This window comes from Staurois parvus, unplaced genomic scaffold (assembly GCF_062004578.1).
Source record: "Staurois parvus isolate SC_StPar_1 unplaced genomic scaffold, SC_StPar_1.0 ptg000122l, whole genome shotgun sequence".
NCBI classification, from domain to species: domain Eukaryota; kingdom Metazoa; phylum Chordata; class Amphibia; order Anura; family Ranidae; genus Staurois; species Staurois parvus.
The window spans coordinates 12,425,525-12,497,613 of NW_028317918.1; positions in this window are offsets into that span (position 1 = coordinate 12,425,525).

The window sequence follows — 72,089 nt, forward strand, 5'->3', positions numbered from 1 at the left end:
ATTCTACATCCAGTGTGAAGGGTAGGCAGCAACAAATATTAAGCATTTACTCCTATGGTCATAAGATGACACTCTTCCCAAAATATTCTTTTGGGTGCACGTATCAGAGAGGAGGTGTGTAGAGGTTCTGGGGGCTGGGTTTTTTCTTCACCCTGCCAGTGACAGGGAGCAGGAGTTAGTGAAGTGACTTTTTTTGCGCACATATTTAAAAAAGGCCTTACGATTATATAAAACCCCCACACATTGAGGGGGATTTACTAAATCTTGGTTTCTCTGCAGATCTGCACAAGATTTTACATGCTCCAGTTTTCCCCCATTATTTATTTTCTGAAACAGAAAACCTAGAGAATAAAATAGTGGTAGTTCCAATTTTTTATGTCACACAATGATAGTGCAACATTTTACAAACACTAAAGTTAATTTTAGGCCTCCTAAACAGAATATATTACCCAATTTGTTGTAAAATATAAAAGATGAGGTTGCACCAAGTAATACATACCCAACATTTCAAGCCTTAAAACTGCATGTGCCCATGAAATGGCAACAAACTTCAGTACCCTATATTTTCCTTAAACAATGTTTTAAAAGCTCCTACAGGTCATCAGTTTAGAGATAATCATAAATAATGGATCCATAATTATTGCTGTCAATCTGGTGCATTGTGATATGTAACATGTGTAGTGCAATTGATGTTTGTGTGTGTAGGTGCATTTATGTTTGTACATGTATGTATGTGGGGGTGGGGGCTCAACATTTTTTTTAAAAGACCCCTGATGTCTCATCTGTCCTCCAATGAAACTGATGCAGTGCAGATCCCACTGCATTAGTTTCTTCCCCAGCTATACTGACTGGGGAAAGTGACACTAGGACTACCCACTGTATCACTTCCAGCTGACAGCTGACACTTAGCTTGCCTAATTTACACATACTCCTGGTAGCTGTAGTCACCAGGATTGTGCTCAAAACTCCCCAAAGCCACTGACATATGGAGAGAGTTACTCACACAGTTCAGGGGTCAGTTAAGTTAAGTAGCACACAGAGTTCAAGAGTCATGATTAAGTAATAGAACATGAGTGTCAGAGCCTGGAATCGAACCTGGGCCTTCTGCGGTGAGAGACAGTGTTTCTTCTCACTGAGCCACCTGGAATGCTGGATAGCTCCCTTGACAATTCTTTGGATGATCCTGCCTTTGCCCTGTTTTGTCTTGAACCTTGAACTCCTTGCTCCTCCCATGAACTTCCTATAAAAGCCATGTCTCTGCACTTCTTGGTTGCCAGATTATTGTGCCTTACCAGCCAATATCCCGCTTACTGTTCCTGCTGCTGTCTTCATCTACGTTACCGACCTTTGGCTTGCTACTGACTACGATTCTGCCTCATCCTATCTACTACCATTGGTGACCGACCCTTGGCTTGTGACTGACTCCGCTTCTGTTTGATCCCTGAACCGTTTGATCTGCTTTTGGTTTCCAGCCTACTCATTCCCTGGTGGGGTGATCCTGAGATCTGCGACCTGGCATTCACACGCAGCCAAATCCATCTCCACCATTAGGAGCTCTGGGGAAGACCGGTGGATGCTTAGACCCCGCACCTCAGGTGAGCCTGCGTCATTCCCAGGGTGGGCTGCTGGTGTACAAATCCTGCTGGTTTCAGGTAAGCCTTACAACTGCTGTAGCAACTGGTCTCTGAACCTGACCTTATCTTGTGACAATGAGAGGGATGGGGGGGAGGCGCCTTTTAAGTGCAGTAAAAAGTTAGTATTTTAATAAAAATCAGTTAAAAACACAGTGACTAAGGATAGAAACAGCCCACCAGATTTAAATAAGGTGTGTTGCTGATGTCATAAAGCTGACGTCGCCTGTGCCTGAAATGCAGTCACTGTTGTTGGATAGGAAGCCTCAAACCGTTGCAGCCCGAACTGGAAACTATAGGGACCAGTGTGGAACACACCCAGCAAGTGGACGTGACATCATAGGAAGAGGGCAGAACACCATAGAAAGACAAGGCTACTCACTCAGAGCCCACAGCTCCTTCTAAAGGCCTGGATGGTGAATTACAAGCACCCTATTTATATTGTAGTAGCAATCGGAGGACTACCTGGTGCAGCAGGTCCAATGAATGGGATAACAAAGAGTACATCATGGACTGGTTGTAATGCATCTAATATATATGCATGCATCTATACATAAAATTATCATGCCAATAAAATTTCTAGTACATTTAAACATATAAAGGTGTATATGTATGCAAAAAATATGTATAAAAAGATATGTATATATTACATAAAACTGTTATGATATTAATAAAGGTATCATGAAAGTACCTATAAAAAAGCATGTATACTGCGTTATTAACGTGTGTCATAAAGCTGTACTTACTGTAGTAAATTTTCACAGATTCCCTCACAGTTCACTGTGGTCCTTAGGACCAAAAGAAAGTCTCCTGAAATATAACTAGTAACAGTGGGTTAAGGAATAATGCTGAAGGGTAATTAAAACAAGGTATGTATTTCTATTTGTTCGTTAAAGCCTCTTGGTACAAGGGTACCTCAAGTGTAAATCCAGCATGCCTCCTGATGGCACAAATGCTTATAGTGTTCAGCCGGAGGGAGAGAGCTGGATATGGATTTGATCACCCATACGAACAATCCAGATGTAGATTTGCAATGCTGTTCCAGAAAGTGTCTGAAGACTCTGTGCTCATCATCACCATTCTCAATGAGGTGTCTGTCATTTTCTTAGGGTTCTTGTAGTCTGTTGATTAAGTAGCCAGCAGCGTTCAGGGACAGGATTAAGTCATTCAGAGAGTTCAGAGGTCAGAATTGTGCAACCAGTGAGAGTTTAGTGCTCAGGATTAGGTAATACAGAGAACTCAAAGGTGAGGGTCAAGCAACGCACAGAATTTAGAGGTCAGAGTTCAGGAGTCAAGAAATAAATTTCACACAGAGTTCAGGGGTCAGGATTAAGTAATATACAGAGTTTAGCGGTCAGGATTAAGTAACAAACCGAATTCATGAGTTAAAATTAAGTATCACACAGAGTTCAGGGGTCAGCATTAGTAAGCACAGAGAGTTCTGGGTTCAGAATTAAGTAATACACAGAGTTCAGTGGTTATAATTAGATAATGCAGAAAGTTCAGAGATCAAGATTCAGTATCACACAGAGTTTAGGGGTGAGGATTATGTATCACAGAGCTCAAGGGTCAGGATTAAATAACACACCGAGGTCAGGGGACCTTGTAACCACTTATAGTGCCACTCAAGGTGCTCTGCTGGTAAAGAATCTGGTATTTCACAGCAATGTAAGGATGCAGGCTGTCTTGTGCTTAATCCAGAAAGCAGTGAAATGTGAGGGGATGAGAGACCAAGCCTTCCCAGAAGAGTTGAAGCTGTTATAGCTGCAAAGGGTGGTAAAACTCAATATCGAACCCTACAGACAAAGACTGGGATGCCATCAAAGTTCATGTGCATGTAAAGGCAGGAGTCCCAATACTTTTGGCAATATAGTGTAATATTAAGACTAAGAGAATCAGCCACATTTTGGACACCAACTGGAAAATTCTGTTGCAAGATATTCTTTTTAGATCATGCTTACCTGATAAGCCCTAAAGATTTTTAGGTGACCTTGTTCCAATAGGAATATTATAGCAGCAAATAATATAGGAGCTAAGCAGCCCACATGTACTTCATACTTTTTTGGACCTGAATGTTTTTTATAGGTATGCAAAATTGATATGCGGTGCATGTTCAATCATGATTCATAGGGAAATAAAATTAATGCTGAATAAGATGCATCAATTTGTTATTAAGTATTCCATTACCTATTCCTCATCTTTTGTGATCTACTTTCTTATGTGTAGTTGTGGTCCCACTGCTAGAACACTAAGAACAAAAACTCTGCCCATTTATCAGTTTTTGGTGTTGAAGCAATTCCATTTTACCTTTTCATAGAGGAGGAAGTCAGAATGATCTGTGAGAGGGAGACCTTCTGGAGCTTACACGTTATACCTTATCCCCTTATGGGTTAAATGTGGACACTGAAACACATACTTTATGCTAACAGTTGTTTCTATATTTTTATTTCTATTTTTTCTTATTTTTATTAACCCGTTATTCTTTATTTATTATGTATTTTCTAGCAGTTGGTTCATGAATTTGATAATTGTGGATGTATAATTTCTTCGAAAGTCTTTAATTACTGTATAGCATTTTCATTCATCCTTAACTCTCATCATCTTTTTTTTAGTATTGGTGGATGGTTACTTGTTTATCCATCTCCTCCAGCTGTTCGTTGATTATATATACATCCATTAGCCATACATTTATGACCACTGACAGGTTAAGTGAAGTACATTGATTATCTCCTTAAACTTACATCTGAAAATGGGTGGGATATATTAGGCAGCAAATAAACATGTTGTTCCTAAATGTAATTGGGTGAAAGCAGAAAAAATGAGCATCAAAATTTGTTGTATGTGGTTCTGCGTAACCGCAGGGTCAGGGTGCCCATGCTGACACGTGTCCACAGCCATCAAAACTGGACCATGGAGCAATGAAAGAATGTGATCTGGTCTGATGAATCACATTTTCTTTTACATCATTTGGATGGCCAGGTGCTTGTGCATCGCTTACCTGGGGATGAGATGGCACCAGGATGCAGTATGGAAAGAAACAAGCCAGCTGAGGCAGCATGTTGCTGTGGCTAATGTTCTGCTGGGAAACCTTGGGTCCTGCCATTCATGCGAATGTTACTTGACACGTTCCACCTACCTAAACAATGTTGTTGACCAAGTACACCCCTCCATGGAAAAGGTAATCCCTGACAGCAGTGACCTTTTTCAGCAGGATAATCCATCCTGCCACACAGCAAATATGGTTCAAGAATGGTTTGAGGAACACAACAATACGTTTTAGGTGTGGACTTGGCCTCCAATTTCTCCAGATCTCAATTCAATCATGCATTTGTGGAATGTACTAAAAACAAATCTGATCCATGAAGGCCCTACCTCACAACTTACAGTACTTAAAGAATCTGCTACTAACGCCTTGATGCCAGATACCACAATGTACCTTCAGAGGTGACATCCATATATTGATGGGTCAGGGCTGTTTGGAAGTAAAAGGGGCTGTTTTGGTGGCAAAAAAGAGACCTGCTTAATATTAGGAGAGTGGTCATAAAGGTATGACTGATTGCTGTGTATACATACAGTATATGCACCATATATGAATTAGGACTTTTTTGGTCCATACTTATTTTATTTGATTTTATATTTTCATAATGTATATATCACTTGTTGTAGAAAGAATTATGAATTAAACAGAAGTAAGATTTTTTTTTTTATTCTAATTAATTAATACAGCTGTGTGCCTGCGGTCACTTGTGCCTGTGTTCTTTTCATCTGTGTGATATTCCACCATCTCTTTGGGGACAAGAGAACTGTCACTGGTGAAAGCTCTGATTGCTTTTGGTGCTGTATTGTGCACACAGAATTATAAGTCATTTGGCAGCTTGTCTTATATAAGGCAGATGTCATTTTTGGGCAGATCTGCTGCTGGGACATACAGGTGGAACTCCAAAAATTAGAATATCGTGAAAAAGTTCATTTATTTCAGTAATGCAACTTAAAAGGTGAAACTAATATAAGAGATAGACTCATTACATGCAAAGCAAGATAGTTCAAGCCATGATTTGTCATAATTGTGATCATTATGGCTTACAGCTCATGAAAACCCCAAATCCACAATCTCAGAAAATTAGAATATTACATGCAATCAATAAAACAAGGATTGTACATAGAACAATATTGGACCTCTGAAAAGTATAAGCATGCATATGTACTCAGTACTTGGTTTGGGCTCCTTTTGCAGCAATTACTGCCTCAATGAGCCGTGGCATGGAAGCTATCAGCCTGCGGCACTGCTAAGGTGTTATGGAAGACCAGGATGCTTCAATAGCGGCCTTCAGCTCTTCTGCATTGTTCAGTCTCATGTCTCTCATCTTTCTCTTGGCAATGCCCCATAGATTTTCTATGGGGTTCAGGTCAGGTGAGTTTGCTGGCCAATCAAGCACAGTAATCCCATGGTCATTAAACCAGGTTTTGGTGCTTTTGGCAGTGTGGGCAGGTGCCAAGTCCTGCTGGAAAATGAAGTCAGCATCCCCATAAAACTCGTCTGCGGAAGGAAGCATGAAGCGCTCCATAATCTCCTGGTAGATGGCTGCGTTGACCCTGGACTTAATGAAGCACAGTGGACCAACACCAACAGATGACATGGCTCCCCAAATCAACACAGACTGTGGAAACTTCACACTGGACTTCAAGCATCTTGCAGTGTTTGCCTCTCCATTCTTCCTCCATACTCTGGGTCCTTGGTTTCTAAATGAGATGCAAAAGTTGCTCTCATCAGAAAAGAGGACTTTGGACCACTGAGCAACAGACCAGGTCTGTTTTTTTTTAGCCCAGGTAAGACCCTTCTGACGTTGTTTGTTGTTCAGGAGCGGCTTGACAAGAGGAATACGAAATTTGAAGCCCATGTCCAGGATCCGTCTATGTGTGGTGGCTCTTGATGCACTGACTCCAGCCTCAGTCCACTCCTTGCTAAAGTCACCAACACTTTTGAATGGCCATTCAGGTGGAGGAATAAAGTCCTAAGCAAAAAACTGAATTTTAGCTAAGTCAAACCCATGGTACAAACCCATATGTCGACTGATAGGTGTTTCCATTTTTTTTTTTTAAATTAGTGCTACATGATCGAGAACTCTCTGAAAAAATGGTCTTTTGGTTTTTCCTACATAGAAAGCACCACACTCACATCTCATAAGGTATATTATGCCACATGTTTGACAATTAGCAAAGAATCTTGGAGTATAAGTGCAACCATTGGGTAGAGTAATTTGACCTACTTGAGGAATAAATCTACAAAAATTGCACCTCCCACAAGAGACTGTGCCAGGTCTATCCCTTTGTTTATTTGAATAATGGCTCTGAACCAACTGATCTTTAAGAGATGAAAACCTCCTATAGGTTATTTCAGGATAATTCTTCACATATTTGGAAACTGTGCTATCTGCTTTTAGTAAATACCAGTACTTAACGAATATCTCTGTGCTGCATCAAATATCTTGTAATTAACCTGACATTTTGAGTACCAGAGTTGATATTTTTCTTCTTATGAATTAGTGATTGTCTATCCTGACTATTAGCCTTTTGATAGGATTTTTTGAGGCATGACTCACTGTATCCCCTTTCTCTTAACCAATTTTGGAGGGCTTTAGCCTCCACTTTAAAATCATCTTGTTTAGTAAAATGTCTCTTCAACCTAAGATATCGGCTATAGGGTATGCTTGACACCAAAGGCGCCAGATGGGAACTGGTGGCATGTAAGATGGTATTGCCTGAGGATGGTTTTCTAAAGAGGGTGGAGTCTATACTACCATCTCCTTCAATAAAGATCTGAACATCCAAAAACTGATTGTCTCCTGATGACAATACATTGTAAATTTGAGGTTATAGATGTTTGCCTCAAAATGGACATGAATGACTGTAAATCAACTAGTGACCCAGTCCATATCATAAAGACATCATCAATAAATCTGCGCCAGATTAGTACCTTATTAGGATATTCCTGAATATCCTCTTGAAAAAAGAGCTCCTTCTCCCACCCCCCAGGTACAAGTTAGCATACGTTGGGGCACAACTTGTCCTCATCGCAGCCCCCTGCACCTGGAGGTAGTGGGAGTGTCCAAACATAAAGATATTATTGGTCAAAACAAACTGTAGAATATCAAGGATGAATTGATTGTACTGACATGAAGATACACCTCTTTCCAAGATGAAGCCCTCAACAACCCCCACCCCTCCTTCATGGGGGATGGAATTGTAGAGGGCCTCAACATCTACTGCTAACAACCAAGCCCCTTCAGGAACATGAATTCCATCCAGGGTCCTTAGTAAGTCCATAGTAACCCAAACATAGGAAGTCAAAGCTTGAACATGTGGACATAAGTAATCATCAACTAATTAACTAGCAGGTTCTGTAAGGCAACCTCTGCCTGACACAATATGTATTCCAGGGGGATGGGTCAAATTTTAATGAATTTTAGGTAAAACATACAGGGTAGGCATTCTAGGAGTCTTAACATTCAAAAATTGCCATGTTTTCTTATCAATAACACCTGCATTGTAAGCTCAACTGATTAGGCTTCTATACTTAGTGGTTATTTGATCAACATGAGAAGCAGAGATTTTCTTATACCATTCTCGGTTATTTAAAATATCTATAACCATTTCCTCATACTGTTTGGACTCCATTACCACCCTTATTGGATGGTTTGATAACAATCTGATGGTTATGTCTCAAACTTGCCACTGCTGTCTTTTAACCTGATGTTAAATTGTATGTTGATCTTCCTTTCCATTTCACTTTTTCAATTTCTTTGGTAACCTGCTGGGTAAATGCCCAAATATTAGGATTCCCTTGGAAAGTGGGAAATATTTTGATGTTGCTTTATAAAGTTGGGGGGAGGGAAAATCAATGGAGTAGAAACAGTTGCCCCTGAAAGAGGCCCAACTTCATCTCCAATTGCCACAAGGGCACCAGATGATTCATCTGAATAGTTTCCCTCATCCCACAGCTCCATTAAGTCATTTAATGCCTTCATATCATTTATTGTCATACTACTTAATAGATGATTATCCAAAGATTTGAATTCAGATGCTGAATTCTTTGTGTTATAGAGGACTTTAAACATCAATCTCTGGGCAAACAAGTGCACATCTTAAATCAACTCAAAGCAATCAATCTTTTGCTCAGGGCAAATGGTAATTCCTACACTTAATACTTGAATTTGTTCTGTAGTTAGTGGGTATGAGGACAAATGAATCACTTCAAATTTGTTTGATTGTCAGAAATTTGGGGTTTGGCACTTCCACATTGAAGACCTTTCTGGGATCTGGTGTTGCCTGAGCTAAAAAAATGGGTGCTGTGCGTACATCACCCCCATGTGTATTGGACTGGCCAGCCCTATTTGTTAAGCTTGTGTGTGAAGGATAGTAGAGACTGAAGAAGATGAGCTAAGGCCCATATCCCCTTAAGCAGAGGCACCCGAATGAGATTGTGCTGCTAAACTAACATCAGAATTTCTTGATTGGGAGGATCGTGAAAAATTACGTGTATGACCTGAATAAGAAGTACGCTTCGGTGCAGACATGGGAGGTCCCTCTCCCTCATTTTTCCATTTATAGGGCCCCTGGATTTGAACACCAGATTGAAGATAATTAACCTGTGAAGAAAATACAGAAGAGTAAGAGGATGCAGCATCAGAATAATTAAGGTCATTGGCAGGAGCTGTTTGACATTCCATAGCTTTATGCCTATGTTTTTTTCCATTATCATGTGCCCATTTATATGCCTGATTGGAGTCATAGGAGATTTTATCACATACATATTTCTTCTCTTTTGTTTTCAAAATTTCAGCAACAAAGGACTCCAAATGTATTTTTAGAGCCCCTTCTTGCTGAGAGAAGGTAACATCAGATACTACATTGTTGTTATCACTATAAAGTTTTTTAATCTCCTTGTCAATCATCTCCAATTCACTTGTATATTGTTGACATAATAATTCCATAATTCTACAGGAACATAAATGGAGATTGTTCCCCCAATCCATCCTGAGTTCTATCCCTACTTTCCTGACATTGGAAAAATTTTGGATTCATAACCCCCATGGGGAAATTCCCTCTTCCATATATTTCTGAAAATATCCTTCGTTCCAGAATAATCATGATTTTCTTTCCAACAATCTCTGAAGGGAGGTAAAAAAACAATCGATTGTAATTCCCCCTATTGTTACACTTTGAGTCTGATGAATCTGATCCATTAGTCCCTAAAACACTGTCCCACAGTAATTAGTCATGATTGAACTTATAAGAGTCACAATTAACAGCTCAGGGCAATATAACAAAGACAATAGAAATTAAATGTTTTTAAATGATACGCTGATTCCTAGACCACCAAAGAGGTTGGAGATTAAAACACCCGGTAGAGAATAATTCTTTGTTTATTTCAGGTGGGCTGGAGAGCAGCTACCATCACATCCCATATTGTGAATATCCAGCATTATATGAGAAGAAAAGGGATTTTTTTAGGTGCTTTTTATCCATATTAACATAGAAAAACACTACATCACATTAGTAGTTTTGAAAAATATAAAACCAACATGATACTTCATATGGCTTGAAGTTCACAATGCAACAATTCCAATTCGACATGTTTCACCAAAGTTCTTGCTTCTTCAGGAGATTTACAGGTACTTGCATGTAATTTCCACTAGAAAACTAAAATACAACAATAAACAATTTTAACTTTACAGAATTACAAAAAATAGTAATAGAATCATCACTACAATACATGCAAAATCAATATCTACTTAATGTGGGTTTTTGTGGGGTTAACCCACCAAGGCCATTCTTGCCAGGTGTGTTTTGATATATGAAAACCCAGCAAACAAGCATCCACTTCTATATCCTCAAAAGAGCCCAAGATGAGCCAAAAGAGGGAAAAAGCTGCAACCCACCAATGTGGACCTCCCTGCTAACAAACATATTGACATCTCAGTACAGAAAAAAAATAAAATAAAATATATATATATATATTGGATACACACACAGTCAAAGAGACCTTCAAATTTAAGACAGAAAAAAGGAACACAAAAAAGTTATCAACTAAACATGACAAAACAAAATTAACCATCCTAAAACTTTTTTACATAACATGTGCTTGCGAGGTCACATAAAGGCTGGGTGCAACAGCCATACAGCCAGCAAAAGCTGGCTTATATACCCCCCCCCCACCCTGCCAATAATTACCTGTCAGATGCGGACACCCAAATTGGGCCCACACATGCTTTTAAGCCCACCGGAAGTGACATGTGCAGGATCATCTTAGAACATCCATTGTTGCCCAAACAACACATGAGTCCAAGAAGGGTTTGCCTAGAATCTGCATGAGGAAAGAGAGAGCTGACGGAGGGAACTCCGCTGCCCTGCAGTTTACTGGGAGCAGCCTGCATAGCTTGGAGAGGAAACAGCCAAGCTAGAGGGCCTGAAAACAGTTCTATCCACAACTGCAGAACAAGGACAGAGTGAGTACCTCTACACCCCCAGGGCCCATAAGGGGAAAGTCTATTGAATGCAAGTTCTTGGCAAGTCTTCAGGGGCCAGTTTATAGCTTACCCAATCGCATGTCGTGGGTTCAGATACCAGAGCCAGGTGGGCTGGTATTTTGTTCACTTAGGGGTCTAAGCACTCCTACAAGCTGTCACTTTGCTGAAAATCTACTCAAGACTACTCAGAGCTCTGGCAAGCTTTCACTTTGCTAAAGACTGTCATAGCTGGTACACAGACAAATTTCTGCCATTTTTGTAGTAGACTAAAGAAGAAAATTGTCCTCAAATATTATTCTGCAATCAAGTTGGGCACCCCATAACCCCTTTACCCTATCCAAGTTAAACTCCCTAATAAATGTTAAAAACCAAGCCCATGGACTGTTTCTTGTGTCTGGAAACAAGTGGAAAATGAGGGTTGCTTGGCTGTGCAGGAAGTAAAGAGGGACCAGCGGCTCTCAAGAGGGTAGTGCTACATATGTAAACAACTAGTTAAGTTCTGTAGATAACTCTCAGTGTTATAATAAAGAAAGAAAGGAGAGTCCACATGCTAAAAGAACAACAAGTAGCTGTGGGTCTGCTGTACTGTTGATCTGTGTTGCAAAATATGTCTTAATAAAAGGATGAGAGGCTAACAGTCTTTAGAAATGACAGAAGTCTAAACTTTTGATAGATCTGGGAACCAAATACAGATTGAGACCCAGCCATTCTGAAACTCTCTACCACTATTTATGTATGTTTTAAATTTGTTACACTGCAGATTAGCATTTTGTAATCTTTTTCATTAATTGCCTTTTAATTATGTGTTTTATTCACTTTCTGATACAATTACTGGCCAAGAAAAAAACGTAGACTATAGCAAGTAGTTTCCCTCTTAAATCAGATCAAGAGATTGGAAGTCCTCCACAAATCATATCTTTATTTAAGTAGGATGGCAAATGTATTTAAATACAGACATGATCCCTGAGCGCTTCTAATACTAGAGCATGAGAAATAATTTAAACGTAAAAAATAAACTCAGTTATTATTCCCAGAATAATAGAGCAGGAAAACTATTAGCCTTCCAAATTAGAAATCATCAGCTTGAATCAAAAATTATTTTTTTTTGATCCATCATAGGATGAATTCTAAGCTACATAAACCTTAAAATATACAGTACCTAACATTTTAAATTACACGGTAGTTACATAGCAGAAGTGGCTGGAAAGAGACACAGGTTGATTCACTCCAACCTATATGTATGTATATGCGTGTGTGTGTGTCTCAATTTCGGTCTTGTACAAATATACATACCCCTTTATATTGTGCTCATCAATGAAGACATCAAAAAGCTTATTCTACATTTTTACAGCTCTGACTATAATGAAGCCTCTTCGTAAGTTTTACCTTCTTTCTTCCAACCTCAAATTGTGGCCTCATGTATAGGTTAGGATTAAGAAGTACTATAATGCCCTATATAATCTGTGACAAATGCTGCAACCGCTCAGCCCACACAAAATACTGTGGTTTTTTTTCAAGACTTTTATCTTACTTTCCATAGATGAGGCCCATTAGCCAATTAGACAGTCTGCTCAAAACTACAGATTTTAGGAATGTAATAGGATCATACTCTAACAACAAATCACAAGGAATTGATGATTTCCAAATCAAAGATTACAAAAATGTTGTAGATATTCTTATGCTCCACTTAATGTCTATTCTTAATGAGGATGCATCTTCTAGTCATTTCCCAAGATAATTATGTTGCAGGTGGTATTTGTGAAACTTTCCAAGCTGGGTAAAGGAGCCTACCCATCCACAAAGTTTCAGACCAATTACTCTCTTTAATTTTGAACCAAGAATGTATGCAGCCACCAGGATTGTGTATAATACTGATAGACAGGTGGAAGTGTTCCGGCGGCTGCTCTGTTGTCCGATTGCTTCCACGGCCACTGGTACCTGTATCGGTGCCTCCCCCGGCACGTGCTCTTGCTATATATCAGGGCCCTGCTTGCCCATCTGCGGACTCAGGGATCACCATGGAGGGTGCCGGAGGGTGGAGGGGAAAGAGAAGAGCAGGCAAACTTTTCCCTTTCTTTCTGTGACCCGAAAGGAAACATATGATGTCACTTCCGGGTCACAGCTGTCACTGTCACAATTTGCATTGAAATACATCTAGTGGAGACCATAAGAGACATAAAGGATCTTTTAGACCCTGCATATCTTAATAAAGAGAACCTGTCACCTAAAAATCATCACATAGGGGACTCTGTGTCTCCTATTTGATGAAAAAGAAAGTTAGGTAAAAAAATGTTTTTTATTTTAAAAAAAATAAAGTTTCACCCAAGAACATAACATCCCCCCACAATTGTCTTGAGGCACCTCACCCCCACATATACACACGTACAAGCGTAAACACACACTTGGAGGTGCCTACGCATGAAAGTGTTGATTGTGATACAGATGTTACATAACACAGCATACACCAGAGTGAGAGTAATAATTCTAGCACAAGATAGCCTCTGTAACACTAAACTAATGTCCTATAGGGACTTTTGAAACATTGCCTATAGAAAATACAGGGTACTGAAGTTTGTCGCCACTACTTAGGCACATACAAATTTAATGTTTGGTATATTGGGTATCTATTTACTTTGCGCAACTTAATCTTTTTATATTTAACCAAACATTTGGGTCATTTATTGTGTTTATTTGCCCTAAAATTCACTTTAGTGTGTTTTTGACTGAAATTTCCTAGACCTTTGAGGTAATATCCGGTGACATAAAAAATTGGAACTACCACTATTTTATTCTCTAGGGTGTCTTCTTTCAGAAAATATATAACATTTAGGGTGTGTGTAATCTACAGGCCTGAAATAATTTTTAAATGTGTGCAAAAAATGCAAAAACCGCTCTGACAGTGAAAGGGTTAAACCCACTTGGTTCCTGGATTACCTTTCTGTGAGCTCTCTGCTTGAAGATGAACCCCACAGTGTATACTGTATGTCATACACTACCTGAATCTGTTAAACCTAGGTAGAAAACACTACTGACTCTTTTCCAATATTTAAAAAAAAAATAGCAAAAATGGATTCTGAAGTCAACAAGTACAGATAGATTTTTTATCATTCTTTGCAGCATAGCATTATGATGGTGATTCACACAATAATTTGCACTTGACACATTCTGACATTGTGCTAATTTAGTGATATATGGTATATGTAGTTATATATTGTTATTAATACATTTTAAATATCTTTATAGTTTGTCAATCCCCTCTCTTTTCTCCTGGTGAAGCAGAAAAACAAAATCCAAGAATTACACTGAGATTTGTAACATTCTAATATACCTGTGATAAAGGGGTGAATGCTTATAATGTCATCATCCCATATTTAAAGTTGTAGTGCTCTGAACAGGTGATAGTGTTGTTATAGGGACTGTATTTTTCAAGTCTGTTGAAATTGAGAGTTTTTTTATATATCTGTAAAATAAAATTTGAATTTTATATACACTCTCCAGCCACTTAGGTACACCTTGCCACTTTTGCTTTCAGAACTACCTTAATTCATCGTGGCATAGATTGAACAAGGTGTTGGAAACATTCCGCAGAGAGCCCTATCATGGTATCATGTCTATATGGGTCCATATTGATATGATAGCATCACTCAGTTGCTGCAGATTTGTCGGCTGCAGATCCATGATGCGAATCTCCTGTTCCACCACATCCCAAAGGTACTCTATTGGATTGAGATCTGGGGACTGTGGAGGCCATTGGAGTACAGTGAACTCATTGTCATGTTTAAGAAACCAGTCTGAGATGATTTGAGCTTTGTGACATGGTGCAGAAGATGTGTACACTGTAGTCATAAAGAGATGGATATGGTCAGTGTCAGGGATTGCGGCGGCTCCTCTGCCAGCGCACGTGCACTAGCGACGGCTCATGCCGGGACACAAGCACCAGGTCCCGGCGAGCTGACAGGACGCCGCGCATGCGCAGTAGGAGCCGCGGGAGCGCCTCGGGCGGCCAATGACAGCCCGGGGGCGCGTCATGGGCGGCCAATGACAGTGCAGGGTGCAATATTTAAAGATGCCCTGCACTGTCACAAATTGCCGCAAGGTCTATTCTGTGATCTTGAGTTCCTGTACCTGCATTTTGACCCTGATTGACCCTGACCACGCTGCCTTCTCCTGTGCTTTGACTCGGATTGTCCTGACTATGCTGCCTTCTCCTGTGTTTGACCCGGATTGCCCTAACTACTCTGCCTTCTCCTCTCCTGATCCCCGGCTTGTTCGACCTATCTGCGGACTGACTTATCCTGCTGACCCTGCGTGTGACCCGACTACTCTTTGCCTGCCGATTCTGTACATCGATTACCCCATGGGACCGCTGCTCGTGACCCATCCTGCTAGGTCCCGCCGTCCTTCTCACATCTGGCTCTCCCGGTACCTATACATCCCCAGAGATTGCCTCTGCCACTGGTAGGCCTGCTCGGAGGTCGTGACCTGGCCCTGGTCTGTTAGAAGTCCATCCCCACCATCAGGGGCTCTGGTGAAAGCACAGACCGGGACTTAGATTCCACGCTTTGGGTAGGTCTGTCCAGGGGGCTGCCAGAGGCACCACCTGGCGGATCATAACAGTCAGCAACAATACTCAGGTAGGTCATGGCATTTAAATGATGCTCAGTTGGTACTAAGGGTCTCAAAGTGTGCCAAGAAAATATCCCCACGGCATTACACTACAACCAAAAAAATTATACTACACAAAAAATGGAACACTGTCTCTTTAAAGGCTTTACGTTTTCCTGCAGGTTCTTTGCTTCACATGATAAAGTTGTTTCATGCATAGAGTACATACAGTTCATAATAACAGATGAAGCTCTACTATATTTATATACACTATATTGCCAAAAGTGTTAGGACACCTGCCTTTAAATGCACATGAACTTTAATAGCACCCCAGTCTTAGTCTGTAGGGTTCAACATTGAGTAGGTCCACCCTTTGCAGCTATAACAACTTCAACTCTTCTGTGAAGATGTCCACAAGGTTTAGGAGTGTGTCTATGGGAATGTTTGACATTCTTCCAGAAGCACATTTGGAAGGTCGGGCACTATTGGCAGACAACAAGGCCTGGCTCGCAGTCTCCTCTCTAATTCATCCTGAAGGTGTTCTATCGGGTTGAGGACAGGACCTGCGCAGGCCAGTCAAGTTCCTACACCCCAAAATCACTCATCCATGTCTTTTTGGACCTTGCTTTGTGCGCTGGTGCGCAGTCATGTTGGAACAATAAAGAGCCATCCCCAAATTGTTCCCACAAAGTTGGGAGTATGAAATTATCCAAAATGTCTTGGTATGCTGAAGTCTTGGCACTCTTCACTGGAACTAGGGTGCCAAACCCAACCCCTAAAAACAACCCCCCCTCCACCAAGCTTTACACTTGTCAGGCAAGTACAGTTCTCCTGGCAAACTCCAAACCCAAACATGTCCATTGGATTGATAGACAGAAAAAAGTAATTCTTCACTCCAGAGAACATGCCTTCACTGCTCTAGAGTCCAGTGGCTGTGTGCTTTATACCACTGCATCTGACGCTTTGCATTGCAGTTGGTGATGTAAGGCTTGGATGCAGCTGCTCAGCCATGGAAACCCATTCCATGAAGCTCAACAACGCACTGTTGTTATGCTAATATGAAGGCCACATGAAGTTTGGATGTCTTTAGCTATTGACTCTGCAGACATTTGGTGACTTCTGCGTACTGTGCTCTTCAGCGTGCGCTGACCCTGCTCTGTCATTTTACGTGGCTTACCACTTCGTGGCTGAGTTGCTGTTGTTCCCAGTTGCTTCCACTTTGTTATAATACCACTAACAGTTGACCGTGGAATATTTAGTAGCAAGGAAATTTCATGGATTACTTTTTGCACAGGTGGCAACCTATGACGGTACCACACTTGAATTCACGGAGCTCCTGAGAGCGACCCATTCTTTCACAAATGTTTGTAGAAGCAGTCTGCATTTCTAGGTGCTTGATTTTATACACCTGTGGCCATGGAGTTGATTGGAACACCTGAATGCAATGATTGGAAGTATGTCCCAATACTTTTGGCAATATAGTGTATACTACAGGTACTTATATAGGGTCATCAATGTATGCAGCACTACATATATATTGTACATTCACATCAGTCCCTGCTCTTGAGGAGTTTACAATCTAAGATCCCTAAGTCACATTCACACATACTAGGGCAAATTTAGACAGGATCCAATCAATCTATCAGCATGTCATGCACATGGATAACATGTAAACTCCAGGCAAGTAGTGCCATGACTTGAATTTGAACCAACAATCTGAGCATTGCCAGATGAAACTGCTAAACACTTAACCACTGTGCTATATGTGGGAAATTAGCTAAAGTTTATCACTTCCAAGGGAGCAGCCCACTCATACATTTTATATTAAGAGATTTTCTTGCCAATTTTATTAAAATGAAGTTCTGGAACACATGGGTTATCCTTAAAGAGGTAGCTTTCCACTTTCAATTCCACAAAAAACAAACATGAGCCTCTAGCTTTCATTCACAGTGTCAAAGATTTGATCTCAATCCCAGACTCTCTGCTGCACTGGACCACACCATGACTTCTAGAGAGAGACCTCCTATCTCCCCCAGGTGAACCCCTGTAGTCAGCTCCCATACCATGAAACCTGTGCACTCCTCTATAACCAGAGGATGCTGGTTATCAGCAGAATATTGACCCAATATTGCAGATTTAATTCACAAGTCTCAACAAAGCCTCCATCATCCAAAGCAGGATTAACTAACTCCAGAGGAAAATGAAAGTACAGTTTCCTCCCTATGAGGCAAGCATCCTGAAACCTTGTCTGAATGAAAACACTAGGTGGCATTTGATCCTACCCACTCCATGAAAGAGCTTTGTAGAGCCAAGAGGAGTACAGAGAGTTTGTGCTTCTGCGGGCTGTGTGGCCCTGTGTTTGTGTGGGTACGGCATCCAATTAATTTAAATAGGGTGCTGTGCCTGTGTTTTCCTCAAAAAAAGGTGCATGCACTTTTTTAAAAATATGACTACAGGGAAATCACATGATCTTTTTGACCATGCAGTTTCCCTGTGCTTCCTGCACCCGCACACATGCTGCAGGCTGAGATGCGTGGGGGTGCAATTCAGAATCAATGGCTTCCCCTCAAATCTTGTAATTTGGCAACAGGTGGTTGCGGTTGCGGGAACAGATGTGATTTCTGCACCTGCAACCAACCCACACAGTGTAAACCAGGGCTAACATAGCACCTTTTGTATGGGCAGGCAGTTACTTGGGAGCAGGAAGATCAATGAACAACGAGACTGCTCATCAGTGTACTCGTAGTTCATTGAGAACTGCAAGCCATCTGTCACAATGAATGAATGATGTGGCTGTGTGGGTAGATCCCCACACTGCTGTGCTGTTTTTATATTGTGACAGTGAGTTACTGTCACAGGGAGTGTGGAATCAGGGGGAGAGGGTGGTGCACGTTGAACATGTTACACCCTAAATACTTGTAACATGTATATTCAGAAAATATAAGGACAGTACAAATATCCCCAAAAGTACCCCTTTTTGAAAAGTAGACACTCCATGGAATTTAGTAAGAGGCATAGTGAGTTTTTTGATGTTGTAATTTTTTGTCAGAATTTTTGTGGATATGAAGAAATAAAAAAAAAAAAGTTCATAATTTGCATTTCACATACTATCACCACTGCATTACAACATCATCCCATTACTGGCGTAGCGGTATTAGGGACAGTACACAAAAAAAAATTGTGTCTTTTTTATTAATTTTTTTTTTCTTTTTAATTTTTTTTTTTTAAAGATACACTGTTTAACACACTGTGAGCAGAGCAATACAATGTTATCATAGTAACACATTATGATCGTTTATAAAAGTGCATTTCATTCAGTATGCATTGTTGTGATTAGCTGTGATTGGCCAAAACTAATCACATGGTACAGATGGGATGGGATTTTCCCTGTCTGTACCATGTGATAACTGTGACAAACCTCAATTAGCAACACAATTGTACACAATGAATGTCATGAATCAAAGCCATTCATTGTTTACAATTGTCATGTGATATGCTGCGATTGCTCACAGCAATCACATGGTACCAGCAGTAGGCCGGTACAATGATCTGTCATTGGCCGGTACAATGATCTGACAATGATCTGACACAGCCGGTGACAAATCATGCCTACAGAGCAGCCACACAGCAGCATGCAAGGTGCTTTCCAGGAGAATGCGATATGATGTCCACCTGGAACGAGAAAGTCCTGCCCCTGAAGTCCTGAAGTGGTTAAGTGAGCTGGAATCTTTGCAAGTATTTTATAATTACTGAGAATTTGGACCTTCTGGATTGCACTTTTGTGGAGTTATCTGGAAAAAGGAAAAAAACAAAAAAAAATTGCAGAGTCCACACTATCCACACAGATTTAAATCTGTAACTGCTGCAAATGATGTCATAAAGGGAGTGTAAACAAAACATTCAGTTATATTTTATTTTTTTGGTTGTAATTAGTTTAACTCATTTCAAGGTAATATTTTTTTTGCTTTGACGTGCAATAGTCTATTTCTGTTGATAAGTGTCAAAAACAAAATATATTTACTTTGATTAAATGTTCTATGACAATAACACTTCCTTCCAAGGGGATACATATATTTTATACACTGGATAGATAGATAGATAGATAGATAGATAGATAGATAGATAGATAGATAGATAGATAGATAGATAGAAAAAACTTTTGAGCTGACAGCTTGCATTAGAAATTGAGCATATCTTGAATGACATTGAATGAGGCATTGAAGTTTGTAGCACTAGACATACAGAGAAGAACTTCATATAACTGTAACCTGAAAATTTAATGACAGAAAGATAAGATGTGTAATAGAATGCTATATTTTTGTTAGAACTTCTTGAAAGGAAAAAATATGAATGATATCTGTCAACTAAACTATAGATGAATTCTGTAGTGTGTTAGAGGTTTGTTGTACTCCATTAGAATAAAAGAAATTCTGAGTTTTCTATTTTTGTTATTTAAACGTTTAATTTTAGCCTTAAACAATAATTTTCATGTTCTATTTTACACAAGAAAATGAAAAAATACTAGTGTAACATATACTCTAAGGCTGTATGGCATGTGTACTCACATCCCTAGGTTATGTAGTCTGTAAGCATGAGGACTTGTATTGATATCAGTCCTTATACTCCTCAACATATGCCTCATTTTACCCACACCCTTTAAACACAACCAGAGTGCTGCTTTACTTATTAAATTTACAATTTTTGACTTCCATTGCCCTGCAAAGGACAATCAAAAACTGAGTTTAGAGAAAAAAAGGACAAGCTATATTGCCTGGCAAGTAATAATAGCATCAGAGGCAAGTAAGTGCCACATAAGCATTTAATACCTGTGCTCTATTTTTAGGATTCTAGATGAGCTGTGCTAGCATTTGAGGTCCAGTGTCATGTACCTGTCAGAGAAGCCTGATAATAATAGGATGGCCCTTCTTACACCTTCAACCCATGGTCCCTGATTGAATGGACAAGTAGCACAAGGACCAGCTGAATGCTAGTGTAGATGGATGGGAGTTCCTGATGTATGGAATCCCCTTGAGGATGACAGGCAGGAGACTAGTTACTAAAGCAGCAGACTAGAGCAGTGCAAGATGCGATGGTTGCACACAGGAACAGCGGGCTGGTAAGCAGGCAGGTGCATAGTAAGTAAATCTGCATGCAGGTAAACAGAAGAGATGCAGAAGCTCAGGACTGGGTGAAGGCCAGGCAAGCCAGGACAACAACTGGTGGACAGATCAGGTATATCATCAGTAGCACGTGCAAGACCAGGTTCCAAACCAGAGTTGATATCAGGCAAGCAGATCTGGAGCAAGAGAAGTGAAAGCATGGTTGTGGTCAGGAACTCGGGCATCGCCAGAGGGCCCGGGGTCAGTAGGGGGCCCCATGAGATGCCCTTGGTACCTTTTCATAGGCTTTTTTTGAGTGTGGGCTAGGACACAGGGGCCCCATGATCCCCTATTGCCCGGGGGCCCCATGAGTTGTCAGTCCACCCCTGGTTGTGGTGCAAGCCAAGGTCGGTACAGGTGGATAGTAGGAGCAGGTCAAGAGAAGTCAGATCGATATCAGGAAGTTACTCAGGTGAAAAATGTGACTCTGCACACCAGTAGTGAACTAAACCAAGGCTGCAAGCATAAAAGTACTCAACATTTGTGAATAAAAATATACTGTGTTGATTCATATGCCAAAAAAATATTAACATAAAATACCACATTAACATACAGTAAATCAGAATTGTGCTAACTTTAAACATGTATGTAATTATAATTCAACATCACAGCATAACAATCCTTCATATAAATGTCCTTGAATAAAACAGTGATACAATTCACCAATCATTAATAAATTCACAAAGACTGTTCAGTTTGGTGAGACCAGATTGTGTAATAGCAGACACCTCCACCAAACCCCTTTTGGGCACACTTTCACCTTATGGGCTGACCCTCATTACAAAGGTCTTATTGTACCTTTAATAATATCAATCAGACTCCATGAACCAGGGATCCCAGGGCTCAAGAAATCCTCCCAGAGGTCTCACTCGGTGACTCCAGCAATCCTCTAAGTTTAGGTGATGAAACATGGATCAGTGCTGAAAAGGATACAAAAAACAGACATAGTGCTCACTTATATATTTTATTAGAAAGACAGAAAAAATCATGCACTCACATAATAGCTGAATTGCTTTTTCTGGTGCCCCTGATAATGTCAGAATGATGACACACATAGGGAATGGCTTGGTAGCTTTCTGAGAGAGAGAGAGAGAGAGAGAGAGAGAGAGAGAGAGAGCGATTTCCATGCAGGCAGAGGTATCTGTATATTGCTGATGTTAGAGCTTTCTTCCTGAGCAGCATTGGAATGTTTCAAAGTGATATTGGCAATTTTATGCAGCTATTATGTGAATGCATTTGTTTTCTTTTTTTTACTAAGAATACCTCAGTGAACATTATATCAGTTTTTGTATCCTTTTGAGCACTGATCCATGCTTTATCACCTGAACTGAGAGGATTGCTGAATTTACTGAGTGAGAGCTCTGGGAAGTATTGCTTGAGCCTTGGGAACGTTCAGCTGGGTCTATGGAGTCAAGTTTATTGAAATGAAATTGCAATAAGGCCTTTGTAATGAGGGTCAATCCATAAGGTGACGTGCCCAAAAGGGGTTAGGTGAAAGTGTTTGCTAATACACAATCTGATCACACCGAATTAAGCTGTCTATGTGGATTTGAAAGCAATTGGTGGAATGCATCACAGTTTTACTCATGGACATTAATATGAAGCACTGTTATGTGTGTTATGCAGCGATATTGGATGATTATTACACACATGTCTACAGTTAGCACAATTCTGATTTACTATATGTTGATTTGGTATTTTATGTTAATGAACTTTTGGCGTCTGAATCAGTACAGTATATGTTTATGCACAAAGGAAGTCAGACAGAAAATATTGGACACAACTTAACAGGTACCGCTGAAGACAAGTCAGCACTGGTCATTTTCCATTATCCAGTTTAAATAGACTACTAGGCTCTATGATAGAGCACATGTTCTCAAATGCGTTCATACATTACAGTATGGTTAGCAGAAGATCCTGGCATAAGGCTATGAGCCAACCTGGTATAGAAGCTCTATTCTATACTGACCTTCCATACACCCAGGTAGGTTCTAGTAAGAGGGCCTGTTTTTGGGCAAGAGTTTCAACAGCAAACATTTATGTTCTGCTTATGATAATTAAGAATGATAACATGAAAAGGGGTAATGATATTTCCAATCTACTTGACATACTTAAGTACATTTTAAGTAGAAAGAAAAAAATGTCAACCATTCAGATAGTTTACCTAACATAAGGGTGCACATGGGCAGGGAAGTGCACAAAACAGTACAATACAATAAATACCCTGGCACACTTACCAACTAGTCACTAAAAACAATTCTAAGTGTATGTTGTATGATCATGCTTTGTCTGCAACACATAAGGCCAAATTTTGTTGTTTTGGTAGGAGGGAGAGAATACTGTGATTTTTCCTGATCAAAGAATATTGCTACAGTTGTGCTCAAAAGTTTGCACCCCCTGGCAGACATAATGAAATGTTGGCATTGATATTGAAAATATGACTGATCCTGCTAAAAAACTGTCTTTTATTTAGGGATAGAGATCATAAGAAGCCATTTATTATCACATTTTTGTGTGGCTCCTTTTTAAATCATAATGATAACAGAAATCTCCCAAATGGCCATAATCAAAAGTTTACATTACATTTTGCTTTGGCACAGAGACACAACATGACACACCCAGGTTAAAAGGCATGTAAAAGGTTAATTTCCCACATCTGTGACTTTTTAAATTGCAATTAGTGTCTGTGTATAAATAGTCAATGAATTTGTTAGCTTTCACGTGGATGCACTGAGCAGGCCAGATACTGAGCCATGGGGAGCAGAAAAGAGCTGTCATAAGGCCTGCATACCAAGGTAATAGAACATTATAAAGATGGAAAAGGATATAAAACAAATATCCAAAGTCTTGAATATGCTAGTCAGTACCTTTTAATCGCTTATTAAGAAGTGGAAAATGCAGGGATCTTTTGCTAGAAGAATTGTTTGGGATACAAAGAAAAACCCATAGGTATTTTATGCTATAAAATATACATACAGTTGTGCTCATAAGTTTGCACACCCTGGCAGAAATTGTGCTAAAAACTGTTTTTTATTTAAGGATAGTGATCATATGAAGCCATTTATTATCACATAGTTGTTTAGGTTCTCTTTAAATCATAATGAAAATAGAAATCAGCCAAATGGCCCTGTTTACATAGCCTGGAATGTTTGGCCTTGTATCAGACACACAAGGTGAGACAAACGGGTTAAAATGGCAATCAAAGGTTAATTTCCCACATCTTTTTAAATTGCAATTAGTGTCTGTGTATAAATTGTTAATGAGTTTATTATATCTCTCCTGGATGCATTGAGCAGGCTGGATACTGAGCCATGGGGAGCAGAAATGAACTGTCAAAAGACTTGCGAAACAAGATAATAGAACTTTATAAAGATGGAAAAGATATAAAAAGATATCCAAAGTCTTGAATATGCTAGTCAGTACTGTTCAATCACTTATTAAGAAGTGGAAAATTTGGGGATCTCTTGATACGATACCAAAACAAAGTCAAGTAGATCAAGAAAGAATGTTGCCACAACTGCCAGAAGAATTATTCGGGATACAAAGAAAAACCCACAGGTAATCTCAGGAGCAATATAGCCTGATCTGGAAAAAAGGCATGGTTGTTTCAAGGAGCACAATACAATGATACTTGAACAAAAATGAGATGTGTGGTTGAGTTTCCAGAAATAAGTCTTTACTGCGCTAATGCCACAAAAAATCCTAGTTACAATATGCTCAACAACACCTTGACACTCCTCACAGCTTCTGGCACACTGTAATCTGGAGTGACAAGACCAAAATAGAGCTTTATGGTTATAACCATAAGTGTTGTGTTTGGAGAGGGGTCCACAAGGCCTATAGTGACAAAATTACCATCCCCACTGTGAAACATGGTGGTGGCTCACTGATGTTTTGGGGATGGTAAACTGTAAAGACACAGGGAATTTTGTGAAAATTGATGGCAAGATTAATGCAGCATGTTATCAGAATATATTGGTAGACAATTTCTATTCTTCTACAAGAAAGCTGTGCACGGAACACTCTTGGACTTTCTAGCATGAGAATGATCATAAGCACAAGGCCAAGCTGACCTTCCAGTAGTTATAACAGAAATAGGTGAAGGTTCTGGAGAGACCATCACAGTCTCCTGAACTTAATATCATAAAGACACTCTGGGGAGATTGTGTGGTTCATGAAAGACAACCAAAAGACTTTGTATAACCAGGAGGCATTTTGCCAAGACGAATGGGTAGCTATTCTATACCACCTGCAAGAATTTGAGGCCTCAAAGACAACTATTATGAAAAATTGTACGTTGTCATTAATGCTAAAGGGGCAATACACAGTATTAAAAACAAAGGGTACGCATACTTTTGAACACAGGTTATTTCATTTGCTTACTTGTTACCATGCTTTGTATAAATTGTGCCATTTTAGTATGACCTACACTTGAATATGAATAAAAGAAATTAGTTTTGCCTGCTCACTCTGTTTTCTTTAAAAATGGTACATACTGTATATTACAAATTCTCCAAGGGTGTGCAAACTTTTGAGCACAAGTGTATATCATACCTCCCAACTTTCTAAGATGAGAAGATGAGAAAGAGGGACACATATTAGCACTTGCATGTAGATAAAAATAAGCCCCAGTTACACAGACAATGCTAATTAATAAAAAAACAAATGATGGGGAGTGTGCATGCGTGGCCGGCGGGACGGACATGTCTCCCTGAGGCTCCATCACACCACAGGGGTGATAGCTGCCCGCTAGCAGATCCCGACCCGCACAGCCCGATAAGCGGTCCCGTTTACCTTGGCAACCCCCCTGGCACAAGCCATCATGGTCAGAGGAGCACCCCGATACCAAGCTCCACCGCCCAGCAAGCCTATTAAGGAGGCCCTAGCTCGAGCCTCCTCCAAGATGGCCGCTGCAGCTTCTCCTGGCAGCAATAAATCTGCACAACCATATGCAGCCCTGCAGTCAGCACAACCCAGTCCTCCCTGCACATCGGATGGTGAGTCAGATATTGACTTGGAGACCCCTACACACGCTCCTACCTCTGACCTTACATCTCCTGACTTTCTCATGCACTTTGAAAAGATGCTACATAAAGCCCTGAAACAAACCTCTGACCGCATCACAGACAAGCTTTCCAGAGAAATTAGCAAACTAGGGTAACGCACTGCTGACCTGGAACAGAGAGTTGATGATCTTGACGCATCGTTTCAGACACATACAGACGACCTTGACCTCTTGCATGATGAAAATGCGACATTACATTCATGTCTCGAGGACTTCGAAAACCGGGCTCAACACTCAAATGTGCAAATTCGTGGCCTCCCAGAATCAGTCATTGACGTCCAATCTACCATCACGGCATTGTTTCAAGAGCTTGCCCCAGCTATTCTAATAGAATGCCTAGAAATGGACAGGGTCCATAGGGCATTAGCTCCACGACGCACCGATAGACCGCTACGTGACATTATAGCCAAACTCCACTTTTTTCGCACCAAAGAGCAACTCTTACAAACAGCCTGCAATGCGGGATCTTTAACGTTCCAGGGTCACTCCTACCAATTGTTTCAAGATCTTTGTCCTACTACTATCACTAAATGTAGGGCTATGAAACCTCATCTGCAAGCGCTGCAGCAACATGGCATACCGTATAAATGGAGCTTTCCCTTCGCAGTGCGCTTCCGCTACCAAACCCGAGACTATACCTGTAAGACCCCAGATGACTTACTGGACACTTTGCGGAACCTCCAGCTACAACCGCCAACACCATCAGAAAGTTCCAGGCAGCGATCAGCCTCTTGCTTACCACAGAAATCCCACCCACACCTCACCAATTAACACCCACAAACGAGGGTGCTTCTCATCACCTGCTCCGTCTCCACAAGATTCCATGAACTGAGTTTCGCCAATTGACTCAGGCTTCACCGCCTACACACAACATCACCGAACCATGCCAACGCATTGGTCAAAACCCATGGTGTCCTTTTTTTTCTTTTTTTTTTCCACCCTTCATTTAGATGAATACCTCTTGTATCCTTGCACTAGGCCTCAGGGCCCATTTTTTTCTTTTTTTTTATATGTTGGGGGAAAATTATTCTTGTTAATTTTTTTTCCCCATAAGTTAATGGTTGTCTTAACTCCGATCTTTCCTGTGTTTTTGAGAGATCATAGTGCCTTAAATGCTACTTTTGTACTACTTTCTAATGGTTGTATTTAAACATCTGCACTGGAACCCCAGTCCTGGCCAAACACGAAGCTGCATATCCCAATCCTGATAGCCAGTGCTGCCTGGACTTGGGACCCCTTGGTTCCTTCGGGAACTTATTCTCCTGCCTTATCCCCAGGATCTTATCACTATATACCTATTTTTATGCTGTCGTCCCAACGGTCCGCGTACCTGTGCACTCGCCACTAGCCCTTGCAGTATTGTAGTTTTAATACTGCTTCGGCTAACCCTGTTCCCTAGATCACCCAGTTACTGGGCGACTCTAGGGACCACTTTCTAGGCCAATAATGGCTCTCCACATCCTCCCCCTGGCACCTTTCCCTAAACCTACCCTTCCCCCCTCTCTCCTATGTGATTCCACAACCCGTCTAATCTCCTATACCACTCAACCACTTCCTAACAAGACTACCAGACTCCTAATCAGTCGATGATACCTTATTATTTAATACGCTATGCACTCTACCCATGGGTTCCTTAAATATTCTCACCTTGAATGTTTAGGGCCTTAACATACCACAGAAACGCAATAAGGCCTTCTGCTCATTTGCATCACATAAAGCTCATATAGTATGCCTACAAGAGACACATTTCACTCCCACTTCTACTCCTAAATTCTTTGGCCCCCGTTACCCACAGGTTTACACAGCCTCTGCCGCAACCAAACACAGAGGGGTACTCATTACCTTCCATCGCAAGACACCTTTCACACTACATAATGAGATTAAAGACCCTGAAGGTTGTTATCTCTTGCTAACCGGGTTGATTTTAGATGTAGAAATCACCATTGCTGCTTATTATGCTCCAAATCAAGGTCCCTTACCGTTCCTCTCCCACCAGTTATCGATCATTGATTATCATAAACGCAGTACCCTGTTTGTCTGTGGAGATTCAAACAGTACCCTATAACCCTTCCTTGATAAATCACCTCAACTTCCCCCCCCCATCAGCCTCCAAACAAACCTTTCAGGCTGTATTACAGTGTTACTCCCTGATTGACACTTGGAGAGAACTCAACCCGATAAAGCGCCAGTATACTTTCTATTCTCATCCTCATATGACCTTTTCAAGAATAAACTACATCTTCATGACTGATAGCTCCTCCCCCTGGCTATTAGCTTCTGAAATTATCCCCATTCCCTGGTCAGACCATAGCGCTGTACTTACATCCATCGCCTCTTTGGCATCATCCCCTCCTGATCCCTCCTGGATCATCAATGATAACTTGTTAGCAAATCCGTCACATTGCTCGGATATTGAAGCTGCTCTTAAAGACTACCTATCTCTAAACAAGGCCCCAGATATTTCCCCTCTCCTACTTTGGGAAGCACATAAACCGGTTCTACGTGGGTTCTGTATCAGCAAAGCATCTTTTCTAAACAAAGAGAAAAGACAACAACGCCACCTCCTCGAACAAACCTACAACCAATATCATCAAGCCTTCCAAGCGACCCCTTCCTCAGCCAACCGAAAAGCCCTAGAACAGTCTCGATTGGCTCTTGATCTTCTCCTCACGGATCAGGCAGAGCTATCGCTTTGCAGATCCCGGCACAAATACTACACAAAAGCAAATAAGCCTGGCACTTTTTTAGCTCTTTCGCTTCGTAGGCTTGATCAGATCACTAGACCTATCCCACTACACACCTCATCTGGCAACTTCACTAGCAACCTGCGAATTTTCCACAAGCATCTATCACAACTTTACTCTTCCTCCACACCCTTTGACCCTTCCCAAGCTGACACTTTTTTAGCTCCCCTCTCCTTCCCGAAGCTATTGGAACACCAATTAACAGCTTTAGATCAGCCAATCACCCCAACTGAAACCTTAAACGCTATTAAATATTTAAAGCCTTGTAAATGCCCAGGACCTGACGGCTTCTCTGCCACCTATTATAAAAAATTTGCCCATCTTCTAACACCTATCCTCACTAATGCCTTCAATGCCATACTATCGGACCACACCTTCAATCCAGAAACAGTACAAGCTAACATTTCAATTATACCAAAACCAAATTCTGACGACACACAGTGGTCCAATTATAGGCCAATCTCCCTCCTCCATATAGACATTAAATTGTTGGCAAAACTTCTCTCTATGTGCCTAAATTCATGCTTAGGATCCCTGATTCATAATAACCAAGTGGGCTTCATTCCAACTCAACAAGCCGGTGATAACGTCAGACGTGCAACCCTTTTAGCACATATGGCTAGATCTCGAAACATTCCCGCCTGTTTCCTGTCCGGAAGGCCTTCGACACAGTCTTGTGGCCTTATTTACACTACATTATGCGCCGATGGGGCTTTGGCCCCCTCTTCCTATCATGGACATTCTCACTATACTGTGAGCCCTCAGCCAGAATTAGATACCTAGGACACAGGTCAGCTCAATTTCCAATCTCTGTGGCACCAGACAGGGCTGCCCTTTGTCCCCCCTACTTTTCGCCTTGGCCATAGAACCATTGGCCCTCCTGATCAGGGCTAATCCAGATGTCCGTGGACTCAAGATAGGCGGTTCTCATGACAAATTATGTATTTTTGTGGATGACGTTCTACTGTTTCTTACTTCTCCCTTAATATCTTCTCCTTCTCTCCTCCTGCTCCTTGAGAGATTTGGTTCAATCTCTGGCCTTCAAATGAATCCCCAGAAATCAGTAGCACTTAATTTATCCCTTCCCCCTGGAGATTTGGCCCAATTGAAACTGATCCTTCCATTTTCCTGGCCACAGCACTCCTTCCTTTCCTTGGTATAAAACTGACTTCTAATCTACATTACCTTCATGTTTTACAGCATCGTATATCATCCTATGTCACCGTTCGCCCCCATATACCTCGCTCAACCCTGTATTGTCCCAAGCTTAGCGGCGGTCTTGGTCTGCCAGATGTTAGTAAGTACTATCAGGCATCACATCTAGCACAACTACCCAAATATCATGCGACCCACGAAATCCCTCAATGGGTTGTCCTCGAATCTATAGATTGTGACCCCCTGTCTTCTGTTAACCTTTTATGGTTAAGACCTATAGATCGTTGCTCGATAACAAACCCTATTACGTCTCACTTTATGTCACTTTGGGATAAATTGAAATCCCGTTATCTCCTGCAATCATTACATAATCCCTTGCTCTCATATCTCCGAAATCCGGCCTTTCCCCCAGCATGGTCTTCACTACTCTCATTTAAACAATGGACCTCAGCCAATCTTCTCCGGACCCATCATTTCTTGCCGAGGAATAAGTTTAAATCCTTCGCCTCACTGCGCGAGACACATCGCCTACCAGCCTCTGGAATATTTAGATATTTAGATTAGTAGGGGGCCCCATGAGATGCCCCTGGTGCCTTTTTTATAGGCTTTTTTAAGTTTGGGCAAGGACACAGGGGCCCCATGATCCCCTATTGCCCGGGGGCCCCATGATCTGTCAGTCCGCCCCTGCTCCATACACTACAACAACCAGCCAGGTCACCCCTATGTCTCCCTTTGAACGGGCATGTCACAAAGACCCACATAGACGAGGCCTCATCTCATGCTTATACTCCCTCCTTACAACCTCGGTCACCACGTCTTCTCCTCCATATACCCACAGGTGGGAAATGGACATTGCCAACAATTGGACCCCTCTGACTGGGACCTCATTTGGTCTAATACCAAGTCTTCATCACAGAATATAGTAGCATTGGAAGCCAATTATAAAGTCCTGACCCTCTGGTATCTGGTCCCAGCGAGAATTGCAAAATACACACAAAACTACTCCCCCGATTGCTTCAGAGGCTGTGTACGCCCAGGTACTCATTTCCATATCTGGTGGGCTTGTCCGATTGCTCAAGCCTTCTGGGCTGACATTTTTGACATTTTCAACTTACGCCCCCCCCCACGGTATTACCAATCCGCAATTCAAGCTTCTCTTGCAGGTTACCACGGCAGCCAAACAGGTCATAGCTAAATCTTGGAAATCTCCCTCCTTAAGCATCGTAGTTGTGAAGAATAAAGTTACATAGGTTATGATTCACGTTAAAGTGGAAGCTACAATACTAGACACTATCCCTAAATTCCTGAATGTCTGGAACCCATGGGTAGAGTGTTTCCTTCCATCAAATTTTGATGATTCACTTTTTCTCCCATGATAAACCCATGTACTTTATACTACCCTGGTACCCTATTTATCTACATCACACAATACCCCATTTATCACCTATTATTTGTGGAGTCACTCTACTCTTACTTCCCATCCCCACTTTCCTTCGGACCCCCCCAACCTGCCCCCCCCCCTTTTTTTTATCCCCTGCGATCCCTCTCCCTTTGATCATCCTGCATAATTTTACGCTCTCATGTCCCGATCCCCATACAAAGCACTGGGGAGTAGGTATCTTCATTTGCTAAAATCCTGTCTGTAATTATGCATATTACCTTTGCTCACCTTCTGCTACTTGTAGTGCCATACTGATGTATCAGCACTTTTCTCTCCTCCCCTTCTTTGTGAAGACATTAACACTGCAAATAACAATGTCTATGATCTCATATTTGCGAAATGTCTACTATCTATGTCTTTACCCTTTGTTAGAATGTTAATAAAATATTTGAACAAGAAAAAACAAATGATGGGCTAAACCCACAAGTGATTTTTTTTCAGCATCACTCTTACATTATATTGGATTTTCAAAGTGACAAAAGATTGTAAATACGTGTTTGGGTAATAGTTTAGCAGAGTATAGCACTTTTAGTAATAAAAAGTACATTCATTATAAGGATCTATACATTGGGCCAAAATGCAGGACAGCTGAGGAGAAAAGAAAGAGACAAAGGGATTTGGTTGAAAAAGAAGTATCTTTACTCTTTATATATTTACTCATAGACAAACGGTGGCAGCAAATAATAAACATGCTAATGTATTAATTTAGTTATTCTGTTGGGCTGACTAAAACTATTATTTCTGTTTGAGGGTGAAAAAAAAACATTTTTAAACACTGTTATGTTTCTGGTAACTGCTGTGACAATTTATTTCCAAAATTGGGCTATTTAAACTGTTCTGAATTGTTTTGCTGGAGAAAATAATTTGTTGTTTAAGCTCTGGGATCTGAATATCTTTGCAAACTCAGTGAACTAAAGCAGTATTCACAAACTGACAACATCATGCCCACTAAGGGAGTGGTGCAATTGTTTTACATACCTGCTTTTGATATTTCTTCATTTCCCAAAAAAATTCAGCAAAAATAAGAGATCACTTTCCAAAAAGGGTTAATTGTAGGGTGCTCATACTATACCACCATTTTTATTTGACATGTAAGACTTCATTCCACTACATAGTTTGGTGTCAATGCAGAAAATGAACTCTTTATCCCTAACTCTTAAAAGTAAGGATCTCAACATGGAACCTTAAGGTACACCAATAATAACCTTAAACCATTCAGAGTATGAATTATTCATCACTACTCTCTGAATAGTCAGTTTTATATCTACTTACAAACTGAATGTTCTTAGCCTATAGCCTCTAACTTACACATTAGCTGTGTGGGGGGAAATTTGTCAAATGAAAAAAAAAAAAAGTTTTGTTTCCTTCCTCATAAAAATAAATCAGGTTTATTTGACAATTGAGTCTTTCATGAGCCCCTTTGTTGTCTATTGCTTAAACTGTTGTTTTCAAGCAAAAACCTTTCCATGTTTTTTTTTTTTATCAAACTCTCAAGTATCTTCCTGACAATAGAAGTTAAGCTAACTGGCCTGTAGCTACCTTGTATAGACTTTGATACCTTTCTAAATGTAGGCACTGCATTCACTTTGTACCAGTGGTACCAAACAAGTCACTAAAGAATCTCTACAATTTTGAAACAATAGCTTCGAAATAACGGAACATAATGCTTTGAGGACATGTGAGTGTAAGCCATCTCGTCTAGGTGCTTTATTCACCTTTATTTTGTCAAAATTTTTCTAGACATATGTTTTCATATACATTTTGAGTGATTAAGGTTTTTTTTGGGGGGGTTATGTGAATGTTATCCCTATATTGGACTTGAGTTCCCCCATTTTCCTTTTTATAAACTGAGCTGAAGAAGGTATTTAATATATTTGCCTACTCTTTGTCCCAAGTCCCTAACTCTAAATTATCTTTTAAAGAGTTTACATGCTTAGAACTGACCTTTTTACTGTTATGAATAATCTGTACTATTTAGCACAGAGAATGTGAATAATGAAACATTAATTCACTAAAGAAATAGAGGCTGTTTACTTATTAAAGAAAATGTTAACATTTCAAAGCAAATATTTGGAGACAAGGTGAACTCGTTTTTCTTTGAATACCCAGTCATGAACCATGAACCCAATCATAATTCCAGCCTGTCTTGCACATGACTGGTTACTTATAACAAACACAGTTTTCACCAGATTTGGCAACACTCACCTTGCAAAATGAACAGCCTTCACTCCTTAAATAAGAGAGGAGGAAGGATGGATACCTATGATTTAAAGCTGATTTCCATGTTTCCTTTCACTTTAAATAGTTTGTTTGGACCAAGCTTGCTTTTCCCAAAGTGCTGCATTTGCTTTAAGTGCTGTATGAACTGTATGTAGCTTCACAGTGCTGGGTTCTGGCTTCCTGTCTCACACCCAGAACAATGCAGCAGTGCTCAGCCGTTCATAGGCAGCTTTGTATTCTGGAAATTGATATTGTCCAGAACATTTTAACAAAATAAAGGTGAATAAAGCACCTGGATCAGATAGCTTACACTCACATGTCCTCAAAGCATTGTGTTCTGTTTTTTGACTGAGTTGGAGAGTGTGAAATCATCATCCCACCCTTCTGCCTCAGCCAATCAGAAAACATGGAAATCAGCTTCAAGTAAAAAAGGTATTGGGGTCATCTATTGATTTGAAGGAAATTTAAAATCAAATTATAGACTGATTTAACAAAATGTCATATATGAAAATAATGTTGACTAAATTGTGTGCCAACTTTGGAAATGTTATTATTTTCATATGCTTAAATATGTTTTTTTATGTCTTAAACCAATCAGCTTCTATAAAATGTATTGAAACATTTTCTATGAAAATTTCATAGCCTCAAGTTGTCAGCATAACTTGATAGCAACGTAGATTCACCCTGTTCTGTTTAACCTTTTGCATTACAAACACATCGAAAGATGAGATCCCTAAATAATACCAGTCAGAAATGTTTCTCTATTTGATTTCCTGTTGCCAGGAATGTGTTCTTGTTTGGAGAGTTGACTGTGCTATATATTACATAAATATGTTTTCTAGCTCAGTGCAATAACATCCCTGTTTTATTCTGCAACAGTAACTTTCTACATTTTTATCTCGCTAAAAACCAAAGCCTGCATTTTATATATAGAATAACATTCCGTAAATTAATTTTAGATCTGGTCCTTTCGTTTTTAACTACTTTCTTCTGGTCTTTAAGCAGTTTTCAATTTCTTTACCTGGATTATGCTTGTACGCATTTTTACACTTGCATGCAATGTTTTCAGAGCTGCCAAGATTTTAAGGGGGATGCTCAAGGGAAATAGAATGCTAACGGCGGGATGTTGGATGGAATCATTCCTGTCAGCTTTAGAAATGCTGGTTTCTAAAGCTGCCTTAGCAACCTGACAAGGCATTTTAAGTAGATTCCTACTACAAAAATATATCATTATAGAGACAGAAATAGGACCTGCTAAAATGTCATCCATATAGTTTTGAGGCCACTAATTTTAATGCTTACTTTATGATTGAATAACATTTTACAAAATAAATTGGGGATAAATAATTTACCAAGTGACTTACTAATATTAAATTTCATAATTTTCCATTTATTACAAAAATAAAAGAAACAATTTAATGTAACATTTTGGTTTGTCTTTTCAGATTGGAAGGATTCCATTGTATCCCTTATTACTTGAGGTTGATACAAAGATAATAACTTCCACAAACAACTATCTCTGTTAGATCCCAGGCCACAGTGCAGTTCAGGGGCAGTGAAGCAGGTGTTCAGCTTCACCGAGAGTGATGTGTTAGTTTGATACATTTAATGTGGCCTGGGGATCTTGTGATAACTTCACCATTCATTTTTGCAGACTAAAAAACGAACCTTGAAAAAAATGAACCCTGGGCATATATTAAAAAGTGTAAGGGTGAATTCAAAGAGTCTGAAAGGTAGAGTGTTATAGTTTCCCAGTGGCAAAGTTACTGTGGAAATTAAATTGAATAAAGAGAGAATTTCAAAAAGGCATTCTGCAGACTCTGGGAAATTAATGCTATTTTTTTCTTTACTGTTATTAACTACAAAGTGCCAACTGTATACACATTTCTATAATTGTCAGTGTGTTATGACACTGATCTACCTATTCTTTACTTGCCCATTGTCACTTTGAAAATGTCTAATCACTCACCTAGTTGCTCATTGACAGAATATTCATCAGTCTTTCATTTTTCATACACTATTGATTATCGGAAGAATTAATTAGAAGAGTAAAAGCAATATATATATATATATATATATATATATATATACACATTTTTGAGGTTATATAAATATAAAATAAATATAATATAAATAAAATATAAATTTTTGTAAGATTGTGTTAAAATATTTTTTTTGACAGGCTTATGTCAGAGCAAAACAGCATTGGCCAGAATAAAACCACCATGTTTTATTTTTTGATACTTTTTGTTACTTTTTGAATGCCTCATCAACAAATACTGTTTGACTGTTCACACTTCTAAAATACACACATCTATCCCCTCTTCAGTCTATCATGAATGCTGCTGCCAGACTCATCCACCTAATCCACCTTACTAACTGTTCAATATCTTCCTTCCCTCTCTGCCAATCCCTACACTGGCTTGCCATTGCCCAACGAATAAAATTCAAAACATTCACAATAATATATAATGCCATTTGTAACTGTGCCCCAAATTACATCACCAATCTGGTCTCCAAATATCACCCAAACCATCCTCCTTGCACTACCTCCTGCTCTTTAGCTGCCTTGTCTCCTCCTTAAGACTAATATGATAAAATCAGTAATGTACTCAATAATTTGGGGATTACTCATCAGTAGGTCCCATCATTTACCAACATTGAACCTTACTGTATATATTGATGTTTGTGTGTGTAATGCTTAATTAAATGCATGTATTCTCATAAATGTTCTTCTCAAATAGTAATTTTTGGCTTGTCGTTTGGCACAATTTTATGATATTCTCTTTTGAGGCGTGTTTTGCTACATTCCCACTGCAGTAGGAATTGCAGTCACACTGCAGTAGTTCACTGCCTTTCTGCAGAGCAGGTGCAACTAGAAATAGGAAGACCTGGAAAAAACTGAAAATTGGGAAAAAAAACATATTTCCCCATTTTTTCAAAGCCATTTTTATTTATTTTTTCCTGAAAACATTGGGGGAGATGTGGAATATTTTATTTTACAATGATAAATATTATATCTATGACATGGTTTTCAAACTATAAAACATGAAGACCTTTCTGAGACTTTATGTAAAGTCTTAAATTATTGCAAGTTCTCTCAGCTGAAGACAAGCAAATTCTAGAATACAATTCAAGTAAAACTGCAGTTCTCAGAAAAGAGAAATATGCATTTGTGCCACTAGGAACACTGCAAAAGGCTCCAGTTTAGTTTGCTTGTGGGCTCCATCTTGTACCTCCTACAGTTGGGTGAATGTTGGGATACAGTAGATGATAGTTTCTGGCCTTCATTGACAGGTAAGAGGGTAAATTTGCCAAACTTGTTTATCTTTATAGACAGGTAGGAGGGTAAATTTGACTGACAAATTAGTTTATCTTTATAACCTTGAAACAGTTCATATTAATGTTCTCCACCACAGCATAATGTTTACCTACAGTGTGCTCAATAAATTGATTTTTTCTTTTCCTCCACTCAGTAAAATGGTAAGACCAACATCTAGAGTTTGGAAACATTTCCACAGTGCAATTTCTGCTGAGAGAAAAGTTTCAATTTGAAAATAATCTTTTCCAGATGGTACAAGGATGACAAAACACATCTTGGCATGCCAGAGGTGCCCTAAAGACATTAGCATATACTTTATCAAATAAAATGAGGACCATAACAAAAGTAAATTTTCCTTTCAGAGTTCTCATTATAGAAACACTCTTTTTGCTGCTTTTTGGTTCATCACAAAATACTTCTTCACCAGCAGCATCTTTATAGAAAGAAGTGTTGCAAACCACTGCCACCCAAAAATACACAAACCCTTCATTTATAAATACAATGTCACCTGAAAACCAGAAGAACATTGATCAAGCTCTCTATGGAGCAATATATGCTTCTGGATCAGCATTGTCAATAACTGAATATGCATATTGGCAGGAAGCTTTTAAAGTAATATGAGGTAAAGAGGGGTGGTTACCTGTTCTCATGTATAGTTGAAATGTTCTTAACACATACTGTACAGTCCTTGTTATTCAATTTGTAATAAAAAATACAATTTAAAAAAGTAAAGTACTTTTTTTTTCAAGTATAATATTTTTATATACACTGCATTTCACCTTCCCGGTGTAACAAAATGATTTTCAATGTGTAAAACTACTCCTTTCTTATTTTTAAATAATGTCCTTTTTTTCTGGAAAAAATAAAACAGGGAAAGATGTTTTTTTCCCATGGCTTCAAGATTTCTGGAATTTTAAATATCTAGGTGCAATAAAGTCCTATATGTTCATTATATAGAATACGTTTAATAAGAGTGGTAGGGTGGGCACTAGAGGAATTCAGGATCGTGTTGCCTGCAGTAGACTTACCGAAAAGGGTTGTAAATTCAGAGACTTCTATTCCCATCCAAATTGACACTGAGGTACATTGAGAGGGACTCATTAGAAAACAAATCCCCCCCCCCCCCAGCTACATGTTAGCATATGACAGGGCACACATTGTCCCCATTGAACTTCCTGAGCCTGGAGATAGTAGGGGCTCTGAAAGGAAAATGTATTACAAGATAGTATATTGTCTTAGAGCTCTAGTGAAATCATTATAGTGATTTTCTATTGAATCCTCCACCTTGTGTACTTAGTGTACTACCCTAGTTTATTTTGTAGGTCCTCTATTGCAGTGTTTTTCAACCTTTTTTGTGCAAAGGCACACTTTTTTCATGAAAAAAATCACGAGGCACACCACCATTAGAAAATGTTAAAAAAATTTACCTCTGTGCCTATATTGACTATATATAAAGTCATTCTCTTGAATAGGAATCAAACACAAAGAAATTATTTTATAATTACTTTATTATGAAATAATAAAGTATTTTATAATTGTTCATATTTCTGTTTACTTACTCAGTGCGAAACCTGGGCCTGTTTGGCTGAACACAAAGCTGATATTCTGGCAGGAATCGAATAATTAATCCCCCATATAGTAATTCATCCCCCATAGTAATTCATCCCCCATAGTAATTAATCCCCCATATAGTAATTCATCCCCCATAGTAATTAATCCCCCATATAGTAATTCATCCCCCATAGTAATTCATCCCCCATATAGTAATTCATCCCCCATAGTAATTCATCCCCCATAGTAATTAATCCCCCATATAGTAATTCATCCCCCATAGTAATTAATCCCCCATATAGTAATTCATCCCCCATAGTAATTCATCCCCCATATAGTAATTCATCCCCCATAGTAATTCATCCCCCATATAGTAATTAATCCCCCATAGTAATTCATCCCCCATATAGTAATTCATCCCCCATAGTAATTCATCCCCAATAGTAATTCACCCCCCATATAGTAATTCATCCCCCCTATAGTAATTCATCCCCCATATAGTAATTCATCCCCCCTATAGTAATTCATCCCCCATATAGTAATTCATCCCCCATAGTAATTCATCCCCCCTATAGTAATTAATCCCCAATATAGTAATTCATCCCCCATAGTAATTCATCCCCCATATAGTAATTCATCCCCCATAGTAATTCATCCCCCCTATAGTAATTCATCCCCCATAGTAATTCATCCCCCATATAGTAATTCATCCCCCATAGTAATTCATCCCTCATAGTAATTCATCCCCCATATTAATTCATCCCCCATATTAAGTCCCCAAGCCCCCCCTGTGTCAATTCACTTACCTTTGCTCCGCGTGTTCCTCTCGCCGTTCCGGTGTAGCATGAAAATCCGTCTCCTATGAGGATCTATCCCCCTCGACGTATCTGCGCATGTGCCAGTTTCAGGCATTAGCAGCCGATCGGCGATCTCCGGCACATGCGCAGATACGTCGAGGGGGACAGATCATCCTGACAGTATCACGCTCCGCGGGCCGGATTAAAAGGTCCGCCAGGCCGTATACGGCCCGCGGGCCGTAGTTTGCCCATTGCTGTTCTAATGATTGGTCTATTTGTGAGCCGAGGCCACATGTTACGGATGAAATTGCAATTTTTCCCACGGCACACCAGACAATATCTCACGGCACACTGGTGTGCCGCAGCACAGTGGTTGAAAAACGCTGCTCTATTGGAATTATGCTTGATTAAAATCATGATGGTACAATAAAACATCACAAGAGGTAACACCATTTCATGAAAATCATTGCACTTTCATAGAAGACCCTATTAGCACTTCACAAACTAATCTGAATCTAACACTATGATTGCTCTGAATTCTTCTACTTCTTTGGACATGGAAAAACAGGAGACATCCCCAAAGTTTTTTAAGGCCACTCGATGTAAGACAAGAGAAAATGCTATACAACTTAAAAATTCTGGATAGCTTGACCATACCACTAAATTCCTATCATGTTACCATAGACATTGAGGTATTATATTGGTGGGATTGAGATTTTTTTCTGACTTGTACCTTGTGCCACATCCTGGTACATTACAGGTACATTGATAATGTGTTTGTCATCTGGACATGGACGTTGAAGTAATTATATGGGCTCATGACAATGTTTGGAGAATAACAGGTTTCATTTCAAATTTACTAAAATTTGTCATGAGCATCATATAACACTTTTAGACAATGAAATTCTGATAGTAATAAAAGGGTTGAGAAAATCACAATCCCAGTGAGCAGGCACATTGGCCTTCAACACAATTTTGGCACCTCATACGTGTTGTATAATTTTGCACTAGACTAGATCCATGAACACCCCAGTAGAAGGGATTGGGACAGGGTGATATCAAAGCAGTAAACACTGTGAATATATGTAACCGATTTGCCCCCCTGAGGATTTACCCCCTTCCTGACCAAGCCATTTTTTGCGTTACGGTGCTGTGTTATTTTAATTGACAATTGCTCAGTCATGCAACGCTGCACCCAAATTAAATTTACGTCCTTTTTTCCCCATTGATTGAGCTTTATTTTTGTGGTATTTAACCACTAGCCTACAGGGCACTTATACCCCCTTCCTACCCAGGCCAATTTACAGCTTTCAGCGCTGTCACACTTTGAATGGCAATTGCGTGGTCATGCAACACTGTACCCATATGAAATTTTTTTTTTTTGTGACAGATAGAGCTTTATTTTGGTGGTGTTTAATCACCTCTGGGTTTTTTATTTTTTCTTAAACAAACCAAAAAACACTGAAAATTTTGAAAAAAAAAAGTTTTTCTTAGTTTTTGTTATACAATTTTGTAAATAAGTGATTTTTCTTCTTCACTGATGTGTGCTAATGAGGCTGCAGTGATAGGAACTGATAGGCTGCACTGATGGACACTGATAGGTGGCACTGATAGGCAGCACTGGCTGGCACTGATAAGCGGCACTGACTGGCACTGGCACTGATTGGCATTGATAGGTGGCACTGACTGGCACTGATGGGTGACACTGAAAGGCAGCTCAGATGGGCACTGATATGTGGCATTGATGTGGCACTGATGGGCACTGAAATGTGGCACTGATGTGGCACTGATGGGCACTGGCAGGTGGCATGGACGAGCACTGAGAGCTGGCACTGATGGACACTGACAGGTGGCGCTGCTGGGGCTACACAGATCATCAGGGCATACTGATCATCAATGCCCTGATGATCTGTGTACATGTCCCCTCCGGGGAATGACGATTACCGACTCTCCTCTCCTCTCGAGCTGTCAGCGTGACAGCTCGTGCGGAGAGAAATGCCGATAACCAGCATTTCCCTGTTTACATGTGATCAGCTGTGATTGGGCTGATCACATGACCGAGCCGACATCTTTGGCTCTTTCCGTGGATGGGTGATCCGAGGGACACAGCGCACCACCGATCGTCACGCTGCGCGCTCCGGGAGCTGTGCATGCATGGTGAGAATGGGAGGACGTCATAAGACGTCCTCCCACAACAAGAGAACCACCTTGCATCCATCATATTACTATATGGTGGATGGGAGGCACTTAATCACATGTGCATTTTTTATTTTCTGTGCTATAAAAAAAGCGAACAATTTTGAGAAAAAAACAATATTTTTGACTTTTTGCTATTATACATGTCCTGTAAAAAAATTAAAAAAATTTAATTTTGGCATAAATTTACGCCAAAATGTATTCTGCTACGTCTTACCTAAAAAAAAATCCCAATACGTGTAAATTAATTGGTTTCCGTGAAAGTTATAGTGTTTGCAAACAGCGGTATATATACTGAATTTTTTTTTTTTTGTACTAGTAATGGCAGTGATCACTGACTTATAGCAGGACTGCGGGACTGCGGTGGACATTCTGACACTGGGGGGAACTGACTTGGTGTCACATCCCCAGTGACACCAATACAGTGATCAGTGCTAAAAAAAAGGCACTGACACTGTACTAATGGCACAGGGAAGAAAGGGGTTAGCATGAGGGGTGATCAAAGGATTAACTGAGTGTTTTACTAGGGGACAGTGTCTGTGTGCTTCACTGTAATCACACTGCTCTGGTTAGCTGTGCTGTGCACAGCCATCTAGACCAGTGTGCTCAAGCTGACAGGGAGGAGAACTGTTAGTAAATAAAACAGTTCTCCTCTCCGTCGGAGATCTTTGGAAATCACCGGGTGTTGGGGAGTAATTACTGGCCAGGATTTGGTGATTGACAGCCATGGCTGTGAATGGCGGTGCTGCACACGCCCCTTACCCAGAAATGCAAAATCACATATTTATACACATGATTTTGCGCACCTGTGCCACCCTGTATCAGTATTTCTGCTATAGGGCTACACCCAAATTATATATGCACATAAAAATATATATGAATGTGAAATCACAAAATCTCATATAGAATAAATAAATGTGACAGTGTTATCAATTGATATTAATTAGTGCTCATAAATAATAAAATCAACACAATATAATAAATAGCTCAAAACATGTGAAAAAAACATTTCCATATATATATGTATAAACCGAACATACACATATATATGATTATAATCACATGTGCCTCTTGTGAAGTGAAATAACCATTACAATGGTACAGACAACAGTGTTTCTCAAAGTCCAATAAATATTGCTGGTGACCAAACAGTAAACAGTGCTTCCAAATACTACTGTTAGTGACCATAGGTGAAACTCTAACACTAACACTAGCATTAGCTAGGAGCACGAAGTGAACATGTTAAGTTCAGAAAGAAATATACAGGTGAAACTCGAAAAATTAGAATGTCGTGCAAAAGATTATTTATTTCAGTAATGCAACTTAAAAGGTGAAACTAATATATGAGATAGACTCATTACATGCAAAGCAAGATAGTTCAAGCAGTGATTTGTCATTGTGATGATTATGGCTTACAGCTCATGAAAACCCCAAATCCACAATCTCAGAAAATTAGAATATTGTGAAAAGGTGCAATATTCTAGGCTCAAAGTGTCCCAATCTAATCAGGTAATTAATCCATAACACCTGCAAAGGGTTCCTGAGCCTTTAAATGGTCTCTCAGTCTGATTCAGTAGGAATCACAATCATGGGAAAGACTGCATTACTGAAATAAATTAACTTTTGCACGATATTCTAATTTTTTGAGTTTCACCTGTACACTCACACATACATACACACAACCATTTATGCATATGCCAGCTCCCTACCATTTTCATCAAGAGAGATAGAGAGCCCATAGCCACCACAGCAGTGGTCTAGGAACTAGCTTAGTGTGTGTGGAAACAAATGACAGTGATAGAAATAACAAAATATCACCCCAAAAGGAATCTAAGATGTCTAACCAAGGTTTCCACACTTTTGTGAACTTTTTTGGTCAAGCCCAACCTTTATAAATTAATTTATATTTATTTTCAATTCAGCAAAATTAGTTTTCTAGCATCAAAAAAAGCATACATATTAAAATTCTAGGATGGGTCTAAGCTATGAAATCATTCAAAATTCCCAAGAGGCTCACTTCTGAGGTATGAGGAACTGGCAGATGTAGGATAGTATCACGTACCTGGTGATGGAGGCCAATGGAGAGAGGGCTTCCCTTGCAGCTAAGTTCCAGACTCCCCTGAGAGTGGGACAGCGGGAGTCAGGCCCAAAGTTTCACAGGCCACCTGTAGAAGCGCTGGTTGGTGGTCCACTCAGAAGCACAGCTGGTGCATGGAGATAGGTCTGCAGACAGGAGGCACATGTGCGTGGTTGCAAGCCCTTCCGGGATTTGGATGTTTACTGGGTAGTCGGTTCAAGCCAAGGTCAGGTACCAGGTGGGAATCAGAGCGGACATAGTCAGATGAGAAAGCAGAGGTCATTCACAGAGGAGCGAGAGAGAGAGAGTATCTGTAAGCCAAGCCAAGGTCAGATCAGGGGTATATCAGAGTAGACAGGTCCAGGAGGAAGCCGAGTCGGTAACAGGAAATCACAAGTCAGAAACACAGAAACAAGAACCAGGAACAGGGCACGGGGAGCTAGAGATCATCCAGCAACCAGAGGAAGTGATGAGCCTTCTTATTCTTCTTCTTCTTATTATTATACAGTATTTATAAAGCGCCAACAGTTCGCTCAGCGCTGTACATTACAAAGGGAGACAGAACATGTGACAGTACAATAACAATACAATGTGATACACGAGGGGTTCGAGGGCCCTGCTCCTTCGAGCTTACAATCTAGGAGGAAGGGGATAGTGGTACAGGAGGAGATAGCTGTGGGGGATGGAGTGGTAGGAAGAGTGGAGGAGGTCGGCAATTAGCAGAGGGTGGGGTAGGCTTCCCTGAAGAGGTGGGTTTTCAGGGTGAGCTTAAAGGAGAGGAGAGTAGGTGATAGTCTGATGGGTTGGGGTAGGGAGTTCCATAGGATGGGTGACACCCTGGAGAAATCCTGGAGGCGGGCATGGGAGGAAGAGACCAGTGAACTAGAGAGAAAGAGGTCTTGTGAGGAGCGGAGTGTGCGTGTTGGGTGGTACTTGGATATTAGGTCGGTGATGTAATCTGGGGCAGTATGGTGGACAGCTTTGTACGTCAGTGTTAGGATTTTGAATTTGATCCGTTGTGCAATCGGAAGCCAGTGGAGGGATTGGCAGAGGGGGGTGGGGGAAACAGAGCAGTTGGTAAGGTGAATGAGTCTAGCTGCCGTATTCAGGATCGACTGAAGCGGGGATAGCCTGTGGCGAGGCAGGCCAGTGAGGAGGGCGTTGCAGTAATCGAGTTGTAATATGATGAGGGAGTGGATGAGCTGTTTAGTGGTTTCTGGGGTAGGAATGTGCAGATTTTGGTGATGTTGCGGAGGTGGAGTCTGCATGAGTTTGTTAGTGATTGGACTTGGGGCTGGAAGAATAGGTTGGAGTCCAGAATGACACCAAGTACTCTGGCCTGCGGGGCGGGCCTCATAGTGGCATTGTTGGACGTGATGGAGAAGTCAATGGGGGGTGGTGTGGGGGCTGGGGGGAAAACTAGGAGCTCGGTTTTGGAGAGGTTCAGTTTAAGGAAGTAGAGCGACATCCAGTCTGATATGTCGTTTAGTAGGTTTGTGATTGGGGCGGAGACTGAGGGGGTGAGGCGAGAGGTTGAGAGATAGATTTGTGTGTCGTCGGCATAGAGGGGGTAGTTGAAGAGGTGAGAGTGTATGAGTTGGCCAAGGGAGGAGGTGTAGATGGAGAAGAGAAGGGGCCCGAGGATGGAGCCTTGCAGGACCCAAAGGAGAGGGGGAGTGAGGGGGAGGTGGTAGCGTTCTAGGTAACGCTGAAAGAGCATTGTGATAGGTAGGATGAGAGCCAGAAGAGAGCGGAATCTCTGAGGCCGAGGGAGTGTGGAGTTTTTGAGGAGGAGGGGGTGGTGGACTGTGTCGAAGGCCGCGGAGAGGTCGAGGAGTAGGAGCACTGAATAGTGGCCATTAGCTTTGGCGGTTAGAAGGTCGTTGGAGAGTTTGAGTAAGGCGGTTTCGGTAGAATGTAGGCGACGGAAGCTGGACTGTAGAGGATCGAGGAGGTTGTTGTTGTTGAGGTGAGAGCTTTGTAGACTAAGCGCTCGAGGAGTTTGGATGTGAATGGGAGCAGGGAGATGGGTCTGAGGTTGTTCGGATCATTGGGGTCCAGGGAGGGCTTTTTAAGTATGGGGTTGATGTGTGCGTGCTTCAGAGGGGAGGGGAATGCGCCGGAAGAGAGGGAGAGATTAAAGATGTGGGTGAGGGAGCGTAGGATGGAGGGGAAGGGAGGTCGTAGGAGTTGTCAGGGGATAGGGTCGAGGGGGCAGGTGGTGAGGCGGGCATCAGAGAAGACCTTGGAGACCTCCTCGATGGTAATAAGGTCGAAGGTGTGGAGTGTTGAGGGGGCTTCAGTGTGAGGAATGTTAGGTGGGGTGGAGGTCAAAGCAGTGGTGGGGCCGAAGGAGAGGGGTGATGAGTGGGTGGCTGTGTGAGAGGGGACGGGTTTGGAGGGAGTTTGAGCAGCGACGATGTCCCTGCGGATTGTGTCGAGGGAGAGGGGTCATGAGGGGTAGCTGTGTGAGAGGGGACGGGTTTGGAGGGAGTTTGAGCAGCGGCGATGTCCCTGCGAATTGTTTCAATCTTGTTTTTGAAGTGATTGGCAATCTCAAGGGCGGTGAGTGAGGTGCTGGGTGGAAGTGGGGGCGGAGAGAGTAGAGAGTTAAAGGTGGAGAAGAGTCGGAGAGGATTGGAGCAGAGGGTCTTGATGAGGGTCAGGAAGTAGGCAGCGTGGAGGGAGGAGGTGTAGGTGTGGAAGGCAGATTTATAGCGGGTGAAGGCTTGTTGGGATCTGGTTTTGCGCCATAGTCGCTCCAGGGCATGACTGTGTCATTTGAGAGTTTTGGTGTGATCAGTCTGCCAGGGCTGGAGCAGTCGGGGTCTCATGTTTTGTGTGGTTAAAGGCGCTAGTGAGTCAAGGGCGGTTGACAGTGAGTTGTTATAGGCAGTCATAGGCAGGTCGGGGCAGGACAGGGGGAGGATGCTGTCATGGAGTTGATCAGCTGCTGAGTGGAGGGGGGGCAGGGTTCAGGTTGCGGAGGTTTCGGCTGGTAGTCGTATGACATTTGGAGGGGTAGGCGTTAGAGGACAAGGAGATAGAGAAGGTTGTGGTCAGAGAGGTAGTGGGGAGCGCAGAGGTGGGAGAAGACAAGGTCCAGGATATTTCTGTCAGAGTGGGTGGTAGATTGTATGCACTGTGCCAGTGCAAAGGAGGAGGTTAGGTGGAGGAGTTGGGATGTGGCCGGGTTGTCAATGTTGACAGGGATGTTGAAATCCCCAAGGATGGTGGGTAGCTCGGAGGAGAAAAAGAAGGGTAGCCAGGAGGAAAGGTCATCAAGGAAGCGGGATACGGGTCCAGGAGGCCAGTAGATTACGGCACTCTTCAGGGGGTTGGGGAGAATAGTCGGATGCAGTGGGCCTCAAAGGAGGAGAAGGATGGGGGGGTTTGGGAGGACTCAGAAGGTGCTCTGTGGTGACAGAGCAGACCAACCCCACCACCTTTACGACCGTTGGGTCTGGGTGAGTGGATCCAGATGAGACCTCCATAGGAGAGTGCAGCAAGGGAGGTAGAGTCAGTGGCCTGGATCCAGGTTTCCGAGATCGCTAGGAGGTTGAGGGAGCAGGAAACAAAGAGGTAGTGGATGTCGGTGAGCTTGTTGCACACTGATCGGGCGTTCAGGAGTTCACATGAAAACGGGGGGTGGTTTTAGGGAGCAGGGGAACAGATACTAGGTTGAGGGGGTTGTGGCAGGACGTGGAAGCGGGAGGGTGCTGTGTGGGTGAGCAAGGTGGTGGAGGGCCAGGGTTCAAGGGGATGTCCCCCGCGGTTAGGAGGAGAAGAAGAGTGAGAAAGGTGGCATGGGTGCGGGATGTGCAGGAGCGTGTAAGTCTACCAGTGGAGGTGTTCGGATCAGTGGGAGAGTGGAGTATTAGGAGGAGGTGGTGGGTGCCGTAGAGGGGCAAAGGAAGCAGTGAGGACACAATATACAGTTGTTTGGGAGGAGCAGAGGGATATAGAGAATAGATTTTGGGAACGAAGGAGGCCTTATAAAGGCCGTCTGGCACCAGATTAAGGCTGATGTGTACTTTTGCGGCCATGTAGAGTATTGGCAGAAGTGCCAGATCTTCCAGAACTCCTGCCATGGACAGGACCATGACAGTGCCCTCCCCCCTAAAGGGTAGCCTCCAGATGCCCACCTGGGCCATCTTTTCAGGATACTTGGAATTAAATTCTTGGAGAAGTCTGGGGGCATGTACATTCCCTTTTGGTTCCCGGGAACTTTCTTCAGGTGGGTACCCCTTCCATCTGACCAGGTACTGGATTTGTCTTCCCTGCCTTCTGCAGTCCAGAATTGCTTCAACCTCGTATTCCGTTTCCTCCCCAACTGTTATCAGTGGAGGAGGTGGTTCTACTCTCCCTGGAAAAGGATCAGGAACAGCTGGCTTGAGTAGGGAGACGTGGAAAACTGGGCGGATCTTGTATTATTCTGGAAGGATCAGCTCAAACGCCACTGGATTTATTACCCTCTTGATCCGGAAAGGGCCAATTTACCTTGGACCCAACTTACGTGATGGGCATGGGAGTTTTAGATTGGCAGTTGATAGCCAAACTTTGTTTCCAATCTTCAGAGGAGGGTTTCCTCTCCGTTTCCTGTCGTAGTGTTTCTTATAATCAGCCTGGGATTTCAATATAGACTCTCGGAGGACTTTACAGTTGTTCTGTAGCATGGAGAGTCTGTCCTGTACTGCGGGTACCAAAGCTTCAGGAATGGTGTCTTCAGGAATGGCGACTACTTTGTGGCAGAATGGACTGAGTTGTTGTAGGCAAATTCTGCCAATGGGAGTAGAGATGCCCAATCATCCAGAGAAAAGGCAGAGAAGCACCGTAAATATTGCTCCAAAGTCTGGTTCGTTCACTCCGTTTGCCCGTTACCCTGGGGATGGTAGGCAGACAATAAGCAGAGTTCCACCTTCAGGGCTTTGCAGAGGGCTCTCCAGAACCTGGACGTAAACTGCACCCCTCGGTCTGAGACGATATTACTGGGCAGACCATGTAACCTGACAATCTCTTTGATGAAGGTTAGTGCAGTCTCTGGTGCGGATGGCGTACCCACCATTGGTAAAAAGTGGGCCATCTTGGATAGCCGATCCACTACTACCAGTATCCAAAAGATACCTCCATTCTTTGAAGGCTATTTTAATCGCTAACAGTTCCCTTTCTCCCACATCGTATTTCCTGTAGGCTTGGCTCAGTTTTCTAGAACAAAAGGCTGATTGGTGAAGCAGAGCCTTTGGGCCCTGGCGCTGGGAGAGTACGGCTCCTGTAGCAGATTCAGATATGTCTACCTCCAGGATGAAGGGGAGTGTTGGATTTGGATGCTGTAACACAGGTGCAGAGAAGAATTGATCTTTTAATTGCTCGAATGCTTTTTGAGCTTCCTGGCTCCAACAAAATTGTGTCTGCTGGTGGGTGAGTTGAGTAATAGGGGCAATGACTGTGGAAAAGCCCTTAATAAATTTCCTGTAAAAGTTGGCGAAACCCACGAATCTTTGGACCCCTTTCCTGTCTGAAGGTGCTGGCCAATCCGGGATAGCAGATACTTTCTGAGGGTCCATGGAGATCCCCTTGGTGGAAATTATGAGCCCCAGGAACTGAATGGACTGCTTCTCAAACTCACACTTCACACTACAAGCTCAGACAGGAGAGGAAGAGGGTCGGATGAATCCTTTAGCAAAATTCTCATCTAGATATTGCCAGAGGGCTTCCAGTTCAAGCTAGGATAATTGGAAAATTTGCCCAAATGGTATTTCTGCTCCTGGGAGTAACTCAATTGGGCAATTGTAAGACCGATGAGAAGGCAATGTGTCGGCCTTCTTTTTATCAAACACATCGAGGAAGTCATGGTAGGTAGAACGAACTAGTTGACTGGCCTCTGGTGAAGGTTGGACTGAGAAACATACGGAAGAATTGCTGGGTGTAGGGGCAACACGGTGTTGTAGACAATATTCTGAAGAAAAGATGATTTCCTTCTTGGGCCAATGGATCTGTGGGTTGTGGGCTTGCAACCAGGGTATTCCTAAGATGACTGGGAACATGAGGAATCTGATCACGTCAAAACGAATAAACTCCTGATGCCGGAGTCGATGGTTGCAAGAAAAGGAGTGGTTTCCTGGGTAACAGGCCTGGAACTCGGAGTAGTGCCATCCGCAAGTAAGACGTCAAGTCTCTGTTTCTTAGGCAGAAGAGGGATTTGTAAGTCCTTGGCCAATTGGATGTCTAAGAAACAGCTACAAGCTCTCGAGTCAACAACTGCCCGCAACTTGATGTCCCTTCCAGCCACCTGCAAAGACATGGGGAGAATGACATGGGTGGTTGAAGTCCCGGATAGCTGAAGGTATGAAGCATGAGGCTGGCTGGACTTACTTGGGCGTACTGGGCAGTTACGCAGGAAGTGGCACATGGCCCCACAGTAAAGACAGAGGTTGCCTTGCTGTCTGCGTAGCCTTTATTCTGGAGTTAGGACAGGTTGGAGAAGGCAGATTTGCATAGGTTCTACCTCCGAATTGTTGATGGATTGCGGAGCAAGGGCAGGAGCCGTTGGCCCTGGAACTTTTGGCAGAACCCAAGTGGGCTGAAATGTCTGAGTACGCTCATTGCGTCTTTCCCGTATACGCCGATCCAACCGGGTAGCAAGCAGGATAAGGTTCTCCAAGGAGGAGGGAGCTTCCACCCTAGCTAACTCATCCTTGTGGGACTTGGGCAGGCCTAGACGGAACTGGCACTTCAATGCTGCATCGTTCCAACCGGTGTCTGCAGACCATTTACGGAACTCCACTATGTAGTCCTCCACAGGCCGCCGACCTCATAGTAGAGTATGGAGGGCGGGCTCAGCAGTGGAGGTCTTCTGGGGATCGTTGTAGAGGGCAGCCATGGCTTCAAAGAATTCACTGACTGATTTGAGTGCTGGGCTTTTTTGTTCAGGAAGACTATGTGCCCAAGACTGATATTCTTCAGACAAGAGGGAGATGGTGAACCCGACCTTGACCGCTTCTAGAGAAAAGGTCCTGGGTTGCAGAGCAAAATATAATTCACAGGCATTCTTGAAAGCTCTGAACTTATGTCAATACCTGAGAAAACGTTCAGGAGTAGGAACTCTGGGTTCCGGAGGTGGTAACACAATAGCAGGAGTGGTGGCAGGAGACTGACTGGCAGGTGCGGCTACTGGGTTGGAACTGGCAGAGGGATCCTGGTCTGTGGAAGTAGAGAGGGAGTGAAGACGCCCTTCTAGCTGGAAGTATCCTTGCTGTAAATCCTTCACTGCTTGGGTAAGTGCCGTCATCTGTTGGCACAGGGCCTCTAGTGCGCAAGTGTCTCTCGCGGCCTCTGCTCTCGCGGTAGACTGAGGCTGATGTGTACTTCTGCAACCATGTAGAGTATTGGCAGAAATGCCAAATCTTCCAGAACTCCTCCCGTGGACAGGACCTGACAGATAGTTTCAAAAAAGGCAAATACAACGTAAGAGCAGGACAAGTCCAGAACATATGCAAACAACCCTGCTCAAGCAGCCCAGGGATCACCGCCAACAACTTACAATTAGCAATCTGGAAGGGATTGGCCCTGGTTGATTGAAGACAGGAACAGATGGTGGTGACCAGCTCAGTAATATCTGGATCCAGCAATAGTATTTCTAAGGATGGTTCTGAGAGCTCAAGAGTCAAAGCCCCAAACATTTCCATTATAGTGTAACTTAACATCAAAAATGTATAAAATAATGTATTGGCCACCTTATAACAGGTCTTTAAAAGCTACTGAAATACCATTCAAAAAAGACATGCAAGAGGTGAGTAATGCCAAGGCTGGCAGTCTGGGTGACCCAAGAATGTTAGGATTGTGCCATAAGGGAGTCCATTGAGATACCCCAGGAGCTGGGATAGCACCTTGCCCCCTTCTTGCCAGGCCAACCAACTAGTATCTATCGAGGAGTGTCAGGAGCAATGGGAAGTAACAGACATATGAAGGGTATCCTGTAGAGAAGATGCGGATGCTTAAAAAGCAGACAGGAGAATGGTGGAGGAGTTAGGAGAGGAGTCACTAAACCAATTGTACACATAAGTAAGTTGTGAAGAAATTAAATAGTTATGGAGAATAAGACATGCCAGACCCCCAAGGAGGACAAAATGGAGTCAATTTCCTGAAATAGTTTTTTAGGAAAAAAACTGGAGAGGCCCTGAAAACATACAAAAATTTGGGAAAATATATTGTTTTGAAAATGTCAATCCTTCCAACTGAGTTAAGGTGTAGAGAAGCCCAGGTACAGAGTATGATTTCCATATGTGTGACAATTGATGTCACATTAAGAGACTCAAAAGTAGTTAGGTCAGAATGTATTTGGATACCTAAATAGTGAAACTCTTGGGAAATTTGCACTTTACAAGTGGACAGAAAGTCAGAATGTACCACAGGGCTTATTGGATAAACCAAAGATTAGTCCCAACCAACTTGAAGGCCAGACACCTCTCCAAAATCCCCCACCTCCTGCATCAGACTAGAGAAGAACACCACAAAACCATTCAGATACACCAACACATCATCTGTGTATAAGGAGATTTTCTCCTCTAATGACCCAACATGGATGCCCCTTAAAGCCTCCATCTGCCAGAGCCAAGGGCTCAATGGCCAATGAGGACAGCAGAGGTGAAAGGCGACAACCCTTCTTTGTTCCTCTACATAAAGAAAAGGCTGGAGATATGTCGTTGTTTGTGCAGACTCAAGCCCTAAGGTTAGCATATAATAGCTGTACCCGTCGACCAAATGTTGTTTCCAATAAAAATGGCCATCTAACAGTGTAAAAGGCTTTTTGCAAGTCCAAAGAAAGCACCAAACTATTGTGATTCTCAGTAGCAGCCCTGTGGATGTACAACTACAGGTTGTGTATATTGTCAAAGGTGCTCTTTCCATGCATGAACTCTGATTGGTCCTAGTGCATGAGTGTCAGAATCACTTTCTGGAAAAATGGTAGCTAGAAGTCTGGTCAGCACTTTTACATCACTATTAATTAAAGAGATGGGATGGTACGACTCACACAGTAGTATGTCTTTGTCAGGTTTTGGTATTAGTACTATTAGGGCCTTGTTTATAGCATCAGGAAGTAATCTATTCTCAAATGCTAAGTCAATAAGGCCATGCAAAAGTCTGATACCATTCAGAGGGTATCCCATCTATCCCTGGGGTCTTATTAAAGGGTAGAGAATGCATAGCTTCTTAAACTTCTTTCACTGTTAGTGGTTTCTCAAGGAGAAGGCAATGGGAGTCCATAAGCTTGGCAAAAGTAAGAAAAGCAAAAAACCTTCAAAGGAATTTTTGTGGGGGGGAGGGCCTACATCAGAGTATGCGATTTGTAGAATTGTGCAAAAGTCTGATTAATGATTATGGGGTCAGAAGTTGTGGTCCCATCGGGCAGTCTGATTGCTGGTATAGAACTATCTATAGAGTCTGTGTGGGAAAGATAAGCCAATAGTTTGCCATTTTTCCGACTGTGTTCATGCAACTTGGCCAACAAATATAGCTGATGCTTACATGTTGGGCCAGCCAAATAAAGTTCTAGAGCTCTGTGAGCCTCAACCAAGGCACCACAGGACTCAGGCAAAGGGTGAGAAATGTAGTGGGATAGCTCATTTGCCAAAGAAGACCACAGTTTTTGTTGGATAGCCCGGGCGACAATACGGTAACGAGCAATATTAGAAATATAGGAACCATGTATTACTGCTTTAAAGTCATCCCATGTAGGTCCCATCACAGCAGAGGGCTCATTGGTTTTCCAGTAATTAGTAATGTCAGTTTAAATGAGTTCCTGGAGTTCAGCCGTGGAGATCCAGAGGGGGCTGAGCCTCCAGGACTGAAAGGAGCGTCTATGACCTAGCTGCAATTCCACTCATAGCATAGAGTGATCTGATATTGTTTGAGGAACATATGAAATTAATTGAACCCAGGGTAACACATCAGTGGACACCACAATGTAATCTAGCCTGGAGAGAACATGATAGGATTTAGAATTGACAGGAATACATGCTTACCTTGGGAAATCTCTATCGCCAAAGATCCACATAGCAATAGGAAGCACACCATTGCTGAAACAATTTTGACTCAGAGGAGAGAGGCTTCAACTGGTCCATAGATGAGCCCAGCATGAGTTGAAGTCTCTCATATTAATAGTAGCAAACCTAGGTACTATAGATAAATGTACACTCAATTCAGTAAAGGATGCAGCCATGCCTGGGGGAAGGGGGGAGGGGGGAGATAAATTGCCACCAAAAATAGAGATATACCATGAAAAGTACTGTATATGGACATATTAGCCCTTAGGGTCAGTAATGACCTTATCACAAAAAAATGGGAGACCCTTATGGATCAAGACAGATACCCCATAGGCATGATTAGAGTATGTAGAATGATATCCATGTAAAACCCAGTGTTTCTTAAGTGCATGAATTTTTGGTCCTGTTAAATGGGTCTCCTGAAAATATAAGATATGAAGATTTTGAGATTCAAGGAGCTCAAAAGCAGAGGCCTTTTTAAATTTGGAGTTTAGTAGACAAACATTCCAGGACAAGAACAATTCAGTGGGCATTTGTCTAAGTTAAAGTTATGGTAGATGGATGGGGAGGGGGGTACAGGGCCCAGGGGGCCATCCATAGGCCTTATCACAGCTGAAGTACTAGAGGGGAAGGAAGGCATAAAACAGTCTTCATCACACATACAAAACATCTGGCACTTCCCCGAACAGGCAATGATGCCTGTCAGTACCCATCAGTCCGCCTATCAGTACCATCTATCAGTGCCGTCTGCCAGTGCCGCCTATTAGTGCTGCCTATCAGTGCAGCCTCATCAGCACACTTCAGTGAAGGAGAAAAATTACTTACAGAAACTAACAAAACCTTTTTTTTCAAAATGTTGTCTTTTTTAGTTTGCTTAGCATAAAATAAAAACCCCAGTGGTGATTAAATACCACCAAAATAAAGCTCTATCTGTCTCAAAAAATTATAACAATTTAGTTTCAGTACAGTGTTGCATGACCACACAATTGTCATTCAAAGTGCGACAGCACTGAAAGCTGGAAATTGGCCTGGTAGGAAGAGGGTGTAAGTGCCTGGCAGGCAATTAATGACACATTGCTGCTACAAAAACGTCAATGGCTGCAAAAATATGTAAAGTTTTAGACTTTTTTTACCACTAGGTGGTGATCAAGAGATGGTGTTAGACTTTTAAGATAGAATTTGCCAATGCAGTGGAATGTTTATACTCTGGAGAGTCATTCCTATAGGAATGAGGCTTTATATTTGGCTTAATGTTGTTTTTCTCTTGCAGAGGGAGCACCTGGGGATTTTCTGCAATCTGAATATGGCTTTTGCACTGTAATGTGTGCCTCTTTTATTTAGTTAGTCAGTGGTATGAAAAATGTAAATGTCCCTTGTATACCTTAAAAAGAATTTGTCACTTTGGAACTAAATGATATTTGATCCTTACTCTCTGTAGGACACAATTACCATCTTGTCCATTTGTATTTTGTATGGAATTCCACCTGCAGCTTTATTTTTTGTTTGTTTGTTTTTTGCATGAACCCCTGTATCCACTAAAAGAGAATGCACAGCTCTTAGGCTGACAGATTTTTTGTTTTTTTCTTCAGATTTTTCTGGGGGGGGTGGCTAAGGATCAGGGACCATGGCCTGCTGCTGTTAGGGAGTATCTCTGGCAGCAGTGTAGGATCATGCAACAACCTGACTTATGAATGTTTATGTTGCAACTACTAGGAGTGTGTTGCCAGTGGAGCATACTGGGGAAGGGAGTTACTCTGGAAAGCTTTCTTGCCTCCAATTCCTTTCCTGTGGAGGGCGTGTTTTGCTTCTGTAATGTATCCCAGACCTGCTGCCTGGAGAAGGTGTGTTGCTACACAGAGACTGAAACCTGGTGCCCAAGGCATTCTGTTATCCTGCAGGAAGATATATCCAGGAAATCGGAAGTACTGAATTAGAGCACCAAGGGTGAGTTTCCATATGTTGAAGAGTGTCTGGAAGAGCTGGGTAGAAGTTGTGGACCTTGCAGGATTTCCTGTGGCTCACCCAAGTAAGTGTGCTAAAAAAGGAGCTGCTCTACAGAGTGCCCATGTAGGTTAAAGGTATTTTTGGGTATCCCCTGCCTTAATCACTTTCTAAAGTAACTGGCACCCAATTTCTTTTAACCCACAAAGAACCAAGGATTGTGTCCTGAGGTGAAATACTAACCCAGTGAACCACCTGAGGTCTCTAACCACCTTCAGGGGGTGATAAGAGATTAGAATTAGGGATGAGGTTCAGATTTGCAACTACCATGGGTTTAAAGCAAATCCTGTGTGTGCAAGGATCATTGTCTCTGTGAATTAAGGGTGATTTTTACAGGGTTGGTTTCTTCCTAAGCATAATTCACTGCCTGGCCTTTCAGCTTAGTTCAGCAGGCCTGGAAGAGCTAATAATGGGTGTTTTGTTATGTTCTAGTCCTTGCACTATAAGAAGTGGTTTCCAAACATCCATCTGTCAGTTGTTAGAGTTTATTTACTATACAGTGGTTTACTGTGCTATATTGCACTAAATAACTGTAGGTTGCACTGTGGTGGGCTGCATATTTTTATATACCCCCATGTTCACAGTTCAGTGACTCAGTATTCCTTTTTAGGAATATATATAAACTTTTATTTATTTATTTAAATTTTTGTTTTGTTTTAGGTTTTTTCATATTGTTTTATTTTCTGCTGGGTTAAAGAGGGTTGGGATTTAGTGTGTCAGGGTAGAGGAAGATGTGTGCTTTATTTTGCTAGAGACCTTTTTTTTATTTTTTGGGGTGTCTGGTGTATACTTGCTGACACAGGCAAACCTGCCTTTTGTTAGCAGCACATAACCACATACTTGCGTGGTAATTAGTGTATACCAAAATGCCACAAATTTATTCCCACTATTGCCATAACTTGAATTTAGGCAATTTTCTTTACTAGAAATTGCAGGCAGGCCTTAAGTAAGAGCCAGAAGTTCTGCATATGGAGGTAACAGGATGTGAATAAGTTCTACAGGACAAAGCAGTGATTAGACCATCCAGAGGCAGGAGATGCCTGCCTATTCCATCCCAGAGAGTCTGTATGCAGCATGTGCAGGCTGTAGTTGAGTGGCTGATAAAGACTTCATCTTTTTACTCCTCCCAGTTACAGAGAAGCCAATCCCACCTTAACCCAGACTAATCCCACCTTAGCTTGGCAAACTGACAGTGAGGAGTTAGCAGTATTATTTGATCACACAATCATTGACTTTTCTCAAGAGAATAATCATGGTTATGTGCAAGTATTTCTCCTTTCTGATATTGAGGATGAGGATGCTAGAGCCAGAACCATAGAAAGAAGCAATATCAGTCAGAGATTAGCAAAATGTGATACATTCTGTCAGCTGGAGATTACTGCCAAGTGGGCTTGAGCCAATGTTGAATTTTCCTATTACCACCCTGCCATCTCCAGCAGCATCCTTCCAAAGGCAGGGGTTTCTTTTACAGCTGCTGGTATGGAAGAAAAAAAGCATCTTAATGCCATCTTGGCAAAACCATTTTACAGCTGTTACCATTCCAGCTTATGAAATTAACACTCCTCTGTGATGTTATGGTCTATGCTACATCAAAATGACAGGTACTCAGCTGCCAATTATTTTGCCCAGATCTCCAGGTCCAGGCCAAGAGATGGTTGATAGGGATGAGATTTGGGTCTACCATGGGTTCTGGCAAACCTAATGTGTTCAAGGTACACAATCCCAGCAAACTAATTTGGTAACTCAACTGACTGAATTCTTTGCAACAATAAGGCTGAAAATGCTTTACAGCAAATTCTAGACTTAAACAACTAAAAAAGACTGTGAAACAAGTGCTGGACAAAGTAACCAAGCCACTTTCAGTGTACTGTAAACACTGAGCATCTGACGTAACCATTCATTAGTTTTATAAATACCCTTCAGGAGTAAATAGCCATTGCTTAGAGACAGGGATTGTTTCTCAGCCACAACCATATAGCCCAGAATGGTAAGGCTGATAGCAGATTGTCCTTGCAGTACAAAATGCCCCCAAACAGGGAATCATGGTAAATATTACACTACCCTGTACAATCTTCCTCCCATCCACAATCCTAAAGACCTTAAGGGAGAGAAAATTGATTTAACCAATGATTTTTTTAAGAAAACTAAACTACCACCCCTAAAACGTTTGGACGCCAAACTACTAGAACGCCTACTAGAAGAAATAGAATTGGCTAACGCTATTAAAAACCTAAAACTGGTAAAAAGCCCAGGCCCAGATGGCCTCACATTACAATATTATAAGGTCTATATCACCTCACTTACGCCACCTTTACTTCAGACATTTAACTCTCTGAGTACACCACAGCCTATACCTCCTTATTTTTCCCTTGCACTCATTTCTGTCATTCCCAAAAAGGACAAAGACCCTGCTGAATGTACAGGTTACAGACCAATCTCCCTCTCTAACACTGACATAAAATTACTTGAGAAAATATTAGCCAACCGGCTTAGTCTTTTACTGCCTGCTATCATAGGACCATAACAAGTAGGTTTTATGCCAGGCAGAGAGGCACATGATAATATTGTCAAGACCCTTAACCCAATCCATAGAGGACTTTCTGAAGACATTGAAGACCTTCTCCTCTCTACTGATGCGAAGAAGGCCTTCAATCGGGTATCGTGGGACTTCATGTTTGCCACTTGTGCACATATTGGTCTGGAACCTAACATGATGAGCTGGATCATTGCACTGTATCAAAACCCCATGGCTAGGATTAAAGTTAATGGCACTTTGTATGCAACAGTAAATATTAAAAATGGAATTAGATAGGGCTGCCCCCTGTCTTCTCTTCTGTTTATTCTCGCACTTGAACTCTTCATAAGGCTAGTTCAGCAAAATGGTTTCTAAATCAACAATGAGATTTTCAAAACTGTGGCATATGTTGACGGTCTGCTATTTTTTTTATCTCAGCCTCATATTTCTATACCTAAACTCCTGAGCTTATTCAACCACTATCTCTTTCTTTCTAATTTGAAAATAAATTAGACCAAATCGAAGGCTTTGAATTTATCTGTTTGCCCTTCTTCCTTAGCCCTCATTAAGTGAAATTGCTCTTTTAGGTGGGTCCCCACTGCCCTTAAATATTTAGGTATTTGGCTTACTCCAAATTTGGAAGACCTGCACACACAAAACTTTGCCCCCTTACTACATAATATTCAGAGGCATCTCAAATCTTGGCATGCGAAAAACTTCTCCTGGATTGGTAGGGCAGCTATCATTAAAATGAATATACTACCTAGGTTATTATATAGCATGAACGCCCTCCCGGTCAGACTTCAGTCAATTTTTTTCAAGAAATTACAACAGGCTCAAAGAGCCTTTGTTTGGGCTAAAAAGAAAGCATGCATTCGATTTCAATTATTTATGTATACCAAAGATTCTGGAGATATGGGCTTACCAGACGTAAAAATATTACTATGCCACTCACATTACCAGAATCATTGACTGGAATTGTCACTCCAAAAATAAACATCAGGTCAATCTTGAAAATTCTTACACCACATCCCCTTTAAGATTCATGACATGGTTACCTAAGTCCACTTTTTTGAAACATCTGCTTTCTCACCCTTTTATTGGTGCAACATTGGACGTTTTTCATAACCTTGCAAGGACTCCGGGCTTTGCTAACTCACCAAGCCCTCTCACCCCTCTGGCTAACAACCCGGAGTTTCCTCCCAGGTTAGAGTCTGGTGTGATTCCACTGCATGGTTCAGGCTTATCCCTGATGGCAACCTACTGTCTGAAATGTAGGGGCGTGAGGTCCAAAGGAGAACTTCAGGAGTTGTGCTGAGATGTTTCTATCCCATATTGGACTTATTTTAAAATGCACACTTATTTAACTAACCACAAACGGAGGGAAGCATTTTCCAGGCCCTTATTAACCTTAGAAACACTTTGCCTGAAAGGGAAACCTATAGACAAGACCACCTCTCTAGCTTACTCATTTTCGACCGGGCTTGTAATCAGCTCTTCAGACAGAATTCTCTGATGAATAATGGAGGAAAGCTTATATATTTGCACACAAATTCTCTATTAGTACTAGGACGCAGGAAACATCCTACAAATTATTAACAAGATGGTATGCCACTCCGGATAGGCTGAAGAGGTGGTTTCCTCAGACATCAGGCTTATGCTGGCGATGTGGATCAGCAGAGGGCTCTTTGTTACACATTTGATGGCAATGTCCATGGATTGTACCATTCTGGGATAAGGTTTGCAATTTAATTTACACCATCACGGAGACAGCACTATTTCTGTCCCCAAAATGCTGCCTCCTCCACATCTCTACTTGCTCGCTTAAATCATACAAACTATCCTTAGTTCGAGATCTCCTAAATGCAGCAAAGGCCCTAACCCCCAAACATTGGAAGACTACTTACACCCCCTCAATTCAAGATTGGATAAGAGAGGTTAATATCATTCAGGAATTCGAGAGGACACTGACTAAGACTGATGATATGGTTAATAGATATCACAAATGATGGTACAGCTGGTACATTTTCACCTTCTCAGATACGTGTTTCTCCATCTACTGTTTATGTCATGATTAGAGATGAGCGAATCGAACTTGGCGAAGTGGAATTTGTTTCGAATATTAGGAAAAATTCGATTAGCACCGAATCCGAATATTAGCAAACTTCGGATGCGCGAATCGAATTTTTCCCGATCGGCCGATTTTCATCCCTTCTACAGCCGGCAAAAAGTGTCCCTGCAGAGAGCTCCGCTATTTCTGACAGTTCTCTGACAGTTCCTTCACATTTACAGCGGTTGAAACATTGTATCTATTTGTTTCCATTTAGGATACAGATGTTTTTATTCGGAAACAAATAGATACAATGTTTCAACCGCTGTAAATGTGAAGGAACTGTCAGAGAACTGTCAGAAATAGCGGCGCTCTCTGCAGATACACTTTTTGCTGTACTGGAATTCTTCTTCTTTTCATTCTTCTTCTTCTTTTCATTCTTCTTCTTCTACTTCTTTTCATTCTTCTTCTTCTTCTTTTCATTCTTCTTCTTCTTTTCATTCTTCTTTTCATTCTTCTTCTTCTTCTTTTCATTCTTCTTCTTCTTCTTTTCATTCTTCTTCTTCTTCTTTTCATTCTTCTTCTTCTTCTTCTCATTCTTCTTTTCATTCTTCTCATTCTTCTTTTCATTCTTCTTCTTCTTTTCATTCTTCTTTTCATTCTTCTTCTTCTTCTTTTCATTCTTCTTCTTCTTCTTTTCATTCTTCTTTTCATTCTTCTTTTCATTCTTCTTCTCATTCTTCTTTTCATTCTTCTTCTTCTTCTTTTCATTCTTCTTCTTTTTATTCTTCTTCTTCTTTTCATTCTTCTTTTCATTCAGCTTCTTCTTCTTCTTTTCATTCTTCTTCTTCTTCTTTTCATTCTTCTTCTTCTTCTTTTCATTCTTCTTTTCATTCTTCTTCTTCTTTTCATTCTTCTTCTTCTTTTCATTCTTCTTTTCATTCTTCTTCTTCTTCTTTTCATTCTTCTTCTCATTCTTCTTTTCATTCTTCTACTTCTTCTTTTCATTCTTCTTTTCATTCTTCTTCTTCTTCTTTTCATTCTTCTTCTTCTTTTCATTCTTCTTTTCATTCTTCTTCTTCTTCTTTTCATTCTTCTTCTTCTTCTTTTCATTCTTCTTTTCATTCTTCTTCTTCTTCTTTTCATTCTTCTTTTCATTCTTCTTCTTCTTCTTCTTTTCATTCTTCTTCTTCTTCTTTTCATTCTTCTTTTCATTCTTCTTTTCATTCTTCTTCTTCTTCTTTTCATTCTTCTTTTCATTTTTCTTCTTCTTCTTTTCATTCTTCTTCTTCTTCTTTTCATTCTTCTTCTTCTTCTTTTCATTCTTCTTTTCATTCTTCTCATTCTTCTTTTCATTCTTCTTCTTCTTTTCATTCTTCTTCTTCTTCTTTTCATTCTTCTTTTCATTCAGCTTCTTCTTCTTTTCATTCTTCTTCTTTTCATTCTTCTTCTTCTTCTTTTCATTCTTCTTTTCATTCTTCTTCTTCTTTTCATTCTTCTTCTTCTTTTCATTCTTCTTTTCATTCTTCTTCTTCTTCTTTTCATTCTTCTTCTCATTCTTCTTTTCATTCTTCTACTTCTTCTTTTCATTCTTCTTTTCATTCTTCTTCTTCTTCTTTTCATTCTTCTTCTTCTTCTTTTCATTCTTCTTTTCATTCTTCTTCTTCTTCTTTTCATTCTTCTTCTTCTTCTTTTCATTCTTCTTTTCATTCTTCTTTTCATTCTTCTTCTTCTTCTTTTCATTCTTCTTTTCATTCTTCTTCTTCTTCTTTTCATTCTTCTTCTTCTTCTTTTCATTCTTCTTCTTCTTCTTCTTTTCATTCTTCTTCTTTTCATTCTTCTTTTCATTCTTCTCATTCTTCTTTTCATTCTTCTTTTCATTCTTCTTCTTCTTTTCATTCTTCTTCTTCTTCTTTTCATTCTTCTTTTCATTCTTCTTTTCATTCTTCTTCTTCTTCTTTTCATTCTTCTTCTTCTTCTTCTTCTTCTTCGTTGTGCCCCGTGACTGCCCAAATGAGTGAAGTGTGCGGTGATTCTAAGATCGACGGCACTCATCTGCATGTCATACTGACTGACAGTATTATTTCTCTTCCCCAGCAGACTCCAAGGGCATTTAAATTAAAGGTACAGTGTTCTGCACTAATATAAAGGCTCTCTGAAGCCTAGAAACCCTTTTAATAAGTTAAATTCGCAGCGAATAAATTCGCATCGAATCGAATTTCTTCCGCAAATTCGGCGAATCAGCCGAATCGAATTTTTGAATAATTCGCTCATCTCTAGTCATGATGATTGATATTTGGCATTTTTCGCAGAGTTAGATTTATTCTTATTCTTGATGTTTTCTTTTTTCATTGTGCATCATATCCATCCTCCTTTCGATTCTTTTCACCCAATTCAGTTTGATGTTTTTGCTTTCAACTTCCTGATATATGAATCCTTCATGGATAACACTGTGCATGATTTTACAACTGACTTGTGTTGATTCAAACAACTTGTTTACATGAACTGAATGTCTTCATGTTCTGTGTATCTTACTTGTTGCTAATTTGATTCCACTCTGTTCTGCCTTTTTACGAATAAACTTCAATTGTTTAAGAAAAACAATAGTAAATCAGGGTAAACTTGTGATCTAATGAAAGACGACCCATAGAATATACTGACAAGACCTAAATGTTGTTCTGGGTGATTGTTATACAAGTGGAGGGGTCAAAAAGTAATTAGACTTTGCTTAAACATGCATTATCATAATAACATTCAATATGGAAAAAGTGCAGCATAACTAGAATGTGTATAACCCAATATACATGTGCAAAAAAAAAAAAATTTTAATAAAAAATGACAAATGCATGTAAACGTATAAAACACAATTAGTGATATAACGGATGATATGAATAGATAAAGTGCAATGAATAACACAATAATCATGTGCAATTTTTTTCCTACTTCCAGTGCTGCCATTTACCTCAAGGTTTGACCCACACAAAGGAAAGGAGTACTGTAATGAGATCCTCTATAAGCTTTAAGCCCTGACTTGGAGCTTTCATGGGTGTGAAGACCCTCTCCTTTTCTCCATATTACAGGGTTGGGTGACTGAGAGGATAATTGCCAAGCACCAGTGCAGTTATGTAGGGATAAGGAATGAAATGTTCCTTTGTACTTGGAAGTACTGAGTATTTCTATTCCCTCCTAGAGGCTGTGGGGGATTGAAAGGAAGAAAAGTGGCCATCATTAATACCTAAGTGTAGTCAAAATAGGTTTTAAAAAATCAGCCCAATGTATGAATAGATAAGGCAGACTTTCATTCATCTGCCCTTCCTCCATTCATAGATAAAACCATATATACTATAGTAAAACTTCTATGAATGGAGGAGGGGGCAGAAAGGGCGTAGTCAGAACTCTTCAGGAGGGCATATGACAGGTGCTTAAGCTCTATTAACCCCCATGGCACTAGAAGATTACAACAGTATTGGTAGGAGGATTGGAGGACAGGAGATTCCAACTAATTCTGCAGCCATCTAAACAAGAAACACATCACAATGACTGTAGGTAATGTCCCTTTTTTCAGTCTTAGGATTTATAGTGAAACTGTGGCTTTACCCTGCATGGACAAAGCACAGATTGACTTTAAAAAACTTTAAATCTATTCTTCAGAATTCTATGGAGCCAAAGGTCTAAGATTCTACAAAGAAAACAATATGAATATAGCATGAATAAAAGCAAAACAGTCAAAACATAAATTGTATTAAACATTTTGTTGTTAAAGAGAGCAATATTTTAAAGTCATCACTGATATGTTGAGGGTCAAATGCACATGTATAAAGAAAAAAAATATGTGGATTGGGATTTTACAGGCATCCAGACTACTGATTTATAAAAATGCAATTTTTAATGTCACATGTAATAACACATCTATTAAAAAATGTTAAAATGATAACTAATCATAGCAACAACTTGGGCATAGTATTCTCATATTCCCACATGTTTTGAGACACTCTCTTCTTCAAGGAAAACAGAGAAGGTACAGAAGAACCCAAGGCATCATTTAAAATTGATGATAATAACTCTAGATGTGCATAAAAAAAATGTTTCATTTTGGATTGTTTCATTAAGTTACTAAGTTCATTTTGTTGCATTCATAATGAAATTAATTTATTTTAGCTTAGTTTAATTTTGTTTATTCATTTTTGAATGTATTAAAATTTTCTGGAAGGATTCAAATCAAATAAAAAATAATGAATCCATCCAAATTCATTGTGAAGAATACCTGACCCCTCTGACAGCAGAATATAAATAAAAAATGCCGGATTTAGGAAGTAAAAAAAAAAACAAAACAAAACATCTTTTTGGGTGTGATGTGCATTTTAAGGAGAACCCCATGCCAAAGTAAAAAAAAAAATTGTGTGGGGTCCCCTCAAAATCCATACTAGACCCATATCTGAGCATGCAGCCCTGCAAGCCAGGAAAGGGGGGGAGTGGCACAGTACCCATACTCATTCACCAAAAAAGTGTCAGAAATAAAAAAAACACAAACACAAGTCCTTTATAAAAAAAAAACAATGACCTCCAAAGTAAATCCAGCATCAAATACAAGAACACTGATCTTCGACTCAAAAAACAATTACAAAAAAGAGGTGCGCACAGGATGCTTACCTTCTGGCGACTGACACAGCCCCAGTTCCCACCTATCGTAAACAATGAGGAGGGGTCACCCGATGACAGGTTTCTTTCTTTATTTACTGTAGGCACTGGGAACCAGAGCTGTCAGTTGGCGGATGCCTCAAGATGCTAAATTAACAAAGGGGCAGGATCATCTGCTTTCACTGGTAACCCAGCCCCTTTGTTTATTTACTGTTCGTGGGAACCTAGAGCTGTCAATCACCAGGAGGCAAGAATTGCATGTGCACCTCTTTTTTTTGTGTGTTTTTTTCGGGTGTGCAGCTGGCATTTATTGTAATCAACACTGGATTTACTGTGAATTTTCTATGGTGGACATTTTTTTTCAATAAAGAACTGGTCTAAAACTGTGTTTTGTCTTTTTATTTATTTTTGACACTTTTGGTGAATAAGTAGGGGTACTATGTAACCCATACTCATTTACATAGGGGGTGGCAGGGATCTGGCAGCCCCCTTGTTAAAGAAGAGGGCTTCCAGATTCCAATAAGTCCCCTGCATTTAGACCCCCACAACTGTCGGAGTAGAGTCGTGTGGAAGAGCACTTTGTCCCCATCAACATATGAACAGGGTGCTTTGGAGGGGAGCCCCCTGCCCCAAAGCACCCCCCTTACCTGGCTTTCCAGGCTGCATGCTCAAATAAGAGTCTGGTATGTATTTAAATGGAACCCCACAGCATTTTTAAAAATTTTGGCTTGAATTCCCTTTAAAATTCATACCAGACCTAAGGAGCTGATATGGATTGGAGGGGGGGACCCCCATGCAGGCCTTTTTTTATTTTTAAAGCTGAAATTGTTTATTTACATAATGTTGTCAGCTTTGCATCCCACTGACACAAATGAGTCATGGGTGTAAAGGACATGGCAGCCGGCTGGCCGCCAGCTCCTTAACAACCACCTATTATCAAATCAATTTGGATCATTCATTTAATTTGGATGCTTCAAACATCTCAATGAAAAAAATGAATTTCTTTGTTTTGTTCGACTAAAATATGGAAGCCCAAAGATGTGCTTCAAATTGCAATGATTAATGCTCATAGATTATATTGGGTGTTTACCCTTGTGGATGTCTGATGATTTTTCGGTATTTGACAGTAGCAGCATTATAATTCTGATAACAATAAATTCCAATATAGTACCGCGCTCCAATAGATCCTACCACATATATCAATTCTATGAAAGACTCCTATATATTCCACATATCATCAAAAAGTGGTCAAAAATCAAATATAACTGAGAAAAAAAAGTTTTCTTTCTATAATCACCCAAGTGAATACAATATACAATATGTCACAAAATCCTCCTCTGTGATGGATTAAATAACTTTCGAACAAAGTTACACCTTTAGTGCTAAAGTATATGTGGGAAGAAAAATAATTTTCCTTTTCTGTAATGTAGTATTAGTCACCCAGATGGGTACAGCCTTCAATATACCGCAAGATATTCCTCCTCTGTGTAGGATTAGGTAGTAATGTTCAAACAGAGCTGCACCATGGATCTGTATCAACAGCGTGAGCCTCTCTCTCCTCAGCACAGCCGCCTCATTAAATCACTCACAGCTAGCTGCTTGACTTTATCCTCCATATATGGAACATGAAAAGAAGGGGAAAAGAAACATAGTGTCTTATCCGGGATTAAAGGTATTTTAATGTGTGCTGGTTTTACACTCACAATGTAAAAGATACAGTTGCGCTTTGTATAAAAATGTATCCAGACCACACTAGGGTCAGCCTTGTAGGTGTGTCTGTCCTCAGTGTGTATACTCGCCGTTCCTCTGTGAATCCATCACAGAGGAGGATTTTGTGACATATTGTATATTGTATTCACTTGGGTGATTATAGAAAGAAAACTTTTTTTTCTCACTTATATTTGATTTTTGACCACTTTTTGATGATTTGTGGAATATATAGGAGTCTTTCATAGAATTGATATATGTGGTAGGATCTATTGGAGCGCGGTACTATATTGGAATTTATTGTTAACTGATACACACCTAGAGAGGGTGTATGAAGTATCCTGCGATCTAATACAATTATATAATACACTAAATTACACTATATTATATTATTAATGTAAGTAAGCACCTTCTAGTGGCTCACGAATATTAATTAATTTCATATAAAGCATTATAATTCTGTACCTTCTCTGTTTCCTCAAAGAAAAGAGTGTCTCAAAAACTCTTAATCCACATATATTTTTTTATACAGTGATTTGAAGGGATGATGGCATTCCCAGGGGTGTGTAAACACTTAACTCTTGTGGTTAAAACGCACATGCTTATTATAAGAACGTCTACAAATATTATGTAATACAGTGATACATTAGGAGTTAATGGCTTAAAACAGACAAACAGAACAATAATCTTAAAGCGGCAGTAAATCACAAAAAAAATACAACAAATCAATCTCCCTGCAAGTTAAGAGCATAATGTGCTGGTATGCATTGCATACCAGCACACTATGAAAGACTAACTGTACCTGAAAATGAAGCTCTTTAGAGGAGTGCTGTCTCAGCTCCCCAGGGCTTCCATTTTCACCTGGTCTTCCTTCAGGGTTACCAGGCTATGGCCATTCATTGAGAGCACAGTGCGCATGCACTGGTGACATTACTGACACTGCTAAAGTAAGTATCTCCTAAACGGTGCACATTTAGGAGATATTTACTGTACCTACAAGTAAGCCTTATTATTGGTTTTCAATAATAATTTCCATCTATTTTATCTTTAACATTCCAGTTTTGTATACAATTTTTATAAAAATGCTTAGCGTAAACAACAATAGGAAATGCTAATATTGATATTAAGGTCAACATTTTTGTAAAACAGATTTAGTTTTAAAATGAGCTATATTGAGTACCTCTTTTTAATTAGCAGACAGAAGATGTTACTTCATAGTATTTGTCCAGAGTAGAACAGCTGAAGAGGAGAGCTAAATGACACTTTCATTTGTGGCCCACGGGAGTGGCTAATCATCCTGCCCTAGTCTTATACCAGACTACAGATGTCAAAACTGCCAGAGAGCATACATACTTCTATACAACATTGCCATTTAGAAAAAAGAAAATGTTTCCTATGGGAATGCTTCATAACATTTTATTAACTGATTCTGGCAACATTGCAGTGTCACTGTTCAGCAAGTACTTAAAGGATATTTTATCCCTTATTGGTTAGAAAACACATATAGTCAAATAAAAAGGGAGCTTTCAGGCAGATTATGCATTAACTAATCCAAATGAGCCTATTATTAACCACTTGCCCTGCAGAAGATTTACCCCCCTTCATGACCAGGCCATTTTTCGCTAAACGGAAACTATTTAACGGCTTCTTCAACTGACAATTACGTGGTCATGCAACACTGTACACAAATTAAATTTATAAAAAAAAATTCACACAGATAGAGCTTTCTTTTGGTGGTATTTGATCATTAATTTTATTTTGTGTGCTATAAATGGAAAAAAAATATATTTTTTACTTTTTGCTATAAAACATATCCAATACAAAAAAGTCTTCATAAATTTAGGCCAAAATGTATTCTGTCTATGGTAAAACAAAATCCCAATAAGTGTATAATAATTGGTTTGCATGAAAGTTATAGCGTCTACAAAAGGGCGGTATATATACTGGTATGGTTATTTATTTTTTATACTAGTAATAGTGGTGCTCAGTGACTCATAGTGGGACTGTATAAGAAAAACCTGCACTCGGAACTTAAACCTCAAAATGATATAGCAGCTTGCACATTAAATAGGCCAACAGTTATAAACATAAAACAACTGCAGTGCTAGTTGTACATAAATCTTAAAAAGACGAAAGGTTAATAATAAATGTACATAGATGATAGCAAAGTCCATATAGTGTTGCCATATATAGATAGAAATTGGTGCATAAAAAGAGAATTCCAATCCAGAAAGAAGACCATTGCCTTCAACCCAAATAAATTGGCCTCTTACCAGAAGGTTATATCCAGCTGATACAGCAACCGGTCTTCAATAAAGATCACTTCCAGAGCAACCAAAGATGCTTCTCCAAGTTAAAAAATTTTGAGTAGCAAATTCTTCTTGAATGTATAGTCAGTTAATTCAAGAGTGGAGAAACAGGTGCATACTGATAAATGTTGTTTGAAGAATTGAAAGTGTGTCACTGTCACAGCTTGAGGAAAGTACTGCCAATAAACAGCAATTGTCAGAAAACAGACACCGATGATCAGTGCCCTGATAATCAGTTCCCAGGAGTGCCACCCACTAGTGCCACACACATTTGCCCAGCAGTGCCACCCACAGTGGCAAGCAATGCCACCCACCTGTGCCCAGCAGTGCTACCCATCTGTGCACATCAGTGCCTAGCAGTGCCACCCACCAGTGCCCAGCAGTGCCCCCCATCAGTGCTGCCCAGCAGTGCCACCCATCAGTGCCCAGCAGTGTCACCAGTCAGTGCCATCAGTTAGTGCCACCCATCAGTGTTGCCCATCAGTGTCTCCTACCAGTGCCCATCAGTGTTGCATATCATTGAACCATTATCAGTGCCAGCTTATCAGTGCTGCTTATCAGTGCCACCTATCAGTGCTGCCTGTCAGTGTCCATCAGTGCTGCCTATCGGTGCCACCTAATCAGTGTCCATCAGTGCTTCCTTTCAGTCCCCATCAGTGCTGCCTATCAGTGGAGCCTTATAAATGCACATCAGTGAAGGAGAAAAATTACCTGTTTGTAAAATTTTATAATAGAACCAAAAAAACCCTTTTTTCTTTCAAATGTTTTGCTCTTTTTTTGTTTATAGTGCAAAAAAATAAAAACCCCAGTGGCGATTAAATACCACCAAAAGAAAGCTCTATTTATGTGAAAAAATGATAAAAATGGCATTTGGGTACAGTGTTGCATGACCGCGCAATTGTCGTTCAAAGTGGCCTGGGCAGGAAGGGGGTATAAGTGCCCAGTAGGTAAGTGGTTAAACATCTTCTCATTTTAATGATGAGAACTAGGCTCAACATTTTCTAGAATAGCAATAGGGGAGATGTACTAAACTAGAGCACATACAGCAGTGCATAATAACCAATCATTTACTAGGTGTTGTTGTCAAAGCTTCATAGAACAAGCAAAATTTAGAAACTGATTGCTTAGTATGAACAGCTCCACCAGATTCTCTGGGCTCTAGTTTTAGTACATAGCACCCAATGCCTATTCTCCATCAAGAACAAGCACACATGTGCCAAGATATAGCAATAGCTTTGACAAAGAGAACATCTGAAAGGACTTCAAAGTGTAACTAAAGGCAAAACTTTTTTTTTTATTTTAGTTACAGTAAGGAATTGTTAGAACACCCTTCATTTTGTTTTCTCCATCTGTGTCCCATTGATGAGATTTACCCTCTATTACTGGTAGTATGACAAGCCAAAATGTGGTATTTTCTAGTCCTTTCACTTTCTGTGATAAGGAGAAACAGTAGAAAGAGAGAGCGTTAATCTCTCTAACAGGGCTCAGACAGCAAGAAAAGCTGAAAAATGTTCTAACCCCTCTTTGCTGTATCCAAAACAAAAAACATAATGAAATGGCAACGGCAGAGGGAGAGGCAAAATCAGGTGGTGGATTAACGCCAGAAGACTTGTTAAGCCACTGACTTAGTCAAGTTTTTTTGGCGACACTTGTACTTGAAAATAATTCCTACATACATGCCTTCATGTCTGTAATTTACACTTCAATGACCTTTAAATAAGCCTCTAACATTTCACAATGTTCTGTTTGAGCTTGGTGGAACCTCTCACTTCGTATGTCAAATGTCGATTGGTGGAGTGGGAGAAACAAAATTGGCATTGACATCTGTTGAACTTTGTGGTAAATTGGCATCAGTTGGTTTGAAACTCGGGGATGCTGGCAGAAGGTTAACTATCCCAACACTGATATTAGGCTGCTGTTCTGAAGAATGCCTGAAGTTGTCGTCATTCTTCTCAGATGGAGTGAAGGCTATATCGGAAACATCTACTGGCTCAGAATAAAGTAGGAGGTTCCTTCATCTGTGTGGTCATCTGCAAGAGAACAGATACTGATTAATTCAAGTTTGGCCCACCTCCCCCCTTCTTGAACACTCACCCAAGTCCATGATCAATCCAGCGCTATGCAAAAATGCTCCATGGTCACCTCTAGGGAAACCAGCATTATATTCTGAAGAACGGGAGAGTTCCTCCTGACAGCATCAATATTAAACATGAATAGTTAATATATTGAATATTCGCTAATAAAATGTACGAGTAACGTATCAAAACCTTTGCACAGTTCTGTCACAGTCTCTTCATGGATGAAGGGCATTAACATTTCCTAATAGTCAAACATATGAACATGAGTTCTTAAGCCACCACCAGTTTTTTTCCTAGAAGAAAGGAGATAAGCAATCAAGCAAACAAGTTAGACATACAAGATTTACATTAGAAAAAATGAAGTGACATCTACTTGACAGAAATTCTGGATAATTGTAGTCATGCTTTGTAATGTAAGTACACACAATCAGGCTAACCTTTCCTTTCTGTACAATGTGTCTTGATATTGCCCTTGATGTCTTGGTACCTCTTTTTCACATGTTTTTTTCACTACAGTGTGCTACTCTCACTGAATTGACAGCTCTTGAAATTTTGTTTCATTGTTTTATTTTCCAAGCTTGATCTGTTTTAGGAATGTGGGGACCCAGCAACTTCTCATTAGAGATGGGCTTCATGTTCGCCCCCTTGTGACATCATCACAGTATTTAAGTACTGTAATCCCAGCTCAGCTGTCACATGACAGGAGCCAGCGTCGAGAGCGGAGAGGCTCTTTTTCTTTTTTTGGGTTGGTGGTGACAGTGGGCATCGTGATTGATGTTAGATCTACTTTTGGGGACTTTTTTTATTTTTGTTTTTAATAAAGGATTTGTTAAAGACTGTCTCCTGTCATTTTTTATTACACTTTTTTTTTTGTGAATGGGTAGCGGTACCATGTACCAAATACTCATTCAAATGGGGGGGTGGGATCTGGGAGCCCTCTTGTTAAAGGGGGCTTCCAGATTCTGATAAGCCCCCCACCCGCAAGCACCCCCCCATGTTGAGGGCATGTGACCTGGTATTGTTCAGGAGGGGGAACGCTCGCTCATCACCCCCCCCCCTTTCATGACCTTCAGGGCTGCATGCTCATATAAGGGTCCTGCATGGATTTTGGTGGGACCAGGCAATGCCAACAATTATTTTGATATTCAGCTGTCAGCAGTATTTTAGTAGTTGAGCGGTATCGTACCACATACTCAGATGCGGTAAGATGTTTCTCAGTAAATTGTCCCTGTTTGAAAGTTCGTAGTGGAACTTTCAA